At 39.0% G+C, this 71,443-nt stretch overlaps 7 protein-coding genes across 7 annotated transcripts; 2 read left to right on the top strand and 5 right to left on the bottom strand.

Moving 5' to 3' along the window:
- Nucleotides 1-9,215: 9,215 nt before the first annotated feature.
- LOC130743413 (scarecrow-like protein 33) lies at nt 9,216-12,261 on the top strand. Its single transcript, XM_057595648.1, has 2 exons — nt 9,216-11,558; nt 11,819-12,261. Exon 1 carries the CDS (start codon nt 9,311-9,313, stop codon nt 11,507-11,509), a length of 2,199 nt encoding a protein of 732 aa, XP_057451631.1. The 5' UTR covers nt 9,216-9,310; the 3' UTR covers nt 11,510-11,558; nt 11,819-12,261.
- A 1,729-nt stretch (nt 12,262-13,990) lies between these two features.
- LOC130744377 (uncharacterized) lies at nt 13,991-14,560 on the bottom strand. The gene has a single exon (XM_057596570.1). It carries the CDS (start codon nt 14,558-14,560, stop codon nt 13,991-13,993), a length of 570 nt encoding a protein of 189 aa, XP_057452553.1.
- A 3,895-nt stretch (nt 14,561-18,455) lies between these two features.
- On the bottom strand, nt 18,456-19,672 carry LOC130744379 (protein FAR1-RELATED SEQUENCE 5-like). The gene is made up of 4 exons (XM_057596571.1): nt 19,526-19,672; nt 19,288-19,442; nt 18,913-19,218; nt 18,456-18,795 (listed from the first exon to the last, which is right to left on the bottom strand). The coding sequence occupies exons 1-4, from the start codon at nt 19,670-19,672 to the stop codon at nt 18,456-18,458; spliced, it is 948 nt and encodes a 315-aa protein (XP_057452554.1).
- A 7,884-nt stretch (nt 19,673-27,556) lies between these two features.
- On the bottom strand, nt 27,557-28,340 carry LOC130744380 (uncharacterized). Its single transcript, XM_057596572.1, has 2 exons — nt 27,644-28,340; nt 27,557-27,567 (listed from the first exon to the last, which is right to left on the bottom strand). The coding sequence occupies exons 1-2, from the start codon at nt 28,338-28,340 to the stop codon at nt 27,557-27,559; spliced, it is 708 nt and encodes a 235-aa protein (XP_057452555.1).
- A 2,962-nt stretch (nt 28,341-31,302) lies between these two features.
- On the top strand, nt 31,303-34,005 carry LOC130743415 (scarecrow-like protein 30). Its single transcript, XM_057595650.1, has one exon. It carries the CDS (start codon nt 31,794-31,796, stop codon nt 33,798-33,800), a length of 2,007 nt encoding a protein of 668 aa, XP_057451633.1. The 5' UTR covers nt 31,303-31,793; the 3' UTR covers nt 33,801-34,005.
- A 276-nt stretch (nt 34,006-34,281) lies between these two features.
- Nucleotides 34,282-36,945, bottom strand: LOC130743418 (uncharacterized). The gene is made up of 5 exons (XM_057595662.1): nt 36,782-36,945; nt 36,506-36,606; nt 35,147-35,228; nt 34,946-35,031; nt 34,282-34,731 (listed from the first exon to the last, which is right to left on the bottom strand). Exons 1-5 carry the CDS (start codon nt 36,821-36,823, stop codon nt 34,488-34,490), a joined length of 555 nt encoding a protein of 184 aa, XP_057451645.1. The 5' UTR covers nt 36,824-36,945; the 3' UTR covers nt 34,282-34,487.
- Nucleotides 36,946-39,537: 2,592 nt separating this feature from the next.
- Nucleotides 39,538-42,018, bottom strand: LOC130743419 (uncharacterized). The gene is made up of 9 exons (XM_057595663.1): nt 41,868-42,018; nt 41,619-41,693; nt 41,460-41,525; nt 41,264-41,361; nt 41,133-41,170; nt 40,945-41,032; nt 40,555-40,851; nt 40,307-40,372; nt 39,538-39,807 (listed from the first exon to the last, which is right to left on the bottom strand). The coding sequence occupies exons 2-9, from the start codon at nt 41,677-41,679 to the stop codon at nt 39,652-39,654; spliced, it is 870 nt and encodes a 289-aa protein (XP_057451646.1). The 5' UTR covers nt 41,680-41,693; nt 41,868-42,018; the 3' UTR covers nt 39,538-39,651.
- Between the last annotated feature and the right edge of the window lie 29,425 nt (nt 42,019-71,443).

Raw genomic sequence — 71,443 nt, forward strand, 5'->3', positions numbered from 1 at the left:
ATGGCACTGGAACTCTTCAAGTGTTTTGGGTTCTGAAAGGACGTTGGAACACACAAGAGTTCAGAATCTAAGAGAGAAGTAAGAGAAGAGGTTTGACTCTTTTAAGGTTTGGTATTCTCTCTTGATTTAGCAGAGGTATGAGATCGGATTTGACTCTTAGGAAATCTGCTGTGAGCTTTTAATGCTTTGAAGAATGTTTTGATTAACTGCTCTGAGTTCTTTCTTTTCTTGCAATAAATTTTTCTCTTCTTATCTTCTTCAATCTTCAGATATGTCCTTTATATATGATCTTGCTAGTTGTGTAGCCGTTGAGACACAAAATCTGGCCGTTGTTTGTAGCCGTTGTGAGTGTCATCTAACCATTGATTCAAATCTCTGGTTGGTAGCTTCATTAAATGCATGCTGCTGTTCAAAGCTATCCTTTAGCCAAAAAGGTGTACTTTGTCAGCTAGTAGGTGGTGATAGCTTTGGGCTACTTTGCAGAAGAGAGACATTTTGGAAAAGTGATGTTGACGTGTTGTCCTTTTTCCTCTTCATTGGTCATCGAGACTTCTCTCTTCAAAGGTAAATCAGTTTGCACGTGACCAGATTAGTTTCCTTCTGACTAAAGCATGGGGCAAATAGTTGAGATACAATTTTGACTTTCCCGCTCAAAGGCTTCTTCTGAAATTCTGAGGTATGACGTGGCATGAAACGATACAGAATAAGTGTCTTCCTTGTTTACTGGACGATGCGGTCATATCTTGCGTAAACTTCTTTTTCCTTATAAGGCTTAGACATATTCGTTGAAGCATGCGACCTTATAATATATATTTCCTGAAAAATGTCATTAACATCTGGAATTAGATTTTAGTAGAGAAAAGTATTTATAAAAATTGTTAGGATCAAAATAAGATTGAAACACGTTGTAACACGTTTGAACTTAACACGTCTATGTCTTAGGTCACAACACTGTGTTAAAGTTTTACTTTCCTTGCTTCAAGTATCGATTGATTTGCGTTAGATTTCCGAGTACTAGCATGAGATCGGGAGATAATTGCGGGTCCAGTTCAAGAGAGAAACCACTCACATAATCAATTGTTTTAAGGTGAGAATGTCTTAGGTAAGAGCAATAGAGGATTTCCACGTGATAGGCGAGGTTCTGAGTTCTAATAGGAGTTTCTGGAGTGACAACGGAGATTCGCAAGCCTAGGGTACATTTTCTTAGCAAGGATTGGCCATTGGGAATATCTTTGAGAAAGAAATTGAGTTGTAGTGTTCCTTTTGGTTTTCTAGATGGTAAGGGATTACATCTGGGAATTCCAACAAATCGCACCGTCTTCACGACAAATCATTTCCATCTACCCAGATTCATCTCACCATCTCCTCTTCCTTCATCTTCTTCATCATCAAAGGACCCAGATTCCACCGTCGCACCACCGAACCTTCGCCCTCCGCCGCACCACCGCCCTCCTCTTTCATCTTCTTCATCATCAAAGGACCCAGATCTCCTCTTTCTCTCTTTCTCTTTTTCGTGATGGGGGTTGGGTTTCGGGTTGGGGTGAGGGGGTGAGGGTGAGATTGCAGGTTGCGGGTTTTGGGGTGGAGGTGCGAGTGAGGGTGAGGTTGCAGGTGGGTGGGTGTTGGGGTCGAGGGGGGCGGGTGAGGGTGAGATACGGGGGGTGCGAGTGAGGGTGAGGTTGCGGGTTGGGGTTTAGGGGTACGAGTGCGGGTGAGGTTGCAGGTTGGGGTTTGGTGGTGGTGGTGAGGTTGCAACGGGTTGGGGTTTGGGGGAGGGTGAGGTTGCAGCGGTGTGTTTAGGGGTGAGGGTGAGGTTGCAGGTGGTGGGTTGGGGTTGAGGTTGCAGTCAGGCGAAGAACTGTTGTTCATTGGAGCGCCGGAGTGCGGAGGTTGTTTCCATCATTGAAGTCAGAGTGTGGGACTAAGCCTTCCGAATGATAAAGAAAAAAAAGTGCTTAGTTTCGTTGGAAAAACCAACGCAAATGTCATATTGACTTTCTCTCGCCCAACTTCTAAGGATAGATAGAAAAGGTTGGAAAGAGTGACTTTCTGAAATTATCTCCTTTCTAAAGCTGCGCAAGGCGGCCCCACCCCTATTTTCCCCCTTTAATGAAAGATCCTCGCCCGCCCCTCTTCCTATTCATTTTTTGGTCGAGACCCGAGGGCTTTTTTTTTTTCTCAAGAGGTGATTTCGAGAATGGTGAGATGGTGAGATGAATTTGGGTAGATGAAGATGTGAGTGAGTTTTCACTGGTTTCTCTGCACTGTATTGCCTCTTCCTCTGCAATGTCATCATGTTTTTTTTTATCTAGTCCAGCCCAAGGATATGCTGCGTAAAGGCTTGGATCCTCTTTGGGGGAGATCGTTTTTTTCTTGTTGTTTGGCTTGATGCGCCTTGCTTCTGCCCTGTTTCTGTATTGGTTTTGCAGCAAATTAATGGAAGATTGTGGCTTTTTTTTAGGAGTTGAAGAATTGTGCTGGAAAGAGAGAGGAAGAAGATGGAGATTTTTTATTTGATTTAGATGAGAGATGAACATGGGTTTGATTTTGATGAAGATGGAGATGATTTGGGGGGAATTTGATTTTGTTAATTAGTTTTTGGGTTAGATTTATTAATTAGTTTTATTTTTATTAATTAAATTATAATTTCTTATTTCACGTCACCTCATTAAACCCAGTCAGCATGCCATTTAAGCACTCGCCGGAGCTCCGATCTCCAGCGAGGATCCGCTCCAAAAAAATTTTAAAGATGAAGACCCAAATCAATAAATTTTCCGGGGAGGGACCTGGTTCAGACAGCGAGATAAAGACAGGGACCAAGATGACGCTTAACCCTTCTTGTGGTGAAGAACAATGTTTTTTATTATGATAATTTTTATCCTCTTTGGTTGTACTTCTATTTTCAAGGATGATTGTTTTAACGTTTTAGAATTTATTTTCATGTTGGTATAAGTACATTATCAATACTTTGTTTTAAGTCTTTAGATTACATATAACTATTCCATGTGGTTGGTAGTATATTGTGTGTTTGTTTGGATATTTGATAATGCTGACATATTTAATACTCCCTCCGTTCCTATATATGTCACAAATAACTAATTCTCTTAGATTAAGAAAAGTAGTTACTAGTAATAAATTTGTAAAAAAAATGATTTACTTTCCTAGATTACCCTTATTTACTTTCCTATGATTTTCTTTCTCCAAGTTAATACTTCTAAAGTTTATCATCTCTTTCATATTAAATATGAGGGTGAACTTGGAAAAAATTATTTAATGCTTCCTAGATATTAGAAAGTGACTTATATTTTGTAACAAAATTTTTTCAAAAAATGTGACTTATAATAGGGAACGGAGGGAGTATTAATTTATCATTATTTGATATTGTTAATCTCAAATCAATTACTGATATCTTAATGTATATTTATAGCACTAACTATCAGTCATATGAATCAAAATTATAATATTTTTTCATGTTTTACTTTTTCTGTTTCATCATTCGAATGAGTTGAATTGTTTCTTCATTGTCAGTTGACTGACAAAAATTGAGAGGAAAAGTTGCTATTAGAACTCCCATTTTGGCCCACTAGCCCTAACCCACGTGGGTTAGGGTAAAAAAGGACCTAGGGCCCAAGGGTTCCAAACAAGAAAACCCCCCAAAAGTCTTGTGCGCCAGGGCCAGCTCATGAGCCCTTTAATTTTTTAAAAATCTCCCTTTCTCTCTCCCTTAAACTCTAATCTCTTAATGCTAAAGTTCGATATAAAAGAGTTAGGCCGACCGATTAGTTTTTCATTATTCACCTTTTATGTTATAAATAATTAAATATAGATTATAGTGATTTTATATCTAAGTTTAAAATTTGATTTTTGATGTAATTTCTTAACATTTTAGGTTAATAAGTTATTTAATATATTGTATAATATTAAATAATATTTAATTATTACTGGTTTAGTCACTATTAAACTGTACATGTCTTCATTGGTTCAATTATCAATCCAATTGTTATAACATTTGTATAAATGTATATCTAAATACTTTTTAATAGGATGATGTCTACGGTATCTCTTAAAAAATGGGTGGCATCCGTGCACCAACCTACTATACCTGATTTCTACATGTAAATTCTTCGTCCACATTTTGTAAAACTTGTGTCATTTAAGTCATTTATTGCAACGGCAGTTTTATAGTGGATTATATTAAAAATTAATTCACATCTATAAAATATAGTTTTACCACCAGTATTTAATATATATTATTTATAATATGCTCCTTAGAGCTTCTTCGATCACCGTTTTTTATTTTGGTTTCTTAAACATTATTTCACGCTATTTTTATGGGCTCGTAGTGCCACATATGATTTAAAAAACTCATAAAAAACTTATGCAAATTTTACTCTAACCATGATTTCTTATATTACTATTAGTTGGTCTCATAATACTACATGTATTTATAATTTTTTTTAGAAAGATGAAATATATTCAATATAAGATGAGGAAATATGCAGGATACACAACCCTCCTCAAAAGGATCAAAAAAACCGGCGCAACCATAGAGTAAACAACCCGAAAGCCTAAATAACTACCCAAAAAAAAAAAACAACAAAACCCCAATACAAAACCAACTCAGAACAACCAAAAGAACCCTAGAAAAAGACCATAAAAGACCAACACCCGAAACCTCCGCTAAGTATCGCCATAAAGCCTGGGATTTGTAATTTTTATTTCCACCTAACTTAGATTTAAACTTTAATATTAATTTATAATGATGTTAAAATTGAATATGATGACTTAAAAATAATAAATTGAAACTCAAAAACCGGCCAAGTCGGTCAAAAGGGGCCAAACGGGAAAAAAAAAGCTTCAACAAGCGAAAATGAAACCCTAATGTTAAAAAACCAACTAAACCGGTTCACCTGGTTATAAACCTTCCTCTTTCACACGTTCCATATTCCTCTTACGTGTTCCTTTTTTTCTTCTTCCTCTCATCATGTGTTTCTTCTTCTACTCTTTCTTACATCTTCCACATCTCTCCTCCTTTCACGCCATCTCTCACTCCCAACCCCTTCCATCTCTCAAGCCAATGTTTCTTCATGTCACGCCTCCTGGCTCTATCGTCGTGCCTCTTTCCCTTCGTTCATCTCATGGTTGGAGGGCTAAGAGTATATCGAAGGTTCCAGAGACCGATCGAAGGTTCCCAAGGCCATATCTGAGTTTCCATGGACATATCAGAGTTTTCCATGGCCAGATCAATGGCTCAACCACGAGATTGGAGGTTCCAGCATCAGATCGGTGACATGCAAGAAAAGAAGATCTTATGTGGTTCAATCACTAGAGGCCTATTTGATTATAGTTTTCGAAAACTGTTCTTTGTTTTTAAAAACTGAAATTTAAAAAACATGTTTGTTTCCAAAAACTGTTTTCGATTTTATTTCTCTATTATAGTATTTAAAACTTAAATATCAGAGCAACTAAAATATGTTTTTTGTTTCAGATTTTAGTTTTCAGATTACTTTTTTAATGTTGGAAAACATCTAATTTAAAAAGTTTTTGTTTGTTGAAAAAATGTTTTTAAAAACAATTTTTAAATATATATTTTAGACACAATTTTCAAAAACTACAATCAAACAAACCCTAGATCTTCTATTCATTTTTTCCATCTTCTATAAAAAAAAATTCAATTTTGTAAATCTTTCATCTTATATGTATTTTCTGATTTTTAGGTTAGTTAATAAATGGTTGATTGTTGTTTAGAATGCTTTTGTTCATCTTCCTCTTTAGTTGTGTTAATGTTTCCTCTTCTTTTAGTTGATGGATGTTAAAGAAATAATATTTTAATTTCAGAAACTAAAAAGAAGAGTTTCTTGTGTAAGGAATTGTTTCTTAATTTTAAGGAACATCTTCTCTATCTCAACACTCCCCAAAGATACAAAAAAAAAAGACCTTAGAATCTCCAACTTATTTAAAAAACCAGCTTTAAAGATGCTCTTAGAAATTGGTTCATCTATCCATATAAATCCTCAATACAAGGCATTGCTTTGTAAACTTTATGCCTACTAAGCTTTCCTCCACAACTCCACTTGTTCTTTGAAACAAACAACCGACCTAATTTTCTTGTCATGACCAGCTTCTTTTATTCATGATAATTGTAAGCCAAGAAGATACGACCAAATAGAGAGTACACCTAATTTTCTACGGAGGAAGATTTATTTGGCATTGTCTCTTTCTTTTTTAGTTTTCTTCATTTAAAGTAAAACACTATTCTCTTTTTTTTCAAATATTAACTTTGAACATTAACATATAAATACGTGACTTCTTTATGCCATTACATTTCAGATTACATTATTGATCAGTGCCAAATTTACCATATTTTCTATTGTTACTTATGCACTTATCTTATGTATTCATGAGAAAAACCTTATCAATTTACCCCTTTTGTGTTAGAACTTATGGATTTGTGAAATTTAGCTAGAAAGTGTTTAAAGTTTAATGCCAATCTCAAATTTTGCTGTAGATTGAGGATTCAAAATACAAGTTTTAGAGCGGAAGGGAAGCTTAGGAAGTCAAAAAACCGCTCACCCTCTCAAAAACACGCTCATTCCAATTGGATTATTGAAGGAATTATGCTTGCTGAATAAAGGGGTAGAGTGCCCAAAAAATACGTCGAGAGGCCCTGAGGTGGTTTCAAACCCCTGATCCCATTGAAGTAAAGCAGGGCGTTGAGCGCCTAGAAAACAGACTCAGCGCCTTAAATTGTCAAATTTCGATAAAAAAAATTCTTGAATTTTCAAGGATCTGCTTGGAAAAGTAGAGAATTTGATGAAAGAAAGGTAGAGAGACTTGAGAGAGAACTTCAAGGAAGCTAGAGAAGAAGCTTTGGAAGTCGGATTCGGCGACGAGACATCGCAGCAATTTCAGTTTTTTCGTTCTTCATCTCTATTTGTAAAGTTACCCATACAAATGGATAGTTAACTTTTGTTTGGATTTGATGTAATTGCATAATACTTATGCTTTTCTATGTGATTCTCTTCAATATAAAGCTTATTCCTTTGCAATGATTTAGTGGTTTTCTCTTGATCTTCATGCTATATCTTAAATTGATCATCTAGGGTAGTTGCTTGATTCATGTTGTGTGTGGAAGCTACAATGTTGAATCCAAACTAGAGTTAATCGCCTAATAATCCTAATTGCTTGGCACAAAATTATGTTTGTTAGTCCCTTTAACAAATAAAAAGTAGAGTTGAACTTGTATAGATGAATCTTAATGTATTATTTTAGAGTTAATGCTTATTATTGAATGATTGTACATAAATTGTGGATTTGTTTTAGGCTTAATTACATTTTAGGTCCTTCATATATGCTTAAAGAGACATTTAATTGCAATGCTTAAGAAGACCTTTAAGTCAAATTATGGGTTTTTAATTAGATTGTGGCTTGATTGCTTTGTGTAATGAGATATTTAAGACCTATCTCATCATAATAGGTCTAGTATTGATGCTTTATGTGGAGGAACATTGCTGAAGAAGATTGCATCAGAAGTTTTAGATATCATCTAGGACATGACTTCCAACCACTACCAGGTTGCGCCCTCTGCTGATAAACAAATTTTAAAAAGGATTGGGGTTGCTTATCAAGTGAGACTAATTTAGCCTTATACACAAAACATGAGGTCATCACCAAATAGCTGGAGGATTTGGTGGCTGGTTCCCACACCGACTTATGATAAGTGTGGGGGCGATGGTCATATCAATAGGAATTTACAAATGAGTAATTATATTTCTAAGTCTATTTATGGGAGTAGCACCGAAGTCGAGTGCTACCACTGAGCTTTGAATGGGTCTCCCCCTTTCGATGAGCATCAATCTGACATAAAACTACTACTCATAGGTACACAGGGCAAGAGTCAAGGAGATCTATTGATTACACGGACAATCTTGTATGGGGAACTGCCCCAATTTCTCATGGATTGTCAACAAATAGCCCCAACACAAGGGGTTGGGATTGTCTTGCAACGATGATAAATCGAGGGTAATAACCATTCAGTTACTTGGGTTTGAGGATGAGCTCGTGGGGAAGAGGCATCGGTGGGGAAGGTGGTGGTGGAGGTTGGACTATGGCTAGGAAGATGAGCAAGAGGAAGAAATAGAAGAGAATGACAAAAAATGATTTTTTGTTTTGTTTTACAAGGTATTCCCAAGTTGGGGCCATGAGACTAATCCTCAAAGGCTTTGAGATCACATTAAGTTGGTAGATTTCTCATAACAATTTTTTCTCCATACGTACCGTTCAGGGATCGAACCTTGAACTCAACTATCTATTAGCTATGCTAAACCTTGTTGATAATGACAAAAAATGATCAAATAAAACTTTAAATGAGTAAATTTGATGTGAAAATTACACGTGCACACTTATATCTAATTAGGATGGTGTAAAAAAAGTTTTACGACTTCACAAAAACCATTTTAAATCAAACAAAAATTTCAAGGATAAAAACGAGAAATTAAGTTTTTTCTAGTATCATTTTATATTCGAATAAGTCAGACAAAAACTATATTGAATTATAAAACTTGTAATTCAGATCATAAGATGTAGGCCTCTGTCCTCATATATATCAATATTTATCCCTGAATTTTTTAAAATAATTATAAATTGAATGGACCAGATCTTAAATGGCACATGGATAGACCAAAAAATAGATAAAAGCCATTAAAATTGTTGTAATAATATAGGGCCCCTTGATTTAATTTAATTGCAGGTCAATTTAAAAAAAAAACAATATATATATATAGGGCCCCAATAATATGTCCATATTTTTCCACAGCCATGTTTCTCTCAAAGAAGATTCTCGTAACCCTTTCCTAGTTTCCCTTATGGCCTCATCCTAATCTCTCTGACTCTCTAGTCCAACACGTCAATCATTAGATTTGGCACCCCAATCATTAGAAATGGCACCCCACTTACGGAAACTCAGTTTCCAAAATATTTCGGAAATAAGGTTTCCGAAGCACTTTTTTACTCAAAAGTGTGGTGTTAGATGTATTTTGAACTGAAAATCACGAATTAATTTCGGAATCTAAGATTCCGAAATAATTCAGAACTTGAAAATCCGAAAATTGAGGATGTGAAATCTAATAGTTGGGATGGCAAATCTAGCTCTCCTACACGTCCTATAGTTCAGGCCCTTTAGGGTCACTCACTCACTTACTCACAGTACAGTTTTTTGTTTTGTAGTACTTTTCGTTTGTTTTCTCATACTCCATTATATATTCTAAACCTCTGCTTCTGCTTCTTCCACCTTCATGTCACAGAAGCAGCTATGGATCCCAACATCGTCGGAATCGGCTACGAGTTCGACGATGAAGGCAACCTAGTACTTGTCTCCGGTCCCAACCACTCCGACAACCTCGTCAATTTCACTGATCCTTTTCTCGATGTGGGCCCTCTTCCGAACCCTGTCTCCGACTCGGAGCCGGTTCTTCCGTCGTCGGGTTCCGCGGCGGCGGATCCTTCCATGGAGGACACCGATTTCTCGGAAACTGTGAAGTACATCAGCCAGATTCTCATGGAAGAGAACTTTGAGCAGAAGCCATGTATGTGCTACGATCCACTGAGCTTGCAACACACGGAGAGAGCCTTCTATGATGCCTTAGAAGCTGAATTGCCTCTTTCTCCCAATCAACACCCGCTGGATGGTGATTGTTCGAATGCTGATTCTGGAAGCAGCGCCAATTCTCATGGAATGAGGTTTCTTTCCCCTGATTCCCCTGTTTCCTCTGTTTCTGGTGATTGTTCTGCGCTTTCGATTTCTCAAACGAACTCTCATGTTGTTGTTGCTTCGCAATCTTTGACTAAAACTAGTGATGGGGTTTTGAATTTGGATTTGGATTCTTCTGTATCCAAGCTTTTATCTGAGAATATCTTTAGTGATGTCGATTCTGTGTTGCAGTTTAGAAGAGGGTTAGAGGAAGCTAGTAAGTTTCTTCCTCAGAGTACTCAGTTTTTCACTGGTCTTGAGAGCGGCAAGGTGTCTGAATTGCCTAAGGGAAGGGAAGGAGTCAAGGTGGATCATGGTCCTAGGGAGAATTCAAATTCAAATTCAAATTCAAATGGGTTGTTGAAGAATAGGAAGAATCATGTGCGTGAAGACAGGGATGATGAAGAAAGAAGAAGCAACAAGCAATCTGCGGTTAGTTCTGATGATGGTGGTGAAATATCTGAAATGTTTGACCGGGTGTTGCTTAGTATTGAAAATGTACCACTGTGTGCTGAACCAGTTGTGCAGGAGAGTAGCACAGAAGTGGAGGAACAAGAACAACAACCGCATTCGTCTGATGGATTCAAGCCTCGTTCCAAGAGAAATGGAAGGAAGAAGGAGACAGTGGATATGAGGACCCTTTTGACTCTTTGTGCACAAGCTGTGTCCTCCAATGATTACAGGACTGCTCATGAACTTCTGAAGCAGATTAGGCAGCATTCTTATGAGTTTGGTGATTCATCACAGAGATTGGCTCATTACTTTGCCAGTGGCCTCGAGGCACGCTTGGATGGAGATGGTACTGGAACCAAAATATTCTACATGAGCCTCAAGAAGTTCACTGCTGCTGATTACCTAAAAGCTTACCAAGTTTTTATATCTGCTTGCCCTTTCAAGAAATTTGCACATTTCTTTTCAAATAAGATGATTTTGAAGATAGCTGAAAAGGCAGAAACCCTTCACATCATTGATTTTGGTATTCTGTATGGTTTCCAGTGGCCGATTCTCATCAAGATTTTGTCAAAAAGAGAGGGTGGTCCTCCCAAGCTAAGGATAACAGGAATAGAGTATCCTCAAGCCGGTTTTCGCCCGGCAGAAAGAATTGAGGAAACCGGTCGGCGTCTAGCTAGCTACTGTGAGCGTTTTCATGTTCCCTTTGAGTACAAGGCATTAGCATCACGCAACTGGGAAACCATTCGAATCGAAGACCTTGATATTAAAAGCAATGAAATACTTGCTGTGAACACTCTGGTAAGGTTCAAAAATCTGCACGATGAAACAATTGAAGTGAACAGTCCTAGAAATGAAGTTCTGAGTTTAATCAGGAAGATGAATCCGGATATTTTTACGCAAAACATAGTAAATGGATCTTACAATGCCCCTTTCTTCGCCACACGCTTCAAGGAGGCACTTTTCCATTATTCCGCAATGTATGACATGTTTGATACTCTCATATCGCGCACAAATGAATGGAGGTTGATGCTTGAGAGAGAGTTTTTAGGTCGGGAGATTATGAATGTTGTGGCTTGTGAAGGTTTTGAGAGGGTTGAGAGGCCTGAGACATACAAACAATGGCAGACTAGGAATGTAAGAGCTGGTTTTAGGCAAATCCCACTGGATAAGGAGATAATGGCCTTATTTAGAGGCAGGTTAAGAGCATGGTACCACAAAGATTTTGTCTTCAATGAAGATCACAATTGGATGCTTCTAGGTTGGAAGGGGCGCATATTGTATGCTTCCACTTGTTGGGTGCCAGCATAGTGACATGTTACTGAACTCTCTTCAATTGCACTTGTGTTCTGGGTTAAAGGTATGACTCTAAAGAATCACTTGTGGAAAAATCAAATGTATTTACTGGGTTAATTTTATATGATATAATGCTTTCTCTTGCTTTTAGTTTTAGGCAATGATTCTTGTAATACTTGACTGTTAATAGAGTACAGCATGAATGATGTAAAAATGAATAGCTTATTGTATTCTTTCAATCTGCTATGTCCTATTTGCTTAACCATCAGGTGTCATGGTGAATATATTTCCCAGCTTTGCACTAAATAACTCTAATTGTGGCAGAACTTCTCAGATTCAACTAAATCCTACAGTGTCAAGGAGGGGCTGTTAGTGTATGTTCAGTTTTATGTCACCAAGATCCAGAATCGATTCTACTATTGGAAAAGCTAAGGGAAGTAGCTTCTCTTCACAAAGATTTTGGCTTAAACGTGGTTTCTGAATGAGTTTCCAAACATAGATAAGGAGTTTCCTTTACGGCTTTTAGTATGGTTCACAAAAATGTTTTTTATGGGTCTCTCTCTCATGGTCAAGTTTATAAGTAAGTTGACAAGTTTTACAATGAAAATTCTTGATTCTTGTTTCTCTCTTTGAAATTTCATTTCAGCATAATGTCTCTGAAGCTCTCAGTTTCCACTCACAGCATTTCTAGGGACAAATGTCCTGTAGTTTGCTGGAAGTCTGGAACTTCATATCTATTATTACATAATGACTTGTATTTCCTGGAACTTCATATCACATGACATTTGTTTGCTTCACAGAACATTTTTTCCTGTCTAAACTTGCACATAAATCAGAGTTTGAGTATCTTCTAAAAAAGCATAATTCAACTCCAACTCTACTGAATTCTTTACTTTGCTGGAACGTTGTTTGGTCAACTAGTAGATAGTTTTCAATTAAGAGATATGATAGGATTGAACTTTGCCCTTTGGACTTTGGAGCTGGTGCTAGTGCCATCAAATGCTTGTTTCCTTTACAAAAGAAAATATCAATTTTTAGTTGCTATGCTTGATGCTTTCTTATTTAAGTGCAACAGCGAGCCATCAAATGCTTGTTTCCTTTACAAAAGAAAATATCAATTTTTAGTTGCTATGCTTGATGCTTTCTTATTTAAGTGCAACAGCGAAATTGATGAAGTATTATTATATTACTTGGCCTCAACCATGAAGCTTTTCTCAGATATATGATTCTTGACTTGGTTTGGACCAGAAGGTATTTTTTCCTTCTGTGATTTGATTAGTTTTCTTCCGTACCTGTAGTCTGCTCCTCATATTGTGCAATATGCAGTCCTGAGTTTGTCCATGTTGTGTATGTTTTTGCATGGACACAAAAACAAATGTGATTTCACATATCTCAAGGTACTAACGAATAAGTAAGATATTGTCACATTGAGTTCAATATGGATTGAAGAAGCTAAGATTTTGACACGTGAAATCCAACTTGGGTCAGTTGAGTTCAAAGGAAATCCAAACACAAGTCTTTCACACAACACATTAGTGGTAACAGTCTCTCTGTTTCTCTTTATTCTTTTGTAGACATTGTAACATATTACACAATCTCTTCCCTTTCTTTTCTTTTCTGCATCAGCATCACATAGTCATAATGATGAAGGTTCCCAACTTCTAACTGTTTGTTTCAAGGGTTATGTGATTCAAAAATATTTAAAGAATCTAATGGTGGAAAATAATTCTCAAACAGTAAACTTTGTACAAGATATGGTTAGAAGATATGGTCATGTGATTGCTGAGTCACTTTACAAGAAAGATTGGTGAAGTCAACTTTCATGCATTAAATGTATATATGTATCGCTCACAAATGTGCAGCTCTCATCGTGCAACAAGATTGTCAGTGTCAGGTCGTGAGCAATATAGTAACGACGATGATGAGGGTTATAGGTGAAGGAGGAGAGAGATAGGAAAAAAAAAAACTAAAGATATTATAGATGATTTGATTAATAGAGAAGAGTGAAATAGATAGAAAATGAAAGTGGAAAGTGGGTTGCGGTGTGTATAAATCACAGCTCGGATATAAATGGATGTTAATGTAAAATTGCTTTACACTATTGTGTATAAAAAATAATCTTTTTTGGATCCCTAAAAAATTGACACATAAGAAACTCTTCTTTTGTGCTAAAATTAAATTTATTTGAGAAAAATCATTTTAACTCATGAACTAAAATTTCCGCGGGTTGGTTCCCTCCTGCAAGACGGTGCTGGTGTGAGTTGCCATGTTGGGTCCTCTGAGCTTCTCGATGCCCAACTTCGTTCATTGTGTGTAGCCTTCCTACTTTTTTTTTTGTTAAGCAATGATGTATTAATAGATAGTACAAGGGGTGCTAAAAACCCAAACAGGAACAATACAAAGTAAAAGCCAAAGATAAGAAGAACTAGAAAAAAAAAATACAAAAAGAGTCGAAGAAAGAGGTTCAATACAAAGCCCCGACTCCAGCCAGCAAGATTAATGCCCAATTTGACTCAGGCAAGATGAAGGGTCGGAAATCCATTTAAAAATAGAGCATTGAAAATCTTTTTCTAGAGCAGAAATCCATTTCCAAGACTTCCATTGGATAATATCCAAAGCATTGGACCAATCCGGGGCCTCATTGCAGAACACTACCTTATTCCTCCATCCCCAAACCGACCAAACTACTGCACACCAGACATCCCACCAAGCAGTCCTCTGTTTTTTATTCCAAGGTTCACAAGCATGTTGAAACAAGTGTGAACTGCATTCACCAGGAAGGACGGTCACAAGACCCATCCATTTGTAGCATTTGTACCATAAAGTAGAAGCATGGACGCAACAAAACAAGAGGTGATCTACTGATTCATCTTCCAATTGGCACAGAGGACATTTCAAATCATCACCAACAAAATATAATCCTATTCTAGAGAGATCAACCCGAGTTTGAATCCGACCCCAAAGAACCCTCCACACAAAAGCTTTAACATTGGAAGGAGCCGAAATATGCCAAATAGTATTGAAAGCAGGAACATGATTTGCTTGCTGAAGGCCCGTAATTAACATGTAAGCAGACTTGACACTAAACCCAACTATCGGCTTCTCCTCTCCTGAAATGGATGAAATTAATTTTGGTCAATAGCCCCTCTAACCACGTGGCCTCCCTTGAATTTAAGCTTCTGCGCCAAGAAAAATTCCAATTCCAAATTCCATTTGACCAGGACCCTAAATCCTTGATCATAAAATCCTGTTGAGTAGACAAACGAAACAAGCGATTGAATTTAGAGGAAAGAGCCACTGTACCACACCAAAGGTCATGCTAGAAGCTGGTATTGTCACCCTCACCTATTTTTTTGGATATTGCTTCATTAAACCACTTGTCATCTTGACTATCAAAGCATGATTTATGGATATCCTTCCACCAATTTGAGACATGTCTGCTTGGTGCCCCTCGAATCACTCCATTCTGCACTTTGTATTTTCCTCTTATTATTCGCTCCCACAAGCCTGCTCTTTCTGTACGTAGCCTCCAACTGGCGGAGGCTTGCTGAAGTGGTAATCAAACTGAATTTCGATGTCTCCTTTTCAACCTCGTGAATTTTAGTTTTTTTTTTTGGTTCATTGCTTGCAATCATAATAGGGAGGTTATGGTCATTGTTGTTGCGTTTCGGGGGATGCTCTCTCTCTCACCATGGCCTTAGACCTCTATTGTTTCCGGCATGTTTGCTTTGAAACTGATTATTTGAGGTTGTATAAGTCTTGGAGCAGATGTTCAGAGGGTAGTTCTTACTTGTTTTCCATTCTTAGAGATTGTAGAGACTTGGTCTAGTCCTTTGTTTCTTTTGATTTTTCGTTTGTTCGTAGAGTTGGCAATAATGTGGCGAATTATGTAGCTATGAACTCTAGTTTAATCTCCGATACTATTTTGATTGAGAAGGTTCCCTCGAAGCTTCATGCTATTGTTCTGAATGATGTATTGTCCTCTAGGTTACCTTGATTCTGCTTTCAATGAATTCCTCTTTAGAAAAATTGCATGTCATGCTTTCCTTTCGTTGCTCAGGGTAGAATGCTCCTGTTCCTGTTTGAATGTTGCTTTCCTCCAATTCATGTTTTTCCTAATTTCATTTGGGGTAGCGTTTAAGGAGAAGTTGACAAAAAAATCAGCTAATGTAGTATTGACATGTGTAAAGAAGATCTTTGGTGGACATCGTTGATAGTGTAGTCTTTAGTTCTATGAAGAGGAGTAGAAAAAGATCAAAAAGAATATTAAGATGTCCCTCTTGAGTTATATATCACCCAATGATAACCAAGTCGAAAGGGAGGATCAAGTCCACCGCGCCTTCCAAGGCCATTCTTCAAGATACCCAACCATAAAAGCCAATAGATAACCTATGGGAGTCCAAGAATCCTAGGGTAATATCTCTCAGCGATAAATAGCCGCATGTAACCCTCAAGGGAAATTAAGTTCGTTATTACCACACTTAATACATACTCCCCCTCTGTCCCCTATTATAAGGTCATGTTTAGACAATTACGCTTATCAAGAAAACATGAATGAAGTTATTTAATATTTTTATTTTAAAAAATGTTATTCAATCTTCCACATGTACCCGTATTTAAAGTTAATCATTTATTTTAATTTTATTCCACTATTTCTTATCTCTTCAAAGATTCTCTCCAACACTAACAAACTTTTAAAATCTCTCATATTTAAAATAGAAAAAAAATGATTTTAAAATTTTATTTCTCGAAGAAAAGGAAAATTCAAAAAGTCTTGATAAAAGATTTGAGATTAGCGGATTTTAATGAAAAAAAATTTGGTTCAAAAGTTGAATAAGAAAATAGGAATTGTTATTCAGACTCCTCCCCCCACATCTATTCAGACCCAAGGAAATACTACATTCTCGAAAATACCCCTTTCGAACGCACTCTAGGCAGTGTGTTGTCGTACTTTTTCAAGGGCGATGAAGACGTACCATGAACAAGCGTCGTTGACACTCGTAGAAGGTGCGATAAATTAATACCAGCAGGTTTTATCGCACGTTCTGATTGCGTCTGTGACGCATGGTCAAAGTGCGGTTGAGACGCACGTTCGATACGCGACATATAATAGAAACTTGACAGACAATAACAGAAATAGAATCTAAAACGGAAACACACACAACCTCAAAATGAAACAGGTAATGACAATCTTACATTATTATAATAATGTTACATTGTTACATTACAACAACGTCCGCAATTGGCAAATTCACTATTACAACATTACAACATAAATAAACTAGTCATCAGCGAGATCTATGATTTCATTGCTCTGCGATCCAGGTATGTTCTCCACAAATCTGGGCATGCGATCCAGGTATGGTCGCTCCCAACCACAAGCTTCAACGGTACAATGATAGCGCCATTGTGGATTAATCACCGGCAAAGGAAAGTCACTTGACATATGCGCCTACAAAATGATGATTTATATTGTTAATTACCTTATAATGTTATGTAATGTGAATGTATACTAAATATAATAATGAAAAGTACCTTCACCCAATGGTTGTTGTTGACAAGGAGCAAACATACAATCTGGTGCTCTGACGGATGTGGCACTGGACCGATGAGAGGAAGGTATGTGGATCACCCCTTAGCTGACAAGGTCACAAGCAGAATCTGGTACAATGTGGCCCATATCAGGCATGCTTAAGCACTTGTCCATTGTTGCAATCTCCCTCGGAGCAAGACGCAAGGCTTGCAGTACCTGATCGTAATGTTTGTTTGTGGTATACAAATCAAGGTAAACTGCCTTGCGTGATGTAAGCTCCCTTATCATTTCATGCCGAACTTCATGCCAGTTATTTCCCCCCTTGCCCATCAAAGAAGCAATTCATCTATATCCACAATTCCCATCATCTTCAACATTCACAATGTCAATTACATGTTCACGGAGGAATTCGGGCATCTCATGAATGTAGTTGACTGAGTAAACTTTAGGTTTAGGGGCCGGTGGGGGGAGCCTAGGTGACTTGCTTGCCATCCTCTTACCTTTCTTCTTTGGTGCAAATTGTTTCGGTGTTAAGCTCTTCCGCTTTGTTGAGCGGGTTTTAGGCACCTTAGTGACCTTACTGCTAGGAAGACGTCTAGTTGAACCCTTAAGTTCACCAGGCCGACCCTTTGTAGGAAACTTGTTTGGAGGAGGACACAAAGAAGTCTGATCTGGGTATGCAATCTCCCGAAGCCTCTCTTTGATAGCTTGTCTCCTCAGAACATTAGCCTCTTCAAACATCTTCGCAATGACCTCCAACTCTGTTGTACTGCTCAATCCCATAATAGGTTGGGATTCATCAGGTACAGCTGTTGTTGTAAGCCTCCTCCAATGTTGGTCAACTGTCGTCAATGGAATAGAATTCATGGTCGCAAGCTAACATGAACAAGGGAGGCCATGCGTCTTCCTGATAGTACAACTGCATTTTCCCACACGCGCGTACTCTTTTGCGATCAACATAAGTGCATATCTTGACACTAGACCACACCAGTTGTCATACAACTTTTCCTTGAATGTATGCTCCTTGATGAATATACTTGCCTGAAAAGCAGCATTAATCTTTGTATGTTGGAGAAGTGTGCACCTATGTATAGCCGCCCAAGCCGCACACATGTCACTTTTGCTATCTTTGATGCACGCTTTGAGTTTAGCATGTGCACCTTCCACCATGTGTAAAAAGGAATAACATTAATACGTGCTTAATGAATAATAGAAAATTGCATGTCAGTGTATAAGAATGTACATGTTTGTAGTTGTGTTACCCATGTGCATATAAAGGTCAATAGCATACTTCACAAACTTATGCTTAACCGACAACCAAGTATCCTTCATGCATTGCATGAACTCAGACTTCTCCCCAGTTAGCGCACGCAAGAAGTTCATACTAACATTAAACTCCTCTGCTGATTTAGAATACATGACTTTATTTCATGCGTCCCCGACATCATCCCACATCTCCTTCGGTTGGATAGTCAGCTTGCACTTTTCCTTCATGCACATAGAAATATGGAATTGGCATAGTAAGTGAGTAGTTGTAGGGAATGTTGCTTCAACTGCGTTCATCAAAGCTTGGTCTCTGTCAGTAATGATGACTTTAGACATATCCTCCTCTCTAAGTATCAACCCCCTCAGCTTTTGAAGCGTCCATGTAACTTCAGCTTCACGCTCATTGCACGTGTAGCCAAATGCGATGGTGTATGTGAATCCAATGGAAGTCATACCAACCATCTCCAAGAGCGGTATCCTATACTTGTTTGTCTTATACGTGCTATCAAGCAAGACAATAGTAGGAAATTGGTTGAACAGCTGGATGGAAACTGGATGTGCCCATAATAAGGAGCGGATCACAGTGGAACCCTCTTCAGATCTAGACTAGTGCGTGTACCTGTCTTCCTCCAACAACCTCATCAAGTGCTGGATCTCTATCAATGCCCTCATGTGTGTCATCCGCTCATTGTACACTTGCCGTATGGTGGTCAGATTTTGAGGGTTGGCACTCTTCAATGCCAGCAGCATGTTACCTGGCTTGACCATTTTGTCAACCATTTTACCCAGCATATCCTTTTCTTCACTTGTAATGCGACCGACACAGGCATGGTCATGCAGATTCTCAGCTAGCTTATGGTTATGGTCTCCACGTAAACCAGTCAACCTCCACAAACCATCTTCTGATGTGCGTCTCGCCTTGAGCCTGAACAGACAATCCCATTTCTTGGTTCATATCCCCTTCCGCTTCAACTCAGGCTTGTACGGTTTGTACTTGCCACCCATCTCGCACCCCAATATAGCCAACTGTCTACTTTTACTCCCACGGCCCTTGCTCCCGCAATCAGACCTTCTTATAATGATCACAAAGCCTAATTGCTTTCCTACAGCTTTAACCCAATCCATAAGCTCATCCTGAGTAACAAAAACCTGCATACATTCAAACATATAGGTATCACATATAAATTCAGGACAATTAAACTATACTCATTAGTGAAGGTATATGAAAATACCCTGTCTGTGGTAAATTGCTCTGTGTAGTTCGCGGCAATTGACACATCATCGCTGGCATTTACGTTGGCTAACTGTCTATCTTTCACTTTGTTTTCAGGTACCTTTTCTCCATGCATATCCACTTCATATGATTCAGGGAAACTCATTCTTAAATGAACAAATACACAAACATTTTACTGGTTCTGAACTGCAAATAATTGCACTATGAACATGCATCCTCGTCGTAGACGCTGTTTGATGGTGCGTCAATACAAAAAAACAAAAAAATCAACGACAAAGCGCAGTTACAAACAACGTTGGAGACGCACTCGTTAAGAGCGTTACAAACGCACTTGTAACGAGCGTTTGTAACGCACGTTTAAGACGCGACAAATCTGAATCGGGAAATGCAGCAGTTACCTTTACAGACGACGACAAACAGTAGCAGAGAGGAGACGACGGCGACGACGAAGACAGTGGCGTCTATGGTGGTGGCCAACGGTGGGAGCAGAGGAGAGGTTGATGGGTTTGGAGGTTGCTATAATGGGTATGAGTTTGGAAATTTGTATTGAGGAGGGGGGGGGGTGGAGGGGGAGGGGGTTTAGAAGAAACCAAGACAAAGAAGGTGGGAAGGGAGGGAGGGGTATTTGGATTTTTTTTTTCATTAAGCGCATTTTTGATAATTCACACATTTTGGGGGGGGGGGGGTCTGAATAGATGGGGGGAGGGGTTTGAATAATAATTCCCTAAGAAAATTTAGAAGTTTGACTGAAAAGTTAAAATTTCCAAATTAAAAGTTAATACTAAATATAAAGAGTAAATATGGAACATAATAATGTTATTTTTTGAAATCAAGTAGAGAGTCTTATATTAAGTGACATGAGATATGCCACTAAAAATTCTTATAATAGAAGATAGATAAGTAATAAAACACATAATAATCGACAAAACCTCCAGTAATCCAAGAGACAATGAGATAACTTTATAAGAAGTTGAAAAAGGTTAGGAGGAAAGCATCTTTACTCTTAGGCTAAGTTTGACACGCCTAGCTGAAAGCTGAAAAGCTAGCTGATAGCTGAAAAGCTACGTAATTGGAACAAAAGTGTTTAGTAAAACTAGCTGTTAAACAAGCTGGAATTGTTACATAACATAAAAGGACATACTTGTATAATTGTTTTTATAATATTTAACATTACTTTATTTTCACATTAATACCTATATGATACTCCCTCCGGTCCTTTTTATAAGAAAAATTTGGACAAAATCACACAAACCAAGCAAACTAATATTTTTTATAAAATTAACTACTATGCTTAATTCCAATGATGTTTTTTCCTTTATACAAGAACAATCATGCTAATTACCATAAATGTTGATCATACCTATTGAGTGCTTGCAATTTCCCTCCATATTTTTGTATTGGGAATAAGTCCCTTTGCATTGATATTGATTATTTGACTTAATTTTATAAGAGTGTTTCTTATAAAAAGGACCAAGAAAAATCTCCAAAGTGTTTCTTATAAAAAGGACCGGAGGGAGTATTAATATTAAAATTATTATAAATATTTTAATTTCACAGTTATTTATTATCTTAAAATATAATATTAATTTTTACTTATTTAATCTATATTTTTATTAAATTAAATAGAATAAAACAAATAATTTGTAATTTGTAATATAAAATTATTTGTTTTATTCCAAAGTAATAATAAAAAAATATCATCTTGCATCCCATAATAAGACAAGTGTGATAACTTATAAGTAAATATGTTTAGTAAAAATATATATAAGGCTTAAGGTGGAATTTTAATTAAATAATAAGGATAATAATGAGAATATATTTAATAAGCTATAAGCTTTAAGCTTTAAGGTACTTAAGGTAGCCTATAGCTTAAAGCTTTAAGCTACTGAAATAAGCTCCTACGCCAAACATTTTTAAAGAACTTTTAAGCTAGTCAAATAAGTGTTAAGCTAGTCAAATAAGCTATAAGCTAGCTGAAATGACATGTCAAACATAGCCTTAAGCTAATCTCGAAGCTGAGTTTGGCAACTTAATTATCCGCATGAATTTGGGACTCGTGGTGTTGATCTAATTCAATGATATAATGTAATCCATATAATCAAAATGAGGCAAGTTTTTAATGTCTTTCCTCTAGGAATGATTCTTGTGATGTAATTTTTAATTCACCTAATTATTTCTTTATGACTCTACATGTATTAGGTTGAAGTACCATTTGTACTTCGTTTTAATATATGTATTTTTCCTATAAAAAATATCAACATACATAGATAAGGGTGTTGTGTTGTTTTTTTTTTCTTACTCTTGAACGCTACTTTAAGTCTTGATGATTTGGGGGGATGCATCTGTCTACTCCTTTTCTCTTTTTGAACTTTTTTTAAAAGAACGTATTTACTCGGGGAGTAAAGAACTTAGAATTGATTAATAGAGATAACTTAGAACAGTTAGATCGATGCAATCCATAATCCCGCATTATGAACCTCATTTGTCTTCTAGTAAAGAGTGCCTTTTAGATTTTAGAAAGTAAAGTATACAAGTATAATTAAAAAATTATTAGAATCATATATCCTTCACATATAGCTGTCCTGTAGCTGTGTCATATTCTTATGCGCATGTTTAGATATATGACTAAAAATCACGGTGAAAATGAAATTATAATGGACAATAAAGTTAAAGGAAGTTAGTTTTATCCATTATAATTTTAACTCGCCATATTTTTTTACCACGTATTCAAACATGCACTTAATTTAAAGTTTATAACTCAATTAATTAAGTTTCATTCTTAGTCTCATTGATAAATATGATTTGAGGCTGTCTGGGCAGTATGTTTGGTATTGCTTTTCCCAAATCCAAATTAAAGTCACCTTATATAACATCCTCTGAATTTTATTTTATTTTTGAAATCTGGTTTTTTTTTTTTTTTTTTTTGGTACATGAGCTGAAAAAAGAGAAAAACTACGTCCTCATAGAGGAGAAACCCGACGCATCCGCGAGAAGAAACAACCCCAAGCTAGGAAGGGGGTGTTCAATCACCACCAAGGCCTCGCCTTGACCTGCTCCATGTTTAGCCAAGCAATCCGCGCACGCATTACCTTCTCTCAAAGTATGGTGAAGATACACCAACCAATCCCGGTCTAGGAGGTCTTTGATATCCCAGATCAGAGATGCATAAAGATGTGTAGAAGGAGGCATTGACTGAACCAACGTTACTGCATCCAAGGAGTCGGATTGACAGTCCACTCTCCTGTACCCACGCTCCCACGCAATGGACAAACCATGGAAGAGCGCTTGCAGCTCAAGATGAAGGATACAAGCATCATCCATGAACCCAAAGAAGCCGCCCATCCATTGGCCCTGATCACTCCGAAAGCAGCCACCCAAACCACCCCGGCTGGGCTCTCCTCTGACGCTGCCATCGACATTCACCACCACACAATCGTGGAGCCCTGGAGTCCACTTCACTAGCCGCGGGACCTGGAAGAGGCTGCCATCATCAGCAGCAAACACGCGCACAATATCAGAGGCCATGGCATGAATGTTCGCAACTAAAGCTTGCCAAGGGATCAACTTCTGCTCCATGCACCAAACATTACGAGCGCGCCACACCCACCACATAGTCGACATCGCAAGCGGGTTAACCGGGAGAAGCAAACCACGAAGCCAAACCTTCACATCTACCCTGGAAAACAGACCGCCATTCGTGTCAAAACCTATTCGCTGCCAAATGGTACGAGCAGCTGCACAGTCTCTGAGGCAATGCAACACTGTCTCGTCTCCATTGGTGCAACGACTGCACGCCGCCTCCACACCCATGCCACGCCGGAAACGACATAAGTTAGTAGGCAAGGCTTCCCGATATGCCGACCAGATGAACATGGAGCACTTGAGAGGGACTTTAAGCTTCCAAATCCACACACAATTAGCGCTAGGGTCCGATGGAACATCCCCCAACAACTGACGCTGCTCCAGGAGCCACCTATACCCTGTTGCTGTTGAATACAGACCTGACACATGACCTTTCCAGCGATAGCCATCCTGAACATGACGGTTAATACGACACCCAACACTCTGAATGTGGTTTGCAATCTGAACGGGAATGGTAGTCCAAAGTCGATCAAAATTCCAACCCCCATTATCCCAGATATCCTTAATACAAGTCTCTCTATCATGAATGTCCACATACGGTACAGAGTGACACAAGGCAGTCGGCGAGCACCAAGCAGAGTACCAGAAGCGGGACCCACCATCACCCACTTGAAATTCAAACCCAGGGAGAAGAATGTTACGAGCTTTCACAAAAGCTTTCCAAGTCGGGGAACCCGGTCTATCTCCAGCAAACAAGAAATCAGCATCAGGAAAGTAAGAAGCTCTCATCATGTTAACCCACGGTTTCTCCCTATTAGTCACCAATTGCCAAATCTGTTTTCCCAACAACGCTACATTATGATCACGAGCTCTTCGAAGACCAAGGCCCCCATCACGCTTCGGTCTGGCCACCTGATCCCATCCCACCAGATTAATACCTCGCCCATGCCGATCTTTCCAAATAAAATTCTTAACAACAGAATCTAGCCGATCACAAGTGCCTTGGGGAAGCCACACTTGGCTCATGCAATAGGCAGGCATGGAAGACACCATCGACTGAGCAAGCGTAAGACGACCCGCTCTATTAAGGAGCTTGCATTTCCAATCAGAGAGCCTCCCATTAATCCGATCAAAAATATACTCAAAATCACTAGCTATGACACGACGCTGAAAAATTGGGAAGCCAAGGTATTTGCCAATATCAGCCGTAAATTGAAACCCAGCAATGCCAGCTATCCTGTTCTTCTTCTGATTACTCATGCCATTACACCCCAAGATTTTAGATTTTGCTTCATTGACTTTCATGCCTGAGGCTCGACAGAACAAGTCAAGAAGCTCCTTCAGAAGTCTCACCTGGTTGTTCTTGGCCTTCACAAAGAGCAACACATCATCTGCAAAAAATAGATGAGACAAACCTGGTCCATTACGAACAGTGCAAATTGGATCCCATCTACCTTCAGACACTGCTGTTGAAATCGCTGAGCTCAACCTTTCCATGCAAAACACAAACAAGTACGGGGAAAGCGGGTCGCCCTGCCTAAGGCCCCTCTTGGCAGGGAAAGAGATGCTTCTCTCACCATTCCACAAGATGGACAAATCAGAAGCCTTAACGCAGGTCATAATAAGGTTAACAAACACACCAGGAAAGCCAAACGCCAGAAGGGTCTGCTCTAGGAATCTCCAGTCAACACGGTCATAAGCTTTTTCAAGATCAAGCTTAAACACCAAGTTCCCACCTTTCTTCCTAACTTTCTTCTGGTGATGAACCACCTCCTGCAAAGCAATTGCGTTATCACTAGTGCACCTCCCAGGGATAAAGCTACTTTGCATAGGGCTAATAATGTCATTAAGCACAGGCCTGATTCGGTTGACCAAAATCTTAGTAATCAGCTTATAGAGGACATTACATAAACTAATTGGTCTGAAATCCTTGTAAGTACTCGGACAATCACACTTAGGGATCAAAACCACCAACGTTTCCCCAAGAGCAGGATCAATCTGCTGAGTCTCAAACACATGCTTAATATAGTGAAAGACATCCTCACCTACCACATCCCAGTACTCCTTAAAGAAAGCAGCATGAAACCCATCAGGTCCTGGAGCCTTAAAGGAGCCCATCTGCTGGAGGGCACAGAAAACCTCCTTCTTAGTAACTTCCCGAATCAAAGATGGAAGGCGGTTAGCCGGAATGACGGGAAGATTAGGGGTGGCCAAGCAAGCAGTATCAATATCCACTGTGTCAGCAAAAAGAGACTTGAAGAAATCTATGGCACCCTGCTGCAGCGTAGCCGGATCATTACACCGGGAACCATCAGGGAGAACAAGGCTTGAAATACGGTTTCGCTTACGTCTGACAACTGTCTGAGCATGAAAAAAAGCGGTATTTCTATCTCCATACCTGACCCATTTCTCCCGAGACTTTTGGAACCAAAGCATCTCCTCCTGAGCAAGGATGTCATCATGATCTTTTTTCAACCTCTCCAGCTGGAGAAGAAGAGCAGCGGAATCAACAGCTTCAAGCTTTGCTTGCACAGACGCAATACAGTTCTCAATATGTTTTTTCCTCCGGAAAATGTTACCAAAGATAGTCCGATTAAACTCAAGGGAGTCAACACGAACCTCTTGAAGAGCATCTGGAACTTGCGGCCTCCTTTTGGCCCAAGCGTCTACCACAACCTTCTTATACCTGGGGTGCAAGGTCCAAGCTGCTTCAAACCTGAAGGGACGCTGACCTCGACTCTCAATCTTACTACCACATCTAAGAAGAATGGGACTATGATCGGAATGAAGCCGGGGAAGAACCTCCAAACCTCCCTCAGGGAAACAGGTTCTCCAACTCAAGGAGGCAAGAGCCCTGTCAAGTCTTCTATGAACAGGTAATCTCCCCACACAACTCCTGAACCACGTAAAATGCAACCCGGAGGCTCCAATGTCCATCAAACCGCAACTGTTAATATGATCCACGAAATTCCGAGCACGAGCCGGGGAGAACACACCTCCCCTTTGCTCAGAGGAGGCAGAGATATCATTAAAATCCCCTAGCAGAACCCACGGCATCATCAGACCATTGGCAACATCCCGAAGATGAGCCCACATCAACTGCCGATTCACAGGGATAGGGCTGGCATACACCCCTGAGCAAACCCAGGTCAAGCTGCCAGAAGAGATTCTAACTGTAATAGCTTGCGAATGAGAGAAAAGAACCGACACAGAGTTACGAACGTCAGTTCTAACTAAAGCCCAAATACCACCTGCATGTCCTTGAGCTTCTTCTATCCCCACTGGTGTATAGCCCAACTTGAGCCAGAAGTTCTGAAGCTGACAGAACTGGACATGAGTTTCTAAAATAAAACAAAGATCTGGTTTGTGCTTTTTAACCATCTCTTTCATATGTCGTTTAGACATCGCGTTCGCTGCGCCACGAACATTCCAAGAAAGGACTGAAAAATCTAGTTGTACAGACATTAAAACCCATATTATGAGAGGAACAAGAACACCGACAATTAACCCGGCAACCCGCCATGGCTAGAACGTAGAGCAGACCCTTTCTCCTGAACCCCATCTGCAGTCCCCAACATCAGAGTATCTCCACAGGTCTCGTCTGGTGGTCTAGTTCCCATCCCACTCCCATCCTCTGTACCTGCTTGGAAGACAACAACAGGTTGCTCGATGGACAAGAAAGAAGGATTTTGTCCATAGATCATAGGTTTAACACCATGCATTCTCAAGTATTCCCTCACTTTTGTTGCAGTATCCTTTTCTGAAGATTGAAGTTGAGGTTTTTCGTTAAGTCCCAATTGGAAATCACCTGTGGGGGCCAGGAACTTTGAGTTTTGTGACTTTGCATTACCTTTTGAAATCAAGGTGGGCCCCTCTTTCCTCTTTTTGATCCACACCTTGTCCCCAAAATTCCTTTCTAATAGCTGGACCCCACCACTACATGGGATGGTCTCTCCCTTCGCAGCCATCACACGATCTTGCTCACGCGTGCCACTCACCTCCTTCCCCTTCTTTTCCACTTTTTCCTTTCCACTCGCGGGGCCCACGGGGAGAACCTCTGTTGAAATAGCAGCAGTTTTTTTTAACAGAATTGGAGTCTTGGGATTGGGAGATTCCTTGGAGCCCACTTTACCTCCACTTAAAACTTTCCCCTGATTATTGGAGCCTCTCTTTTTTCTAGTAACCACCAGCCAATCACCTAAAATTTCGTTCCCCGGATCAGTAGTTTCCGTTGCCACACTAATTGCTGAGTCAACTTTTGATGTGCTTTCATTATGCTCCACCGAATCCGTGCCCATAATGACGTCAAGATTTGTAACCGTCTCTGATTGCTTTACGTTCGCCTCACTTTCCGGCACCGCTACCCGAGTAGAGCCTGCTTGCTTTCCTTGGTCGTCAGCCATGGAGGAAACCGCCGGTTGTGTCGGCATGAAAGTCAATGGAGCCGCTATGCAATCCCTGGACCAGTGCCCATAACAGCCACATTTAGAACAGATAATGTGCAATCCCTCGTACTCAATTCTATGCCAGTGACCCTCAATGCAAACCTTGCCAATAACTGGAAGGGTAAGGTCCAGCTCCACACATATTCTAGCATACTTTCCTCTCTCGGCTCGCAGGGTATTTGAATCCACCCTAATAGGTTTGCCGACGGCTGACGCCACCCCGAGGAGGTAGCTCTCATCATAAAACACAACATTTAATCCTGGTATGCGAATCCAGGCCAAGGTTTTAGTAACCCTAGCTAATGGAGACAGAAACTCCTTGTTCCAAGTAGCCACTGCCAAGTAGTGATCGAAGATCACCCAGGGTCCTCCGTCCATAACCTTGGCTCTATCTCCAGCAAGATCGAACTTAACCATGTAAAACCCATTATCAACATCCAAGAGATCAAAGTCCCCCGCTAGCCTCCAGGTTGACGCTAGTCTTGCCTTCATGGTCCTGTACCCAAGTCGCTTTCCCAACAGAGAGATCACCAAGGCTTCCTGCCAGGGAGAGCATAGCTCCCTGATGATGGAAGCATCAGTAACAACCATTGGTAGCATTCTATTTCCGTTTACATGCTCAATCTTCATTTTCCCTTGATCAATGAGATTCACTGTTTCTCTCACTGACGTGGTCTTCTTCCCTCCCAAAACCTTGTCGCGAAAAGACACATGGGCACCGCTACCACCCATGGAGGGGAGTTGCCGGCGGGAGGGCTCACCAGATCCTTCGGAGAACAGTTCCATTTGCCTATAGATTGATAGATTGGTGAAACAAAGAATCACATAAAATGTTCAAGAACGTGGTGTTTGTTTCTTTGGTGAGAAATCTGGTTTGATTAGCTATATATTTTCCCTCATATATGTTTGGTTATATACATTTGTTTTTAATTGCTCTCACAATTTTGAACTTCATTATGAACGACAAAACTCAATCTATCAAGTATTTAATGTAACTGCGTTTACAGGAGCACAAACTGAGACTTCTTTTTAAATTGAAACAACCTCGTGTCAATTAATCTATGTGTTTTGTGGTCATATGCATGGTTTTAGTTGTTTTTTTAGGATTAGAATACTGGAAAAAAAATTGCACAAATTTTTTATATAATAAACTATAAAATATAAGAGTATTTTATTTCAAACTTGCATTTCGTAGAATTTTTTTATAAAATTCAAATTACCAAAAATTAATTAACAAATATTAACAGAAACACACGGCCTTGTAGCTAGTGTGCTGCTTCATATTTGTTTTTTTATAATGTAACGTTACTAGAAGATTATGGCAGATTAGTGAGGTCCTGAGGTACTGATCAGTAATTAAACGCGAGTTCCTTAATTATTTGAATACTAGACCTAATGATCAACAAGTTGATCTGTGGATATTCTCCTAATTAAAATTGTTGGAGGAAGATTTCTACGTTTTATTTCATCTAATAATTAAATATTTGTATTTGGTCAAAATTCTAGCAATTATTTTTTCGTGCTTGAAATTCAAACGACTTTTACTTAGAGGACTAGTCAACATAAAATCACGTGAAAACATGGTAGAGAAATTAATATTTTTGGCATTCAAAGGAGAGACAAACCAAAGTGGTAGTCCCACATAGAAACTTTGTCTTAGGGGCATGTATCTGGATGATTCTTACAATCTCTATACTTAAACATGGAAAGGAAGTGGTTGAAGTTTCAAAATGGGAGTCATCAACTAACTTGAATTAATTAGTCATTACATTATTATTTATGAATAAAAATAATAATAAAAAACTTCATTTCTATGATATGATGTTGGATATGTTTTTCTTTTAGCTAGGGTAAGATGTCCATGACAAGTTGATTACTCCATCTACGAAAACATCACATTCCAGGTCATTCACACTGAATTCAATATTTAATTTAGTACTCAAATACTTGGGGATCAAGCACATACATATAATATATATATATATATATATATATATATATATATATATATATATATATATAGTCAAAGGACATGAATATTAATTATATGAGTCACGACTCTGAAAGGTTTTTAATTTTTTTTAATTAAAAAAAGATTTCATTAATCAGTATAAAACTGGAAATAGATTCTGAGAAGAGCTTTCTCATATAACTATATAAGCTTAAAGAAAAGACAACTATATATTGCTTATCAAAAAAAAAAAAGCTTAAAGAAAAGACAACCTCCCACCAAAAATACAAACCTGCACTCACCAAAATAATCCAATTTAAAATAATCCAATTTTAATCACCCACCAATTGAAACTAATATACCTGGACCCCAAAAATTTTGAGACATAAAAACACATATTGCCATGTTGATCCTACAATGGGAGAGCTACCCCACTAAACACCTGAGACTAATCATGTGTGAAGACCAATCTAAAAAAGTATTGATTCATTTATACTTAACTTTTTTTTTCTATTTCATTTATACTCATGTTCTTTTCATATATCCTTTTTCTGTTCCTATCACATCATTTATTTCACAATTATCAATTGTAGAGATATTTGACTAAAAAAACTTTCAGTATATAATTTATTTATCTATCTTTTATGATACATTAATATTGAATCCTTATGTCAATAAAGTTGTAATGAGTTGCATGAATAAAAAATTGTAAAAATAAGTGAATTGATCTTTAAAAAAAATATTTCACACCAAAATTTCATTTACAGCTAGAGTTATAAAAAATGTGAGAGAAAATAATAATAAAATATGTAATATGATATAAAAAAAGACATTTTTTTTTTGATGGGGAAAAAAAAGACATATTTGAATAAAAAGTGGATGGAAATAAATGAGAGAGTTTGTGTGAATATTTCATAACCCTGATGAAGATGTTTGAATCAAATTAATACTTTATAAAATTCTAAAGAAAAAGTATGGAAGTCTCATTTTAAGTTAATAATTAGTTTGATAAGAATGTTTGAGAGATAACCATTTTTGTTATTGAAAATATAAATAAAAACGCATCTAATATTTCTCATGTAAGAGAAGCAATAATCAATATAGAAAATTACCACAAAATGATATGCTTAAAAAGTTTTTAGCAGGAAATGCATGTTAGGTATCATCATCCTATTTTTAGAAGAAATGTTTGAAAATTAAAAATAGACTATGTTATGCTTTATTGAGACGGGATTTTCTCAACTGAGGTTGTTTGAATATTCGCTAAAAAATATAAAAATTGAAAAAAGTATCCGGCTCTAATATACGGATGGAGATCATTTGTTCTAAAATGGTGTCTCATTTTCTGTTTGAATAATAATTATTTCACACTCTTACACTTCCACCTTTACGAGATAAATGAGAGAGAAATAAGAGATATGATAGATAATAGATGATGTGAGGAAAATACGAGAAAGATAAAAAGAAAAATAAGTGGAATTGAAATGAAAGATAAAATGTGACGTGAATGTATCATAACTCATTTTTAATTGAGATGACACAATTTAATTGACGAGACAAAGAATAAGGCATCATTTAGACATAGATAACCTTGAGCCCTAATGTACATTTGGTGTCACTTGCTGGTTCAATAAAATGTGGTCCAACAATGGATTTCCAATAATGGAAGTCCAAACTATATCGCACGAGGGTATGCATCTTCTCAAGTAGATAAGTGCTAGAAAGAGACCACATCCATGGTTATGTCACCATAGAGAATTCAAACCCTGCCCGCAATACGTGTCTCTTGTGGATATGACAGTGACTGCAACTTCTCTGCTCAATCGTTGACTATCATTACTTGACCAGAAAGAAAGTTACCACTTCAATAATACTCAAAGAGGGGTTGGCGGCTATAGCACACTGCTTCCGGGAACCTTCCTCACTGCAAAAATGGATCATCTATAAATTCTATATGAAAGTGAAAGAGTATAACCCCAAATCATCGAACACACCTTCATGCTCGGAGTCTCCAAGGTACTCTGCAACAAAACTTGTACTTGGCTTTGTCCGCAGTTAGATTCATCAATGTTTTGTTTTCACTCTGATTGATTCTTCTTTGTTCTTTACAATTCATGGATATTATTATCCAAAACTCCTTGCTTGTTGTTATTCTCCCTTTGTTCCTCTGTTCCTGTTCTGTCTTTGGTTCCATTAAGTGATCAAAGTTTCTTAGTTTCATTGCCAATTGTTCCTGTTCTGTTGTAACAATCTAATCTTTTGGTCCAGTTTTGGTCTGAGCTTTCAATATGCTTACCCCAAACTCCTTTCTGCAAGATCTACATGGTCCTAACTCACTATTTTCGGATCTGAACCCAGTAACAAATGGGTTTGAGTTCGATGATAATTCATCTTCTCCTTCTTCTGGCACAAGCTCAAGTGGTGATTCCTCTGATGTGAATAGATTTTCCAATCCTATTCTCAGATACATCAGTGATGTTCTCATGGACGAGGAGGATGACTTGGAGCGCAAACCCTGCATGTTGCAGGAATGTTTAAAGCTCCAAGCTGCTGAAAAATCCTTCTATGATGTTCTTGGCCATGAATATCCTTCATCCAAAGATGAAAACAACATAGACTGCACATACCCAGATGGAAGTTTTGCACCAAGTGTTAGTTTTGAGAGCAATAGCAGCTGCACCACTGATAACTCATATGAATCTGATTGGGGAAACATTGTTGGTGATTTTGAATCTTCTTTGCTACCCCCACAAACCCCTATAGTTGACTCCCTAGAAAATACCAACAATTTAGATCCTTTCCCATTTGGAGAGTCACAGTCTGGTGGCCCTTTTCACAATGGAACCTGGGGTGTCATTCAGAGACTGATGATTGAAGAGGGCTCAGAATCACAACCCAGAGAAAAGAGAAGTCATCAGATAGATGATACTTCTTATGAACAAGAGGGAAGAGAAAGCAAAATTTCAGCTTTTTCTTCTTATATTTCAGAGTCAGCAGAGATATTGGAGGAGGTACTGCTTTATCAAACAGGAAAAAATCAACCTCCCCTTTGTGGTGGTGCTGCTGAACCATCTTCACAGAAAGTTGATTCAGGAAGATCCAAATCCAATGGAAAAGCATCGCGGCGTTCAAAGAAAGGATCCACCAAGTTGACAGCTACAGCTACAAGTGTGGATTTGTGGACACTGCTAACTCAATGTGCACAAGCTGTGGCAAGCTATGACCAAAGGAATGCAAATGAAATCCTCAACCAGATTAGGCAACACTCTTCACCTTCAGGCGATGGACTCGAGCGTTTAGCTCATTACTTTGCCAATGGCCTTGAGACAAGGTTATCTGCTGGGACACCATCATACAAATGTGGCCTTGATGAGGCAACTGCTGCAGACATGTTGAAAGCTTATAAGCTATTTGTAACCTCATCTCCTCTGCAGAGAATGTCAAATTTGTTGACAACAAAAACTATTCTCAAACTAGTGAAGAATGAGAGCAGTGTTCATATCATTGATTTTGGCATCTGCTATGGCTTCCAATGGCCTTGCCTCATCAAATCACTCTCAGAAAGACATGGCGGTCCTCCAAGGCTTCGTGTAACCGGAATTGAGCTTCCTCGGCCCGGGTTTCGGCCGGCAGAGAGGGTGGAGGAGACTGGGCGGCGACTGGAGAACTACTGCAAGAAGTTCAAGGTTCCATTTGAATACAACTGCCTTGCAAAGAAATGGGAGACTATCAAACTTGAGGATCTCAAGACAGACAAAACTGAAATAACTGTTGTTAACTGTTTGTATAGGATGAAGAACCTGCCTGATGAAATTGAGAATGTGAACTGTCCAAGAGATGTTTTGTTGAAGCTGATCAGGAAGATCAATCCAAACATCTTCATCCATGGGATTGTCAATGGAACTTACAATGCACCGTTTTTCCTGACTCGGTTTAGGGAGGCACTGTTCCATTTCTCATCATTGTTTGATATGTTTGAGGCTAATGTGGATCGCGAAGACCCGCAAAGGGTGATGCTTGAGAAAGCGTTGTTTGGAAGGGATGCCATCAATGTGATAGCTTGTGAGGGGGCAGAGAGGGTTGAAAGGCCTGAGACTTACAAGCAGTGGCAGATTAGGAACAGAAGAGCTGGGTTCAAGCAAGTCCGGTTGGATCCCGAGTTAGTGAAACAAGCCAAAGCAATGGTGAAGAGGGAATATCACAAAGATTTTGTAGTGGATGAGGATGGCAAGTGGGTTTTGCAGGGGTGGAAAGGGCGTATTCTGAATGCTATTTCTGCTTGGGTTCCTGCTTAAGCAATGACCAAAATGTGTTTAGTATAACTTGTAGTGCATGTTTGGAAAATCTTCCAAACAATTCTGGGGAGAAGCTCGTGTGAGTAGTTTTTGAATGTCAGAATTGATTCTGAGGAAAGATAATCTGATCCAAACATACTAGTAATCCAGTAGTAGGCATGTTGAAAATATGCAATGAACTTCCCTGAAAACGGCTTTGCTACCACTTTTTTTACATGTTCTTCAAATTGTGGCTATGTATATTCCTGTTTGACGCTAGCACACACTTCAAATTGAACAAAAAAATTCTTACGAATTGAGATAAAAGCCTTTTCCCATTGCTTTTAATTATATTGAGATAAAATCATAAAAGTCAATTCATATTACACTGAACTTGTATCCAAACACGCTTCGTGACCAATTTAGTAGGATTTAGATTTTCTCAGAAATCTCAGAGTTCTGTGCATTACTTGTCACAGATTCGGAATATGCTTAGGAAAAATGTAAAATTTAGGCTAGGTTCATTGATGTGAGATATCCTTCAAAGCATAAAATGTAGTGCTACAATCAATGATTAAGTTTTTACTACTCCATAATTTGTCATAAATGTAAACCCATAAAAAACAGCTTAATGGAACCATGAACATAGTACAGATACAAAAGCCCAAGACCTGAAACAATCAAACCTAGCTCAATCAATCAAGAAACTCATCTATTATGTTTGATAGAAGATTGTCTAAGAACATTCCAGTCTAGCTTATCTCCAGTCGGTTTTCTGAAGGAGCCCAAACTATTTTTTGACGACGAACCATGCTCATTCTTGGGTGATTTATTAGGATATGGTGCTTCATGAATAACTTCAGACTGTTTCCTTTTAACATTGCCATTAACATCGTGACTCCTTTGGTTTGTGTCAGCACTTTCTGTACCTTCTACTGAAGAGCTATTTTCTCTGAAACAACGCAAGCAGAACAAAATTCAAACTCATTGAGTGACAATCGGAGGAAATCATTTCAGTAGTTGTCTGTTAATGAAAGACAGAGGCATTAAGTGTACTAGAAACTAAAACCAATAAACAGTTTTTAACTTTGTTTTGGGTGGAGGGGGTATGGAGAAACAAAATCAGATATCAATATGAATGGTTAGGGGAGAAAAAAAGAACCCACCTAAGAGAGCTATTTGCATTTTGATTTTTCGAAATGTTAGTTTCAGTTGCTGGCTGACGGAGTCTTGCTTCTTCCTCATTTAATTTCTATAAATGCAAGCAATTGGCATTAAAACAGAATTTAAAGATAGAACACACCATTTAAATTGACTAGGGGAATAAGGGAATAAAGCTTTGAAAATATTAATATCTTCAAACTCACATCAACAGAGGGATTAAAACTTTGAAATGACATTCGACCTTTAACTGCTCCAGGATGGGGATCACCTTCCATTACAACAACACTACATACATACAAATTTTTAAGAAATAAAAACAGACAACAAATCAGCAGAGAATAAAACAACTGAAGACAAGAGGCAATTATATTCCAAAGTTGTAAAATTTCGGTATTGTTTTATTTAACTTTGCTACTTTAATGAAAGATACAGAATAAGTTGTCAAATTTAAGGGCTGTATAAGGTAACAGTAGCTGTGAAATTCTTATTAGCGGTTACAGCACACCATTTCACAATTTTGAACAAAGAATTGTTGTATAAAGCCTTATTCATTAATTGGACTCTTTTGGCAACACGAGCAGCGATCAAGAGAAACACATTCCATAACAAGGTTATAAATAAAATAGAGCAAACTCAGCAAAGTTCTTCCAAGCTTGAAATTTGAAGTGATACTAGCCTCTAAGCAATACTAACACCGACCGAAATTTTACTCTTAAGCGAGGAAGTCACTTTGTTGAGATTTAAATAATTCCAAAATTTGTCAAGTACCAAATCAACTGTTGTGATAGTATCCTTCACTCTTTAAAGTGGCTTTCACACTTTACATGAGCCAAATCCCCCATACTCATACACCACAAATGATTACTATAAGGAACTCAACTTCAGAAACTCAATGGAATAATTCCATTCACACTATCTTAACTTTTAAAAAATAGATTAAATTAAGAAGAAGAATTTATACGTAACATAGATTCAAGTGTGTTTCAAATTTATGGTTTCGATTTTTGCAAACCAAATCAGCTCAATATGCAATTTTAGATAAAAAAAAAAAAAAAGACTTTCCCATTGGGATCAAATGGCGATCCATTAAGCGGGGAAATCCTAATCCAATTAAAAAAAAGATTATGCCGTAAATTTTACAAGATCGGACTAAGAGGGTCAACTACCCAGCAAACCCTAATATTTAAATACCGTCACTGTATAATTGTTGAAGAAATTAAAGTTAGTTTCCTCAAATCTTGAATTTTGAAGAGCTAGCCTACAATTAATACCCATACCCCATACATTACAAATTATTACTATGAAGAATTTCAACTTTCAGAAAATTCAATTGTTTTACCAAAAAGCCTGAGTTATTATCATAAAACGGAAACCACTAGGTAAATGACTACTCTAATTCTCTTCATAGACAACATGAGTTTCAACTTTCAATTGTAATTTTGATCATTCATATATAACAAAACAAGCCCAAGTAGACAACAACCAAGCCAGAATTCAAAACCCCCATGCAATTAAAATAAAAAAACAGTTCGCATAATTTGAATTAAGTGAGAATAAATTACCATTTTCTAGTAATAAGAGGCGTGGATGCACCAAAACTGACATCAGGTTTGACCTCTTCCTCTTTGGGTTTCTCCTCTTTCGGCGCTCCCCTTTGCATGAACTGTCGAAAATCGAAAACAGAACAAGGAAAAATTGAATTGTAAGTTTCAGAGCTAAAATTGAATTGAATCAAACAACAGTGAGTTCAATCCCTCAGAGTCAAATCTCACAAGCAATTGAATTCGAACGATAACAGCAACGAGGGTGTGAGTGAGTTTGTTCGATTGAATTATTACCTTCAAGTTCTTCAGCGTGTTGGAAAGTTCTCGCTTTGCCATTGTCACTCCCAATTTCGTGTCTCAGATCTCTCTCTCTCTCTCTCTCTCTCTCTCTCTCTTCCTCAGTCCTACAACTACAAACCTGCAGCTTTAACCTTAACCTAGAAAGGTTTTCCAGATTTTTGTTGCGATGTCTTAACATTAAGCAGGATTAAATTTCTCGAAATGACCAACATGTCCTTGGCTAGAAAAACACCTGTTATGTTGGGCCAGCCCAATTACCAGTATTTAGCCCTTGATTGCCTTGGTAAGTCAAATATTAGTCTCTCTTTTTAGCATTTTATTGGGTGTTGCGTCTTTTGGTACATCGGAATGATAAATTGCACCCGAGGATTTCTAATGGTAGGAACTTATTTTGGGACTTAACTCAATTTTTGTGGGCCCAAATTGCCACATAGGATTTAAGACACTCATAAGGTCTTCATGCACATTTCACTCTAGTGGTTAAAATCTTATTTTACTTTTTAACTGGACCCACAGTACCCAATATATTTATATTATTTATTTTCCTTCCTAATTTTTACTTTGGTTATGGTATTGAAGGAGAGAAAAAAAAAATTATTTTATTTAAGATCTCACATTTGAGAGTACTTGAGCTAAGGCACGGATCTTAGCTTTTGCTAAGATCTCATGCCATGTAGGATAGCTCCAATGGTGAGATCTAATAAGATCCGGATCTTATTTTAAGGTCCCAAAATAAGGACTCCATTGGAGATGCTCTAAGGGATTGATCTTTGGATCCCCCCACCCAACTTACATATCTCTTAGCTCTTATCACTTGAATTATCATTCGGGGATTGTGTCCTCAATATTAGTCTGATGTAACAATTTGATTGATTTTATTGATTGAAATATATATACTCAATTTACCGCCAAGTGGGTTAGTATAGTGCTTCAGCACTTTATTTCCTAAGCAAGTGGTTAGGATTTAGATTTCAACTCTTGTGAATGAAAAAAAAATCATTGATTAGTCATCTATTGCTTAATGCGCCTGCTAGGGTTGAGAGAATAGTCACATAGGTAACGATTGTGAGATACTTTAGTAAAGACAGAAAAAATATGAACTTTACAATCCAATGAAGCATTTTTAATCATATCATAGTTGTATTAGCGACGATGGTGGTGGAGGATTTGATTTCTAAAGATGATGGCATGGTGTTCACGTGAGTGGTGGAACAGAAGACCTATTCTAAAAGAGGACTTGAAGGATGCAATGGCCATCACGAGAAAATGAGGCAAAATAACGAATCGTGTGGAATGTGAGAGAGAGCAAGGTTTGTTTCCATCTTCGAATGAATCGCAACTGACAGTACTGTCACTTCTTAGCGAGGAAGAGAAATGCAAATAAGGGTCCAGTCTATGGTAGAGCATTGTGCGATGTCCAAGATGAAGCGATAGGTAGTTGCAATCATAGTGACATGGCGATGGCTCCGTGCACGATGACGGTGAAAGGGCTCTAAAATGGGGTAAAGTGAGTGTGGAAGGAAATTAGTGAGAAGGTTAATTTTGTAATTTGATTTTTTTGTGGTTAAGATAATGTGTGTGTTTAAGTATAACTTAATCTTAATCATCCAAAAATATTAATCATATATCATCCGATTATGAAAAGTTTTCTTATATTGTGATTCATCTATTGAGCACTAGAGACCATGATGGACCAGGATCATAATAAACCGCAAGTGAAAACATATAAATAACTTTATATTGTACTTTGTCACATGCAAGAGCCCAACTACTTACCTTTTGCTTAAATTTAATTTTTATTAGAATAATATGGAAAACAAGGGTTGAACTATAGGCCTTTTACTTTTATTCAAAGAGGTTAATCAAATATCTAAAAGTGGGTGAAAACATGAATAATTTTATAATATATTTCTTTGTTGAAAACGAGCCAACCACAAAGATTGCCTATTTCAATCCATTCACCGGTTCTAAAGCAGAAACAGACAAACAATGAAGTCATGTATATTGAATGTAAGTCATCAAATGCTGCTTCACGTAGACCTTCTGGAAAGCTTATGTTTCGGTCAAATGCAACTACACCATGCATTCAAATAGTGCCTAAGTTGATTATTAACTGCAATACCTTCTGGAGAGACAGAAAAGTTGTCCTATATCTATGGTTCATGAACATGATTTCAAGTCTTAAGACATGATCATCTTTCATAAGTCAAACTAACCAAATTTTCCCCTTGTCAAAATAATAATTTCTTACAAGAACCCTCCCTTGCAAAGTTAATCAGTTTTATTGAAAATTCAACCATTCTGTTCCTTATCTTTCAAAGTACTTCCTTCACTTTAGATGAAACAAATGCAGAAAATTAACACCTGTCAGACTATTTTTTGTGGTGATTTCTTTTAAAATGCTGAATATATTCGAGCCAAAATGACAGAAATTAAGTCAGAATACACTCTTTCATCACAATCTAGCTCAATGTTTTCTCAGTCACATATTAGTTATTATCTCGTGAAGCCAGGAAATCTCACATCTGATTGCACCTGCATAAAGCAGAATTTAACCATCCTAAGCCTCATTGCGAGTTTTACCAAGTGAAGAGGGAAAGCTAAGCTATCTTGAAATCAACAATCACACATTTAAGCATTCAAATTACTTCTTGTTAGGCATGCTACTCAAGTTTTCAATGCCTGCTTTATATATGGTGTGCATTTGCCTCTTGTTTGAAATAAATCTCTTCCAAAAGGAGAACCAAACATGGCGAATAAAAATGCATTTATATAATAAGTAGTTCGGATTCTAATAACAAGTACAATGATCAAAGTCAGATAACAAGACAGTGCTAGACACCAAAAGTTCAGAAATCAGCTAGTTAAGCTTTTACTGCCGTTTCAACAGAAACCTTTCTAGTATACTTGACACTTTCAGGCTTCCCATTGGCGTCCCACAGTTCTGGAAATGCCTCCTTCATATTATGGATACTTTCCAAGGCATGATCCACTCCTGCAGTTCGAACGGAGGTACCGACCTGCATGAATGTTCCATTTAGATTTCACATTTAAATTCAAATTACATCAGAAATGATTTTAGTAGTGATATGCGTTTCGATCATATGCTAAGTGAATTTCAAATTATACTTTCTTAAAGCTAACACTGATCTAATGTAAGAATAAGAACATGCACATACATAGATTGTCTAAGTTCAACAAATGTATACTTGAAGTTCCATTTAATTTAATCATATGAAAAGCTCAAACATAAAAGCTTTAGCATTAACGGATATTATATCCACATAAAATCGAAAGTAAGAGCCTGTTTGGAGCTTATCTACTAGAAAAAGTACTACATAAACTCCAATAAGTGCTTTTTGGTTTGCATCCAAACGGCTTCAAATTCTCCTTATATGCCACTCATGATGATTTTGTAAGGGTCACACTGTCACCTCTTTCATTACCATCAAAGAAGGGAAAACAAAAGTAAGTTCTTATGACTAGTATTCTGTTCGTTCGTTAAGAAGGACTACTTACCAAGACTGTGTGGAGGCCCAAGGATTTGCCCGTCTTTATATTGCGGATACTGTCATCAAAGAACAACTGCAAAAGCACAATAAATTAATAATTTGATTTCTTAAATAATTGCGCATGATCAGAAAGATTATGATTGGTGACATAAACTGCAAGAACCCCATGACGAAAGTCAAATCAGAATCAGAAGTTAAGACAGAAGGGAAAATCCATGGTCAAACTGTTACTCAGGAAAGGGTTAAAGTTCATACTGTTTTTTTAGGGTCAATATTTGCCATCTTGAAAACCTTTTCAAATGAATCTTGGGAGGGTTTGCAGACAACCGGGGTCTTTGGAAGCACGATATCAGGATCAGGCTTGCAAATGTACTCATGGAAATTAAAAATTCCTTTGGAACTTGGTTGATCACTACCATCTTTATTGTCAGGAATATCTAAGTTCTTGGAGGGATTCAGAGTTTCAAAGCTTATGATTCTTTCAAAGCAACCCTCCAGTCCAAGCCTGTGAAGCGCTCTGCTAGCATGGGCATCATCAGAGTTAGTGAAAACCTGGAAAAACAAAACATGATAAATCCATCATGATGAAGAGAGAATGTGATTGCTACTCGATCTGGCCATCAAATTAGAACGAAGAAAACTTACAATTCTTCGAATAGGCAAGCTCAGCAAAATTCCCCTCAGAACAGGGTCAGGTTTCAGTATACTATATGGCAATCTCCCATGGACAAAGCTGCTCAACACAAAATAGTTTTAGATCCTCATTCATGGTTTCAAATGATGTAAATAAACGGACAAAATCACAAATATGTAAAGACTAATTAATTAAGTACCCATGAAAGTCATCATAGTCAAAGTCATAGCCAATTGCCTGGTTAAAAGGAACGAGACAAAATGACTGATTAGTTCACCATGGCCTCTTAATAAAAAATGAAACAAAATGCCTCTTTTAATTAAGTTCTACCTTGAGACCAGCCATTGTCGTCCCATAAGTTTTATACAACGAAACACACAATTCAGGAACTATACCATCCTCTATCCCAAGCTTTTGAATCATGTAATCTGAACAGTGCATTAAAACAAGTAAATTCAGTGAAATCCAAACACATCCAAGTCATCACGACACATTATGCATATCTCCAATTTGTTAAACCAATTACCTCGAATGTTTTTTGTCACATGTGCTGATAAACCAGAACTAAATGGATAAAGGGTATCATCAAGATCTGGAAACGTTTAAAAAAACAACAAATTAAACATAACCGGCAGTGCACAACAATGAATCATGTAATGTAATAGTGAATAAAGTGAAGGCTTACCAAATAGAAGACAATCATATTTGGGGTTTGAAATTTCCTGGAAGTGATCCCCGTTTTCCATTATAGACTCTAGTACTAGATCGACACGCAGGAGAAAAAGAAGTGAGAAGAATGAAAATGCATGAATCAAGGGTTCAGATACAAGGGCAAATGAGAGTGAAAATACTAAAGTGAAAAGTGAAGGAAATTCAAATCATCAAGCAATGGTGAAGTGGAAAAGCAAGAGATTGAGAGAAAAACGAAACTTACTGTGATCCACGAAGTGTTGAAGAAGCAGATGGTAGAGAATGGAGAAGAGAAGTAATGGTCGGTTGATGTTATAGGAAATGGCGTTGAGTGAAAGCGATTGTTGTGTGAACTGAAGGGAAAGGAACAGAAGCAAGATCTTATTGACTTGTACCACGTGGTCCACTCCTAGGTTTACACGTTTCTTTGTCTCCAAGTTTCTCGACATGTACTTTTTTCCCCTTTTTTTTACTTGGAAAAAAATTCTTTACGTCGACTGAATTATTTGAATTGATTTTCTTTTTATTAAAGTTTACGTCGACTGAATTATTTAAATTGATTTTATTTTAATCAAAGAATTTAAAATTAGGAAATTATTATTACTATACATGTTTTTTTAAAAGCAGATAAAAAAAAGAAACACACAAACAAAACAATCAAGATAAAAAAGTATGGAAAAACTAGTTTTTTTTTATACATCGGAATAGAACAAAATATAACGAAAAAACTACAGCACTCTTTTAGAGTCTTGGAGTTGCAGCTCTTGCGATGGGTTAGTCAGCAACCGAAAGCCTGCAACTCTGTCACGATATCCTTGCTTTGCCATCCAATCTGCAATGTTATTGCCCTCCCGGGGAATCCAAGAGAGCTCCACCCAACAACCTCTATCAAGTAGGTTGCAAATATCCTGAAGAAGAGCAGCTTGCCCATCATGGACTATCCGATCTCGCTTCACCAAGAAATTCACTAGCTCTTTACAATCCGATTCACAAACAAGCTTGCGAGTGCCTTGATTCCACGCCATTGAGAGGTCATCTCGAAGAGCAGAGGCTTTAGCAGTAAACACATTCCCCTTCTCTTCGTGGCTCATGAAACTGCACACCCATATTTAACTTCATGAGCCCACGAGCCGGAGGGGACCATCGAGTACGCATCCACGCGAAATCAGTATCCAGAATGCCAGGCTTGAGGAACTGACAAAAGGAGTCATGATCATGGCAAACATTCATCCATGCCCCTTCAATTGTCCAAGGCTGCTCATCTAGGCACATGCTGCACTGTGTGACACCCTCTAAACCCCGCGTAAACATTATAGTATAAATCAGAGTAAAATGCATAACACAGAGGGTGTCACACTTATTCTCCTGAAACATAAATTAAAACACATGTCATGCTCATAATAAATATATAAATAATTTTTCAACTTTAATGTCATAACATCATATGCATAGCACAACGGATTCATTTTTCAACTCCAAGATAAAACATAACCCAAAAATAAATAAGAGAGTTCATAAAATAACTCTTAACATCAAGGTACAAAACTAAGCGTTTCCCCGGTGTTACATAACAGAGCATGACTCCCCTAACTAAACCATAAATGAAAGACTAGCTCATCCAACTAACCCTCGCGAGAAGCTCCACTATCCTCGGTACCTGAGCTATGTCGCATAGAACATCATTCCAACAGAAGGGTGAGAACTCATATCATATGAATAAGCATAATAATAAGTAATGCGAAAGCTTATAAAAATTATCCATAAATTTCTCATACATAATTAAGAAAATATATCATAAAATTTAATATAATCAATTAATTTTCAAAGTATGCCAATACTCCATAATCATAGCTCAGACAAAACAAATATAAATATTGTCAATTACCACAACAATAAAATTCTCCAAAGATATTGCAGTTAACTTTAATTAACATCAATAACTCCCTACAGTAACTTATATGACTCAAGTGTGACTCCGTGCAAATGTCTTTGGTACCAAAGTTGTTATCCTTAGCGGTATCACCGCGTCCACTCCAGACATATAACCACCAATAAAGCCCTCGCTCTAGGCTTTAAAACCACTCCAGTTTTGGGACAAGTCACTAGCCTCCACGAGAACTAGCAAACATTGTCTCTTGACAACTATGCAGTGTATTGTGCAAAACTCAACTAACATATGCATATCCAGACCATCTCCAAGTCTTATTTAATTTAGCATATTCATCACCAGTTGCACAAAACACATATTACATGTTATCAATTATACAACTTCCAATCACAACAACTTAGCATCTCAAACATAACCTCAATTCAAAAATGACACCATATAAAGATTATTAAAAAAATGTAAATTAAATATAATTGACTAACTAACCTAACACAAACCCAACTTAAATCCCAAAATTAACCTAACGATTAATCCTGTTTTTATCCTCCTCACTTTTGAATCCTTTCATTCCATCACCACTGTTGATGCTACGGGCCACTACCTTCATTTGGGTGATGCCACCATATGGCTTAAATCTTGTCTAACTTTAAGAATTATATACTCCACTTCTTTTTATAGCAAAATTTATAACTTGGCTTAATTGCACATTTGCTCCATCATCTTTCATTATTGTGCAATTTTCCTCCCTCATGTTTAAAACGAGCGAATTTACTCCCTCATATATGAATTTGTGAAAATTAGCCCCTTCCATTAGTGAGCCGTTTGAAGATTAACGGAGGTTGCTGATGTGGACGTCATTAAATGACGTGGCTCTGACATTTTTGCCACTAAGACTCCATGTAAGTAAAAAAAACAAAAATTCAATAAATAAAAAATTTCATTTAAATTTAAACAAATCCTAATCATCATTATTATTAACTCTCTAATAAATCCTAATCACCATCATCTTCATCTTCTTCTGCCTATCAAAAAAAATCTTCATCTTCTTCTATGTTCAAACCCAGAAAAATTTCCAAACCTAGATAAATAATCTCAGATTGAATCCAAAGCCCTTTGTTCCTTATACAAAATCCCTTCATCTTCTGTACCTGACGTCTCAACAAGTCCCAAATTCACAGATCCAAATCCGAATCTGAAACTATGTTCATCTCCATCATCTTCATCCCCTTCTTCAAATTCCAGAAAAATGAAAACATAAACACAAAATCTTGATCAAAGTCATCAGACCCACCATCACCGTCCTCTCCCCTCTTCATCAGAGCCACAAGACTTGGCCAAACAGAAAGAAAAAAATCAAAGCTTTCTTAAATCCAGAATTCTTCTCCTCCTCCGCACCTCAAAATCATCAGTCACAACCCAAAATCAACCTTCCTTTGAGTTTTGGGTATCGATCTGGGTTGGAAGCGATCTCTGAGCTTAGATCCAATGGCTATTCGCGATGGATGAAGGAGGAAAATCTGGGGTTCTGGGTCAGACCCACTAACATTCGGACGAGGTTGATGAGACTGGCGGAGGAGGACGGCGAGGACTAGCAGAGGAAGACGGCAAGGACGATGTTGATTATGAAGACGGTGATCTTGTTCCTGGGTGCATATTAAAAAAATTCAATCTTTCAATGTTTCTTTATTTGGGTTTTTATGTGAATTCAGTTGTGGTATATATTCAGATTCGGAAAATGGAAGAGTCATTTCAAATCCGGAAGTCACACAAACCGGTGGAGTTGATAAAATGGGTAATTAAGTACTGATTTTTGCACTTGGCTTGAAAAATCACTTCTTTTCAAGTTACTTACTGGAAGTTTTGATGTTATGAAACTGTTGTGCAAAAAAACGTGGAGCTTGAGTAGCAGCAGCACTGTGCTTTAATTTTAAGTTGGTTGTTGAATTAAATTGTTTTATTTATTTTCTTTTTTATTTACTTATGTGTCTAGGCGATATAAATAGTAAAGTGGTGCAGAAGAAAGGTTAAGGTGGTGTAAATAGCAGTGCCACATAAGCAATTTCGTTTAATTTTGGATGACAACTTAACGGAAGGGGCCAATTTTCACAAATTCATACATGAGGGAGTAAATTCGCTCGTTTTAAACATGAGGGAGGAAAATTGCACAATGGTGAAAGATAGGGGAGCAAATGTGCAATTAAGCCTTATAACTTCTGTCACGTGAAGACCAACATGACCAAACAATATTTAACCCTATAATTAGTTAATTATAAGCTCTGAATATTGAGGTCAAAGTCTACCACAAATTAACAAAGGATAAAATGTAAATGTGCTAACCCCATTACCCATATTACATATAACCTTACTGTACCCAACCCTTGATCAAATATCGAACCAGCTAGTCCACTTCGTAGCAGCACCTTTTAAACCTAAAAAGCCCCAAAAACGCAAATAGATAACCAGCAAGACATGCCAAAAACGTGACCAGATGCAAGCAACGAAACAACAACGATTTCACCCTGTCTTCACCTCAAAACTCATCTAAACATCAAATTAATTCATGAAACCCTTATTCTACCACCTGTTCCTCATTTAGTAACGTTTGGGATCAAAATTCAATTTCTAAACATCAATTTTCATGACCCTAAGTTCAAGTCTATCTACTTTCAACTTAGGAAAATTCTGTATTTTAGAGTCCTTAAACATGTTTCTATCATTATCAAACTATTATACCAATCCAGAAAGAGATGAATTCAAACCCTTACCTCTTGAAGATCAAAGTCTAGGTTTTCTTCTCTTTTCTCCTCTCCTTCTTGCTTTCACGCTTTCTCCCTTTTCTGTTCTGCTCTTCTAATTCTGATTTCTCTTTCTTTCTTTTCTCTTTCTATTTAACTCCTAATTACTCACTCTAAACTCTAAAACCCCTTTTAATTAAATCTTATGTAATTAAATAATATAATTTAAATATTATACTGCCTCCATATATCACTTAAACACCTTATTATATAATAAAACCACCTATTTATTCAAGCTACTATATAACCCAATAATAATTAAAATAAATTAATAAATATTCTACTAATCAGAAAATGGGGTGTTACACACTGCCATTTCCAGGCACCCCACAGACCTACGAGGAAGCGGTGGCCATGGCTACCATTAGCTTGGAAGTGCAACCAGTCACTCAAGTTTTGAGTTCATAAATGTTGCCATCTCCAAGCTCCCAGAAGATGAATGATATATTTGAACATTATTGTCTCGTAAAATATTTTTTAGGTTTTAAAAATTAAAAATAGAAAAAAAAGAAACTTTTTTAAAAGGAGAAAAATAAGAAACTTGTTTGATATATTTGAATATTATTGTCTCGTAAAATATTTTTTAGGTTTTAAAAATTAAAACTAGAAAAATAAGGAAAAAAATTGAAAGGAGAAAAAATAAGAAACTTGCTTGAGGTGAATTGTTTCTACAAACAGTTCTTAAATATTGTTTTCGGTTATAAAACTAAAAATTCAAAGCATATTAATGGTAAATACATGTTTATTCGGGTTGCTTTTAGTATTACTGATTTTTTGATCGGCTTTGGAGAAAGGGTTGTATATTTTTTACAATATTATCCTCATCAATACGATATTTTACTTTCCAAAAAAAATACATGTTTATTAGAGTAGAGTTTAAATAGAAACAAATAGTGTTTTTAATACTTGTTTAGATAGTTTTGTATCTTATATTCCATGTGTAACAAAAATAAATATTTCTTTGTTAGAGTATAATACTTGTTAACCCAATGAGAACCGTGGTAAAAAGTAGTTGTTTGAACCCCAGGTTAAAAGTTTGATTCTATGAGGTGATGAATATCTTTATAACCTTGTGGGCAATTGCCCCACAAAAATATTGTATGTATGATTTGTATTAATTTCCAATAAAATTACAATATGTTATACCAATATTGAAGGTAATTGCCTCAAAGTATAACATGGTAAACTAAAAAAAAAGTTGAACTCGGATCGACCCATTCGGGGTTGACATCTTGGCTCGCCTGTTTTAGGAAGAAACAAATTATAAAAGGATGGAAAAATCAGAAGAAGAAAGTATTGAAAATAATATAGAGAAATGGAAGTTATTTTTTTAAGGTCAATGCTCTAAATATAATTTGATAGAAAAGCATTTGCAAAGAGAGCTTTGTCAATTACATGAAGGGGGTCTCCCACCAAAGTTGAGAATTGAAATTACAAACATGGGAAGCAAGTATATCTGCTGGCATAATTGCCTCTTTTTTGCAGGAGTGAAATAGATAAAATGAAAAGAGTTGCTTAAGCATTTGCAGTCTTGGATAGTGTCTTGTATGCTCCAATGGCAAAGCCCACCCTTCATGGCTTCCACAACAGCTAGGGATTTAGATTAAAAAATGACACAATCCATATCAATTTCTTTTATCACATGTATGCACCATCTTAATGTCATTGCTTCTTCAATTAGTGGGTCCAATCTCTGTTTTTCTTTATGCGATCCAGCCACTTGCAATTCCTTTCTTCATTGCACATTTGCACAGAACAAGTATGTTCATTCTCTCCTCTTCTTCTTGCATTGGTTTCTCCTCCCCCCATCTCCCCCTTCTTCCTGGCCTATATGTGGAAGCAGGGGCAACATATCATCTTCGTTATCTTCATCATGTATGCCGCCAAGACGACGCTGGCAAAATCTTCTCACCTATACCTCCATAGAATCTGGGTCATTGCCATCATCTTCATCCACATCCATCATGTTCTGAAAGTCGTGGGCATCCAAATGGTTGTGCACCGTAGCTATTTAAGGTCAATTGAAGTTTTTTTTAAGGTCAATGCTCTATATATAATCTGATAGAGAAGCATTTGCAAAGACAGATTTGTCAATTACAGGAAGGGGGGTCTCCCACCAAAGTTGAGAATTGAAATTACAAACATGGGAAACAAGTATATCTGTTGGCATATTTGCCTCTCTTTTTTCATGAGTGAAATAGATAAAATGGAAAGAGTTTCTTAAGCATTTGCAGTCTTGGATAGTGTCTTGTATGCTCCAATGGCAAAGCCCACCCTTCATGGCTTCCACAACAGCTAAGGATTCAGATTAAAAAATGACACAATCCATATTAATTTCTTTTATCACATGGATGCACCATCTTAATGTCATTGCTTCTTCAATTAGTGGGTCCAATCTCTTTTTTTCTTTATGCGATCCAGCCACTAGCAATTCCTTTCTTCATTGCAAATTTGCACAGAACAAGTATGTTCATTCTCTCCTCTTCTTCTTTCCTTGGTTTCTCCTCCCCCCATCTCCCCCTTCTCCCTAACCTATATGTGGAAGCAGGGGCAACATATCATCTTCGTTATCTTCATCATGTATGCTGTCAAGACGACGCTGGAAAAATCTTCTCACCTATACCTCCATAGAATCTGGGACATTGCCATCATCTTCATCCACGTCCATCATGTTCTGAAAGTCGTGGGCATCCAAATGGTTGTGCACCGTAGCAAAGTTGTAGATGTGGTTGACCACTACGCTGTCACCTTGGGCCAAGACCTTGCTCTGCCCTGCACAAACTTATTAATACCTCGACCACCCCTGCCACTAGAAGGAGCAGAAGGAGCACCAGGAAGGAGGGGTTCGTGTATCAAAGTCTAGCAAATATTAGAGGGATGAAGGTTGGTATCTGCCATCCCTATCGATTGTTTCGAATAATCTCAAGGCTTCTTTGCAAGTCTTGTATCCAAGAGAGCGTAATGTGGCTCGCTTGTCCACATTAAGGGGTTGGTCGAGGTTGTGGTATGGTTGGTTGGGAAGGTTGTTTAGTCTTGCATTCAGCAGTTGCAATGCTTCAGTAACATGGACATGTGCGTGTGCTCGAACATTCACCATTTCTACAACGAACAAAGGGTCGTGTTGGGGCGGTTCGTCTTGCTAGATATTTGGATAGCGGGCGTTGAAGAAGAAGTCATGGGCTCGATGGTTCGCCCTGTGACCAATATATACCTTCCTGGTTCGCTCATGGCAGAGAAAGACGAGAAACAACTTGAGGGTGAGGAAGAGAGAAAGGGAGAAAAACCAGTTAGTGTTGGATGAAATGGGTTAGATGAAATGGCGTTGGCTAGAAACTTATAGGAATTTTTAGAATTTTCAGGAAGTATGCTAGAATTTTTTGTAAGTTTCTGAAAATTCTAGCATACTTCCCAAAACTTTAAAATATGCAAGCTATGTTGAGTCAACACAGTAGATAACTGTATCAATGCCCTTCACAAACCAAAGCTATAATCTATAGCGTTTGCAGAGAAAATCTTAACACTACAAACATGGTGCCTATGTCGATGTTGGGTTTTGAGTGATGAGAGTCTATACTTAGTTTGACTCTCAAATTATAGTGCCTTAGTGTTAATATGGTTCAATGGAAAGTATCAAAAAGAAATTAAACAATTAATTAGCCATTGTGATAGAAGGTGATCGAAGTGATATTTCAGAAACATATAAACGTGGCAGTTACTGAAGGAAGCAAATGGAATGTGGAGCAGTTATTAAAGCCACGTGGACAAGTTGAGAAGAGTTCAAAGAAGACCATTTGTCAAGTCCGAACAAAGAAAAATAAACTGAAGATGACAGTTGTGAAATAAATTGGAGCGTGGTAAGAAGGCATGAAGCAGTCATGGAAGTTATTTTTATGTGTCATGTTGTTATGCCAAGTGTATGGCTCAAATGGTGGGATTTATTCTCTTAGTTTTAATATGGTCTGTTGGATCCAGCATAAGTTTCATTCTAAGTTCTATAAATAGGACTTTTGTTTGTAAAATTAATCAGTTTCACACTATTACTCAAACTGTAACACCCCGATTTCGGTGGCGTCACTTTAGTAACCAAAAATAAACTTAATGCGGAAAAACGTGAATATTTTTTTTTGATAATAACTAAGACAAGACTGAATTAAATAAAACCCAACAATAACAATAATCAGAACTAATATACAATATATAAACAGCCCCCGCTGTAGTAGTAACCTCGTCACGAGTAAACCTCCAGTGACGGAAAGAAAAGTGTAACGCCCGAAGGCAAAAGGTACAATCCACAAGAAAGGTCAAGTGTCCGCAACACCATCCCTCAAAACTGAGAATAAGCTGGCCCATCGGCCTGAAGCAAGACCTCCTAAGTCCAACCAACTCTCTGTGATTCCCGTAAAGAAACCACACAAAAAGCTATAGGTGGGAAACTACCCTGTCCCCAAAGAAAACAAATGATGTTCAGAGCTAAGACTCTACTCCTACACTAATCCCATCTCGAGTAGCTCACACCAGCACTAAAACCTACATGCTAGCATGATCGTCGCCCGAATCTGAATTCAGAACGACCTAGTCTAAGTACACCATCCGTCCTCCTCTCGCTACCGCGATGCGCTCCTGTTCCAGCATCTCAACTCTAGTTCCCCCCGAAGGGTGAACCATCATGATCTAGACCGTCGTGGACATCTGACAAAGGGCGTTTGTCCGCCAATGCACACACAGAAGACGCGAGGGTCAACTCCAAAGAATTATGTAAATAATAACATCGATAGATACAGATAATAGAATAGCCACTTAGGCTTATAGCTAGGGATATTATTCCTAGGGTTGCATGTTCCATAATAACATAAACGCAATAATAGCAGATAGCATGTTCCAAATAGGTTTAACAATTACCAATCACACTCAACAACTAAATTAGTATGCATGTTGCATGATATGTATGCAGGTTAACCCAGTCAACCAATATGCAATCCGGAACGGATGGACATCAACGGATCAGCCCTAGCACCAGCCACGGTGGGACCATTTCGGCCCGCGTGCCTCTTACTCCAACGACAGCGGTAGTCAGATCAGCCGTAACCCGTAGGTCTGCCATTTCGGTCTGCTACAAGAGACGTCTACAGACGCTCTTTCACGGAAATCCGGGTCTTATGACCATTTTGGAATCCGACGAGGTCCAGAGTACGTCCTGTGTTAATACCTCATTAATGTTGCATGAATGCAGGATGATTAGACAAACAACGTCTCCGAATCTCACTCGACACGTCGCCACGTGTTCTAGGTAAATTAAAGTCTCTAAAAGCTTACCCTAAGGTAAAGTCGATTCTGCGACAAAAGACACTTCTTCACGACAACACATAATCCACGATGATCTCCAAATCATCCGACTCATCTCAATCCGATGGTCACCACTGCTCAACGAGCACAGAGTATCACACTCTCGGAAACTAACGGTTTCCCGGACTTATCCCCAGGATAGCCCAACAACATAGCTGCTCCAACAACACAACAACAACCGCTGCTCCAACAGCACAACAACAACACATACTCAACGCCTCTCAATTTTCTCAACACTCGGATCCGACGACACTTCTCGTTTTCCAAAACTAAGATTTGCAACCGAAGCTTCCTTTCGAGTTTATTATCTTTATTTAAAGATTTAGAGGTTGTTTAATGTCTTATGAGTTTTCTTTTCAAAATAATATCCTTTTTAGTCTTATCGCAAATCCTATAAGTTCTCGGGATCTCCTAATCCCCAAATGACTCCAGAGAATGTCTCGATCCATAAACATCCTAACAAGGCCCGAATCTCATTCGTCCTATCAAGCTTTCTCAAAACTCTCAAAATAAAATCGGCATGACCTGCCCGCTATTCTCACCGTTCAGAAACTCAGATTTCATTGCATAAGTATAAATAACTCAGCACAATCAATCAACATGTCATATATCAATATATTAAGCAATAACCACATAGCACTTAGCATATAAGGCATGCACCACACATCCTAAATTACCCAATTAGCACTTAGCATGAAGATTCAATCTCAAAAGCATTCAGTAGATTCATCATCTACATTGTCAGCCGAAGCCTCAGAAAACATTTTCCAATCACACACAATCCAGTGCATAAACAGTAAACAATGTCGAAAACATCGACCCTAAGCATTAACTAGAGATTCAGTGAGAAGCCCTCACCTGTAGATTCTCCAGGGTGAACTTCAAACTCTTCCTCACAAGCAAAGCGTTGCTCCTCAGGAAATTCCTCAAAAGTTCCTTTAAAGCAAAACCACAGAAATACTATCAGAATCTATCGAAAACTAAGCTATCAAGACTTACTAAGGTTACTCTAAGTAATCTATACCCTAAGGTACGATAAACTAGCGCGAAAGACAAGTTTTCGGAAAAGGAAATTTTCCTCCTCCCCCCTAATAGGGCTCGGCCACTTTGTGCAATTATGAGGCTCGATTTTTCTTCGATCAAACTTGGTTCCTATGCTTTCATAAGCCGTAACTAAGGGTATTCTGAACTCGGAAAAATTATCGGATCAAAAACTGTCGCAGGGGTATTTTGGTCATGATTTTTAACTTAGGATTTTCAAAACTGAAATCCCAAAAATAAAATTTTGCAGGGACGTCACCAACGACGTTTATGACAACTAATCCTACTAGCACTAAGCTAAGGCGATAGTTTTCAGCCTAAAGGTTGAAGCTTAACACCAAAAACTCCAAAAATGGGTATTTTAGGTTCAAATTGATTCCGGCGGAATTCCGGCGACATAACGGAAAATCTAACCCGGCAGAAGTGATCTTGGGCGCATAAGGAAGAGGTTTAGAATCAGAAATGAAAGATTCAGAATAGTTTTGCAAAAACCCATAAACTATCCGCTCAGAAAACTCTACAGAAAAGCTATGGAAAAAGCGATCAGAGGTAAGGATTAGCGACTATACCTCGAAGCCTTGAAGTAGCAACTGATTGATCGACGATCAAGCAAACAATGAAGAAAATCTTCTCTTCTCCCTCCCTTGTAGAACTCGCGGCCTTGATGAAGAAAATGGAGGAAAATTTGAGTTTTTCTTCCTTTCTTTGCTATATATAAAGGTTGGAAATTCGCGGGAAAATGAAAGTTTCGCGAATCTGATTTTTCCGGCGTCATTCTCCGTGAATTAATAGATATGTTTTGGCAAAATAATTCCAAAACTATAAAGAGGTCTCCTTGTATTTTTGGCAACTAATGCATAGTCGGTATAAAACTATTTTACCCGATAAGTTGCTTTTTGCATCGAATGTCGGAATAGAAAACTTCCTTCGGAAGAAAGATTGAAATCATCAAGAGAAATGGGTGTACGCGTGTAGAATATTCATTTGAAGCTCTGAATAGATAAAGTCTTCATTGTCGAGAAATTCTAGGGTTTTGAAATACCAGGGATTCGGTTTCGGCAAACTTCCGATGATTGGAATCGGACGTTCGTAGATCCTAGAGTTTCGCCTCGAAGCGATTGTGATATATGGAAAAAGAGAAGTTCTAACATCTCTCTGAAGATTTTTGGAATTAACTGCCATCGTGCCTAAAAGTGAAAATTAGCTATATACTAGGGTTTCTGACCTAGGTTTAAGCGTAAAACGTTCGTGCTATAACTTTTATCGATCATAATGCAATCCTTGAACTTTTCCTGAACTTTCTCCTTCATAAATATATTTCATTTAATAAAATTTCGTTCAGGTTTCCCTTCACATTACATCAACCCTAATCGTGAATAAGAAGTTTATTCACTTAGCATAAACTTAAAAAAAACTTGGGCCTTACATTACTACCCTCCAAAAAGAAAGTTTCGACCTCGAAACTTAAGGGTTAGTAAAAAGTTCTGGATACTGTCCTTGAATCTTCTCCTTCAGCTCCCATGTCGCATCACCAGTGTCTTTATTCCAAATGACCTTCACTAACTCGATCTCTTTCCCTCTCAACTGTTTTATCCTGGTGTCACCAATGCTAATTGGCAGTGTCTCAAAAGACAGATCATCCTTCAACTCAATATCATCCAGCTCGATAACATGTGTCGGATCCGCAATATATTTCCTCAGTTGTGACACGTGGAATACATCATGAATATTTGATAGAAATGGAGGTAGTGCAATCTGATATGCGACTGGTCCAATTCGACGAGTGATCTGATATGGTCCAATGAACTTGGGCGTAAGCTTCTTTGACTTGATTGCTCGACCAACACCCGTCGTCTGAGTAACTCTCAGAAATACATGATCTCCTTCTTCGAACTCCAGAGTTCTGCGCCTCTGATCTGCATAACTCTTCTGTCTACTCTGAGAAGTCCTCATCTTCTCTCTGATCTGCTTGATCTTCTCAGTGGTCTGTTGCAGAAGTTCCGGTCCTACCAATAGATTTTCTCCGTTTTGGTACCAACACAAAGGTGTTCTACACTTGCGGCCATACAAAGCCTCATACGGTGTCATACCAATGCTCGTATGAAAACTGTTGTTGTATGTGAACTCAATCAACGGTAACAAGGTATCCCAACTGCCCTTGTTGTCTAATACGCAAGCGCGTAGCAAATCCTCCAACGACTGGATTGTCCTCTCAGTCTGTCCATCAGTCTGCGGATGATAAGCAGAACTTAGTCTCAGCCTCGTTCCCAAAGCCTCTTGAAGAGCTCCCCAAAAATGTGATGTAAACTTCGGGTCTCGATCGGATACAATACTTGTCGGTACTCCGTGAAGTCGTACAATCTCCGCTATATATATCTCTGATAGTTTCTCCACGTTGTACGTAGTCCTCACAGGTACGAAATGAGCCGACTTAGTCAGTCGATCCACGATTACCCAAATAGAATCGTAGCCCTTCTGAGTTCTTGGCAAAGCTACCACGAAATCCATCGATATGCTATCCCATTTCCATTCTGGCACATCCAAGCTTTGTAGCATACCTGAAGACTTCTGATGCTCCACCTTTGCCTTCTGACATGTCAGACATGCAGCTACATATTCAGCCACTTGTCTTTTCATTCCTGGCCACCAAAAATTCATCTTCAAGTCTTGGTACATCTTTTTCATTCCAGGATGAATGCTTAATTTGCTCTTGTGACCCTCATCCATAATCAATCTTCTCAAGTCAGGGTTGTTAGGTACACAAACCCTATCCTTGCACTGTAGGATATTGTCACTTCCTACCTTGAATTCTGGGTCTTTACCTTGACTTACCAAATTCCTTTTTCCGAGCAGAAACTCATCTTGTAACTGTTGGTCTCGGATTTCTTCCATCAATCCATTTGTGATTCTGATCATTCCGAACTTCAGTTCCCCTTCGGACAATCTCACATCCAAGCTCAAATCTCTAAATTGTTCCAGCAGTTGCAGCTCCTTCACCATCATCGACGAGATGTGCATCTTCCTGCTCAAGGCATCAGCAACTACGTTCGCCTTTCCAGGATGATATTGCAGAGTGAACTCGTAATCTTTGAGAAATTCCATCCACCGACGCTGTCTCATGTTCAGCTCCTTCTGCTCAAACAAATACTTCAAGCTCTTATGATCACTAAATATGGTTAAATTGCATCCATATAAGTGATGTCTCCAAATCTTCAACGCAAATACGATTGCAGCTAGTTCCAAGTCATGAGTTGGATAATTCTTCTCATGCACCTTCAGTTGTCTTGAAGCATAAGCAACCACCTTCCGATGTTGCATCAGCACACATCCCAAACCTTGATGCGAAGCATCACAGTATACTTCATAAGGTTCCTCCGGTTGCGGTAAGACGAGTACAGGTGACGTCGTCAACCGTTCCTTCATCGTCTGAAAACTAGTTTCGCACGCTTCAGTCCATGCGAAAGGTTGATCCTTCCTCGTGAGTTGAGTCAACGGTCCAACAATCTTCGCGAAATTCTCGATAAAGCGACGATAGTATCCCGCTAAACCGACAAAACTTCTGATCTCAGTCACAGTCTTTGGCCGTTCCCATGACAATACGGTCTCTACCTTTGCTGGGTCCACAGCTATTCCCTCCTTAGAGATCACATGGCCTAAGAATTTTACCTCTTCGAGCCAAAACTCGCACTTAGAAGGATTGGCATACAACTCCTTCTCCCTTAACACTTGTAAAACTTGTCGCAAGTGCTCTTCATGGTCTTCAGCATTCTTTGAGTAGATCAGAATATCGTCGATAAACACCACGACGAATCGATCCAAGAATGTATGGAAAGTCATATTCATGTAAGCCATGAATATTGCCGGTGCATTTGTCACCCCAAATGGCATCACTAAGTACTCATAGTGTCCATAACGGGTTCTGAATGCCGTCTTCTGGATGTCCTCGTTCTTGACCCTGATTTGATGATAACCCGACTTCAGGTCAATCTTCGAGAATATTGTAGCTCCTCGCAGTTGATCCATCAAATCGTCAATTCTAGGTAACGGATACCTATTCTTAACGGTTACCTTGTTCAATTGTCGGTAGTCGACACATAGTCTCGATTTCCCGTCCTTCTTCTTCACTAATAAGACTGGCGCTCCCCAAGGTGAAACACTTGGTCGAATAAATCCCTTCGACAACAGATCTTCTAGTTGGGACTTCAATTCCACTAGCTCCGCAGGTGCCATACGATATGGTGCAATCGAAATCGGCCCTGTTCCCGGTACGATGTCTATAGCAAACTCAATGTCGCGTACAGGCGGCAATCCAGGTACATCGCCAGGAAAAACATCTGCGAACTCTTTCACCACTGGAATACTATCAACTCCCGGATTCCCTTTACTCTCCAAGCTCAGCAGAACGGAATACTCTTGAGATCCCTCGTTCAAAGAGACGCCAATGTGATTGGCAGATAGATACTCAGAAAGATCCGAATCAGGAAATACCACTCTCTTTCGGTTGCAGTCCAAAAGACAATGATAGTGTAACACCCCGATTTCCAGGTGTCACTTTAGTAACCAAAAATAATCTTTACGCGGAAAACAGGTAATTTTTTTTCGATTGATTCCTTTAAATCAAAACGATAAAGAAGTAAAGACAAAGCCCAACAACTAAACTAACCGATAAACAACATATACAAAGGTACAGCCTCTGCTGCACTATCCCGTCACGCGCACACGCAGTGACTCCAAGGTAGCGTGCTCGTAGGCGAATATATACAGACCAGAACTGTAAGTGAGAAAATTATAATTACAAACCACTAGGATAAGTCGGCCTCAAAATGGCCTAAGCAAAGACCCCTATGGTCCGACTGACTCACTGTGATCCCTCCGTAAGAGAACCACACAAAAAGCCATGCATCGGAAACCTACCCTGTCCCAAAAGCAAAACGAATCAGAGCTATTACAGTAACAACCAACTCCAAAAGACTCTAACCACCCATACCCCACACTACTATCATCGACCCTCCCTCGATCAAGCATGAAGTCCGGGTCCTCGTCGAAAGCTTCAGTAATAGTCGTTCCGCTCCGGGTCTTTCCCGCACAACGAATCATCACGAACCGGCTGACAGACGCCTGGCAGCAGGCCGACCGCCCAAACACAAACATACAAACAAAGCCAAGGCGCTAGGGTCAACTTACAGAATACAATAGATATACAATCAACTTGTGATAAAGGGGATATATACATATGTTGTATATATATACATATAAGTTATGTATTGCCTACTCTAAGGTATATACATAGCATGTTCTCGAATCTCCTACACAGTTCAATCATTAATACCTAACGATGTTCATCAACATCAAATCATCATAATCTCAACATATGAAGTTAGGTGATAAGGTTAGTCAAACAATGTATCGTCCTCCCAACACACACGTATCCAACTAAACCAATGTTCCCTGTCGTTGCCCTAGGGTAAACGACGATGAAATCTCACGCTTCCATGAAGTCTCACGCTTCAATGGGGTCTTACGCTTTCACGAAGTCTCACGCTTCAGTGAAATCTCACACATTCACGAAGTCTCACGCTTCAGTGAAGTTTCGCGCCTTCACGAAGTCTCACGCTTCAGTGAAGTTGCACGCCTCCGCAAAGTCTCCCGCTTCAGCAAAGGTTCCCGTCTCCACGAGGTCTCCCGCCTCAGTGAAGTTTCTGCTTTCACGAAGTCTCACGCCTCAGTGAAGCTTACTCACTTTCACGAAGTCTCACGCTTCAGTGAAGTTCCATGCTTTCACGAAGTCTCACGCCTCAGTGAAGCTCCGAAGGTATATACTGTACCCGAAGGTATATAGATATACTGTACCCGAAGGTATATAGATATACTGTACCCGAAGGTATATAGATATACTGTACCCGAAGGTATATAGATATACTGTACCCGAAGGTATATGTCGATTCGGCGACAAAAGATAATTAATTATGAAAGGAGTGCGATCACCCTTGATGACTTCTTGAGTCATCTGACTCATCAAATCTCGATGGTCAAAAACTGCTCCGACCCAAACTCAAAACAACCCAAGAGTTAGTGTCGGTCAATACAACACAACTCCACCAACAAGAATACACGAGGGTCTAGTGTCGGTCAATACAACACAGCCCAAACAAAACCCAGAGTCTGTGCCGGTCAATACAGCACGACTCGAACAACACTCCCAAGAGTACTAGAGTACTCGGTGACTTTCAATCATCACCATAGCTCACCTTAGTGGCTTTCCCCAATTCCAAAACTCTCCAAACCCACAACAAAAGCCGACTTTTCCCCGTCTTTCGTAAATATTTTCCCCTTTAGTTCTCCTATGATTATTCGTTTAGTAAAAACGTTTCGAATTGAATTAGTCAAGTTATGAGTTTACTTCTCAAAGTCTAAGTCTCCCAGAGCCTCTAGTTTTCGAAATTCTAATCATTCTAAGTTTTCCAAAAACCCTCCAAAGGAAGTTTCCCGGGGAAAGTCTAAGTATTCAAACGAATCCCAACAAATGGCTAAGCCTCAAACCCCTCGTTTGGACTTGCCTAGGGTTGTTCATCCAACCCGAAATTTCAAAGATCACCAGATCAATGAATCTCCACTCCGAAGTCGCGTCAAAACGCTCAATCCAACACAACATCAACATCATAAGTTATGAAAACATTCATAACAATAAACCATCATCATAATCAATATCATAGCAAAGCATAAGTCGAATTTATCGACGCCTATTATGAAATCATAGCTAATATATATGTAAGTTGCCCTAACCTCGAGCTGTTCCAGCTTCGCAAACAAAGTTCTCCTCAAACAATTGCTCTGAGTCTTCCAAAGTTCCCTCAACTGAACCTCGGAGAAAAACAAAGCAGAATCCAAACAAAATCGATTAGTTCGATCGCAAAACAATACATAAACGATAGACAAAGCATTAAAGCTTCAGAATAGGACAATCAGGTACGAAAAGACAAGTTTTCGAAACCGAAAAACTCCCCCCTAAAGGAAATAGTCCACGGCCTCAAAGGAAAAAGGGCTTCGGCTCTTTTTCTTTGATCAAATCAATTCACAAGGTAGTTTTAGGGTAAAACTAAGGCAAAGAAACTGTCAGAACAATTTTCGGACAATCGGGCCGAAATACGACTACGCAGGGGCATTTTGGTCCAAAATAAAGGCTCAAAACTTCAAAGTTATCCGTTCTGAAAACAGATTTGACAGCAACGATCCTCATGACATCCGTGACAACAAATCCTAAAGGCACGAAGTCAGATTATAGCTTTACGACAATAAAGTTTCGAAATGTGAGACAAAAAGAGTTTTGAGTCAATTTTTCAGATCCTGGACAACTGAATCGCAATCAGAGTTTACTGACAGAGGTTTTAGACTCAGGGGAACATAAGGAACATAACCCAAGCGAGAAATCAGAGAAATCGGACAATTTTAGAAAAAGCTCAAAACAGAAACGACTTCAGAAACGCAACAGAAACAACAATCAGAGGTAGGAATCGTGTTAGTTACCTTGATACCTAGAAGTAGGGACGAACTGCACGAAGATTGGTCAAGTTTTCGCGAAAATCTCCTCCCCCCTTGCTCTCCACGAATTTGGGCCTCCAATGGTGAAAATGAGAGGATTTTTGCTTTTTCGCGCTATTTATAGGCGGGTGAAATCGCGGGAAAATGAAAATTTTGCGATTCCGATTTTTGCAGCACGATCACCGAGAAATTCTAAGAGAGATTCTGGCGTCAGAAATCCAGAACTCAAAACAAATATCTATGATATGGGAAAAACGATATCGAAAATCTCAAAAGCGGTGTAAGTTAAATCTGTCCCGAAAAACTACTTTTTGCTGTGATCGCCGGACGACAAAACTTCCTTCTGAAGAAAGATTGGAAACGTCGAAACAAATCTGGCAACGCGGACGGAATCTTCGTTAGAAGTCCCGAATAGAAAAAGTCTTCATCCATTGCTCGAAAATAGGGTTTCGAAGCAAAGAAATTAGCGTCGGCGGACATCCGAAAAGTGAAACCTATCGTGCGTACAGTCCAGAGTTCCGAAATGAAACGCTGGTCGATGGAAAAATAAAGAGAAACTTTAAATTTTCCGAGAGTTCGAAATCTCACTCAAAACGTTGCTTTAAGAGCGAAATAGCCTATTCTGGACACGCTCGCCATAAGGCAGGTGTGCAGACGACTCGCACTAGCTCCGAAAGAAACAACGCCACATTCCTCGAGCAATTCCTGAACTTTCTTTTTCATTAATCTTTCTCAAATATCAAACTCCTGTCACACTTACACTGATTCCACGCGTGAGTCGGAAATTAACTTGTTCCGAAAATCCGGGTCTTACAATACTCCCCTCCAAAAAGGAAGTTTCGTCCTCGAAACTCAGAGTTCTGAGAAAATTCCGGAATACAGTTCCTTGATCTGGTCTTCCAATTCCCATGTAGCATTGCCCGTGTCATTGTTCCTCATAACCTTTACTTAAGCAAGCTGTTTTTCCCTTAACTGTTTCACTCTTCTATCCCCACTGCTAACTGTCGGTGTCTCAAAAGACAAACCATCATTCAACTTCATGTCGTCTGGCTCGATCACTTTGCGTCGGATCTCTGCTTGAAATGATACCGGTTGGCACTCCGTGCAGTCGCACAACCTTAGCCACTTACTTCTTTACTTTCGGTCGTCCGGAATCCTTCTTAAACTCGGTGCCTCTCTGTCATCTCAAAGTAGATACTCAACTTGTCCTCGTGATCTTCATCTACAGTCCAAAACTCCACTTGTTCGTTCGATAACTTCTAGACGAATCCTCCCCCTTGGAAACCGCTAGTCCATTAAAACACCTCTAACTTCGTAACTATTTTTACACACACCAAGAAATCACACTTCTACTTAGTCACTATTCGAATTAAAGCTCGACTTATGTCCTTATTTCTTGTCCTTCACTAATCTTATCCCCTTCAACATCAAGTTATCAACAACTTATAAGATAATCCTCTTCTTAATATCTAACAATCCATTATTATCGTCTTCTTCCTTAGAACTTCCCTCACTCAAACCTATTTACACTTACTGAAATCCCTAACCCTTCGCACAAATCGAGACTTATCCTCTAGAAGATTACATCATAACTATACCTCAAGGGACTTAACTAGCCATCTTATCATCCGATCCTTCAACATTCTGAGATTTAACTCTTACCGTAACCGCTAACACCACCAAATCTCTTATGTGTACAGGAATCTCAGCTCTCTAGGACAACCTTAGCCCTAGGATTCTTATTCAACTTTAGCAAAATTCACTTGTTACCCGTAATGCGCACCATCAAAATCCATAACAAAGTTTCATTCCCTCTTAGACTCTGAGGAACTTGTCCAAACATAACAACTTCAAGTATTCATCTTAATACTAACACTTTCCTTTTTGTCACTCCATCACCATCTCGTCACTCAACTTCTTAATCTCTCAATCAAATTCTGACAAACTTCGAGTCCTACACACCTTAGACAGACATTCATAGATTTAAAACCTAAACCTTCACCAAGTTTGGTCCTCTAGTGACCTTTAATCCTTCAATACTTCTTAAATGAATATCCGCTTCTTAAAAAACTATAACTCCTTCACTTACCCAAACGACCTGATAAATGTCGTCATGCTTCCACACTCACCACTTGATCCTGCTATCCATAATCATAACTTATTATGCTAACATCATTCAAATTTTATCACATGGTCATTATGTCCGCAACCTCATAATCAACATCAATCGATCACCAACCTTAACACTCCACACAACCCAGAATTCCCTTACTTCAAGATCTCTCTTATACTACACCTCAATGGTCTTAACCCGAAACTCACCTTCAGGTCTTCAATCTTCTAAGATTCAACTCCTATTGTCACACCTACAACCATAAGATCTCCTACTCGTACGTGATTCTCGGCTCTCAAGATTCAATCTTAACCCTAAGATTTCAATCCAACTTAGTATATCTCACTTAGTAATCTCAGCATATTTCTTTGGAATCCATATCAACAACCTCAAGTATTCAACTTATGCTAAAACTTTCTTTCTCCAACTTAATCATTAATTCAACACTTTTCAAGCGAAAATTCATCTCTTAAGACTATAATGCCTCCACATATTAATCCAACGCTTAGCAAAACTTATTCCTCGAACTCGACTATAACAATCTAGTTCAGAGTTAATTCTTCTCAATCTCGCTACCATCAAGCTATCATCTAAAACCTGATTACATTCAACTTATTTAGTCTCTAACAATTCCACTCAGTAATCACATAACCTATGACTTCATAACTTCCGAGAAACTACTTAATACTTTTCCGGCATTAAACCTCTTGACTTAGTCTACCTCTACTTGGAGTAATCACACGAACTAACCAATCAATGTCTATACGACACTCATCGACTTCCACAGATTCAAATCTTAATCTTTTACAATCAAATGCTTAACACGAACTTTCCTCCCAAATCCGACTAATCCTCAATCAATTCAAATTCATCTTACCCGTCCTTCTATCAAAGTCCATAACCAACTGTGATTCCGAATATCACCCCCTCAATATTAGGTTGATCAGGCCTAATACATCGAAGGTGGAAATTTAGAAAAACCCACTGGAACAGTCAATGAGTTCCTATCCTCCAGTAGTCACAAATATCCTGATACTAAATCCTTTAAGGATCCCGCTACGGAACTACACACCCTCAACATAACACGTATACTACCCATACGGAATCTCCCCAAGATTCGTTCTTCAACTACTAGCTTCCTCATAAACGCATCGGTGGAAGACTACTTTCTAGACTTAGTGTGCTATTCCCAACCTCGTGTAACTTCTATAGTTAAATCACGAGCAACCTCGAATAAGGTCCTACATCGTTCCCACGTTCTTCCTCGTTCAACTCCTCAGCTCTTGCCCTCCTTGGCATGAATCCTTTCCTCTGGAGCAAGTTGTTTTCCTTTCCCAACATTCCCTGATGATTCACCCCTGAGTGCCTTGCAATCTTGGGAGAAATGTCCCGGTTGGTTGCAATTGAAGCATAGACTTTCTTTGGTCTTGCAGTTCACAGCTAGATGCCCCTCTCGGTTACACTTGAAGCATCTCCGTCCAATCACTGAGCATTTGTTAGCAAAATGCCCAAACTTTCTGCAACGAAAACATGTCACTCCTTTGTCACCAACTGGCTTCCCCCCAGTATCAGCAGTCGTCGGTTTGTACTCTCTTGAGATAAGATTTCTTCCCTCGGAACGCTGATATGGTCCCCACTTATGGTAGCTCTTCCTTCCGTTGTAGCCTTGGGAACCTGACCTCATTGGTCCCCCAGCTCCAGTTCGGTTCATTCCTCTTTGTTGATACATTGCTGTCGCCATCAGTCGTTGATGATGCTCACGTGTAGCCTCCGCCATCCGGTTAAGATCCACCATCCTATATCCCATCGAACGTCCGATTAGTACTAACCATACGGTAGCACTAGACAAACCACTCAATCCGATTGAGTAGTAACGCAAGCAATTAGAGCGAAAATCGCTCTGCAGACAATCAATTTTCACTCTTTGCAGAGTCACACAACCTAGCACAGAAGACCTATTCCCCAAAGACTCCCAAAAGACTCGACTAAGCTCTGATACCACAATGTAACACCCCGATTTCCAGGTGTCACTTTAGTAACCAAAAATAATCTTTACGCGGAAAACAGGTAATTTTTTTTCGATTGATTCCTTTAAATCAAAACGATAAAGAAGTAAAGACAAAGCCCAACAACTAAACTAACCGATAAACAACATATACAAAGGTACAGCCTCTGCTGCACTATCCCGTCACGCGCACACGCAGTGACTCCAAGGTAGCGTGCTCGTAGGCGAATATATACAGACCAGAACTGTAAGTGAGAAAATTATAATTACAAACCACTAGGATAAGTCGGCCTCAAAATGGCCTAAGCAAAGACCCCTATGGTCCGACTGACTCACTGTGATCCCTCCGTAAGAGAACCACACAAAAAGCCATGCATCGGAAACCTACCCTGTCCCAAAAGCAAAACGAATCAGAGCTATTACAGTAACAACCAACTCCAAAAGACTCTAACCACCCATACCCCACACTACTATCATCGACCCTCCCTCGATCAAGCATGAAGTCCGGGTCCTCGTCGAAAGCTTCAGTAATAGTCGTTCCGCTCCGGGTCTTTCCCGCACAACGAATCATCACGAACCGGCTGACAGACGCCTGGCAGCAGGCCGACCGCCCAAACACAAACATACAAACAAAGCCAAGGCGCTAGGGTCAACTTACAGAATACAATAGATATACAATCAACTTGTGATAAAGGGGATATATACATATGTTGTATATATATACATATAAGTTATGTATTGCCTACTCTAAGGTATATACATAGCATGTTCTCGAATCTCCTACACAGTTCAATCATTAATACCTAACGATGTTCATCAACATCAAATCATCATAATCTCAACATATGAAGTTAGGTGATAAGGTTAGTCAAACAATGTATCGTCCTCCCAACACACACGTATCCAACTAAACCAATGTTCCCTGTCGTTGCCCTAGGGTAAACGACGATGAAATCTCACGCTTCCATGAAGTCTCACGCTTCAATGGGGTCTTACGCTTTCACGAAGTCTCACGCTTCAGTGAAATCTCACACATTCACGAAGTCTCACGCTTCAGTGAAGTTTCGCGCCTTCACGAAGTCTCACGCTTCAGTGAAGTTGCACGCCTCCGCAAAGTCTCCCGCTTCAGCAAAGGTTCCCGTCTCCACGAGGTCTCCCGCCTCAGTGAAGTTTCTGCTTTCACGAAGTCTCACGCCTCAGTGAAGCTTACTCACTTTCACGAAGTCTCACGCTTCAGTGAAGTTCCATGCTTTCACGAAGTCTCACGCCTCAGTGAAGCTCCGAAGGTATATACTGTACCCGAAGGTATATAGATATACTGTACCCGAAGGTATATAGATATACTGTACCCGAAGGTATATAGATATACTGTACCCGAAGGTATATAGATATACTGTACCCGAAGGTATATGTCGATTCGGCGACAAAAGATAATTAATTATGAAAGGAGTGCGATCACCCTTGATGACTTCTTGAGTCATCTGACTCATCAAATCTCGATGGTCAAAAACTGCTCCGACCCAAACTCAAAACAACCCAAGAGTTAGTGTCGGTCAATACAACACAACTCCACCAACAAGAATACACGAGGGTCTAGTGTCGGTCAATACAACACAGCCCAAACAAAACCCAGAGTCTGTGCCGGTCAATACAGCACGACTCGAACAACACTCCCAAGAGTACTAGAGTACTCGGTGACTTTCAATCATCACCATAGCTCACCTTAGTGGCTTTCCCCAATTCCAAAACTCTCCAAACCCACAACAAAAGCCGACTTTTCCCCGTCTTTCGTAAATATTTTCCCCTTTAGTTCTCCTATGATTATTCGTTTAGTAAAAACGTTTCGAATTGAATTAGTCAAGTTATGAGTTTACTTCTCAAAGTCTAAGTCTCCCAGAGCCTCTAGTTTTCGAAATTCTAATCATTCTAAGTTTTCCAAAAACCCTCCAAAGGAAGTTTCCCGGGGAAAGTCTAAGTATTCAAACGAATCCCAACAAATGGCTAAGCCTCAAACCCCTCGTTTGGACTTGCCTAGGGTTGTTCATCCAACCCGAAATGTCAAAGATCACCAGATCAATGAATCTCCACTCCGAAGTCGCGTCAAAACGCTCAATCCAACACAACATCAACATCATAAGTTATGAAAACATTCATAACAATAAACCATCATCATAATCAATATCATAGCAAAGCATAAGTCGAATTTATCGACGCCTATTATGAAATCATAGCTAATATATATGTAAGTTGCCCTAACCTCGAGCTGTTCCAGCTTCGCAAACAAAGTTCTCCTCAAACAATTGCTCTGAGTCTTCCAAAGTTCCCTCAACTGAACCTCGGAGAAAAACAAAGCAGAATCCAAACAAAATCGATTAGTTCGATCGCAAAACAATACATAAACGATAGACAAAGCATTAAAGCTTCAGAATAGGACAATCAGGTACGAAAAGACAAGTTTTCGAAACCGAAAAACTCCCCCCTAAAGGAAATAGTCCACGGCCTTAAAGGAAAAAGGGCTTCGGCTCTTTTTCTTTGATCAAATCAATTCACAAGGTAGTTTTAGGGTAAAACTAAGGCAAAGAAACTGTCAGAACAATTTTCGGACAATTGGGCCGAAATACGACTACGCAGGGGCATTTTGGTCCAAAATAAAGGCTCAAAACTTCAAAGTTATCCGTTCTGAAAACAGATTTGACAGCAACGATCCTCATGACATCCGTGACAACAAATCCTAAAGGCACGAAGTCAGATTATAGCTTTACGACAATAAAGTTTCGAAATGTGAGACAAAAAGAGTTTTGAGTCAATTTTTCAGATCCTGGACAACTGAATCGCAATCAGAGTTTACTGACAGAGGTTTTAGACTCAGGGTAACATAAGGAACATAACCCAAGCGAGAAATCAGAGAAATCGGACAATTTTAGAAAAAGCTCAAAACTTAGAGCACATAAACGACTTCAGAAACGCAACAGAAACAACAATCAGAGGTAGGAATCGTGTTAGTTACCTTGATACCTAGAAGTAGGGACGAACTGCACGAAGATTGGTCAAGTTTTCGCGAAAATCTCCTCCCCCCTTGCTCTCCACGAATTTGGGCCTCCAATGGTGAAAATGAGAGGATTTTTGCTTTTTCGCGCTATTTATAGGCGGGTGAAATCGCGGGAAAATGAAAATTTCGCGATTCCGATTTTTGCAGCACGATCACCGAGAAATTCTAAGAGAGATTCTGGCGTCAGAAATCCAGAACTCAAAACAAATATCTATGATATGGGAAAAACGATATCGAAAATCTCAAAAGCGGTGTAAGTTAAATCTGTCCCGAAAAACTACTTTTTGCTGTGATCGCCGGACGACAAAACTTCCTTCTGAAGAAAGATTGGAAACGTCGAAACAAATCTGGCAACGCGGACGGAATCTTCGTTAGAAGTCCCGAATAGAAAAAGTCTTCATCCATTGCTCGAAAATAGGGTTTCGAAGCAAAGAAATTAGCGTCGGCGGACATCCGAAAAGTGAAACCTATCGTGCGTACAGTCCAGAGTTCCGAAATGAAACGCTGGTCGATGGAAAAATAAAGAGAAACTTTAAATTTTCCGAGAGTTCGAAATCTCACTCAAAACGTTGCTTTAAGAGCGAAATAGCCTATTCTGGACACGCTCGCCATAAGGCAGGTGTGCAGACGACTCCCACTAGCTCCGAAAGAAACAACGCCACATTCCTCGAGCAATTCCTGAACTTTCTTTTTCATTAATCTTTCTCAAATATCAAACTCCTGTCACACTTACACTGATTCCACGCGTGAGTCGGAAATTAACTTGTTCCGAAAATCCGGGTCTTACAGATAGCGGGACAACCAATCCATTCCTAGGATAATATCTAGGTTCTTAAGAGTTAGGCATACTAGGTTAGCTTGGTAGATCCTATAGTTATATGTTATCGAACAATACATGCATGCTGAATTAGTAAGTAAAGTCTTGGCAGGAGTAGTAACTATCAGATCGAAGCTCATAGCAGTAATAGGAAGTTTTAATCTGATCGCGCATTCCCTAGAGATAAATGAATGCGTTGCACCGGAATCAAAAAGTACGGATAGGAGGTTACCGTCAATCTCGCAGTCGCCTCTAATCAGTCCATCGACCCCCTCAGCATCTTCACCATCCATGGTGTAGACTCTCGCCTTTGCAGCAGGACGCTTCCCTCGCGCAGTGTTAACGGTTGGTTCCGCCTTTGGTACCTTGCACTGTGCCGCAGTATGCCCCAGTTTGTTACAGTTATAGCATTGAGGTCTCGTGTCGGGACAATCACGAGCATAATGCCCTGGCTTCCCACACTTGAAGCAAGTCAGTTCCCGGTTCTGAGTCTGACCTCCTGAACCACCAGCAGCACCCACCATGGGCCTGTAAGATCCCGAAGCCGCTCCTCTACCAACAGGACGCTGATACGGCCTCCTATTTTGAAACCTTCCTCTGTTCTGAAAATTCTGAGAGCTCGACCTCATCGGCCCTCCAGTTCCAGCCCGGTTTAACCTCCGGTTCTTCATCAGCTCTACTTCCGTGGCTTTCTCCACCAATGATTGGAATCGCATGATTCCAGGCGGCCTCACTGAGTCCTCAATATCCGGCCTCAGTCCATTGACAAAGCGCTTGCACATATAGCGCTCATCCACGTGATCATTAAAGAATTGGAAATGCTTCGCCAAAGATTCCAGCTTCGAAGCAAATTCCGGTACAGACATACTCCCCTGACGGAGTGTCAGAAACTGCGCCTCCCTCTCATCCCGTGCACTTGTTGGAAAATACTTTTCCAAGAATGCGGTCCGGAAAGAGTTCCAGTTGATCTCTTCATGGTTAGCTTCCATGATTCCCCTGGTGCCCTTCCACCAGTACTCAGCATCACCGAGCAGAAGATAAGTCGCCATGCCCACCTTGGCACCCTCAACAGTTTGCAGTACGCCGAATATCTTCTCTATTTCCTGAATCCAGAGATCTGCTTTGTCGGGATCAGTACCACCAGAGAACTTAGGTGGGTTTTGCCTCCTGAAATCATTGAGACCTTTGTTCTGATCCAGAGTTACTTCCCTCTGGCGCTGATGTTGTTCACGTGCTTCTTCAGCAGCACGCCTCATGGCATTATCGTTTGCCTGCGCTGTTACCGCTTGGGCCTGCGCTGTTACCGCTTGGGCCATAGTGGCCATCATCTCCGCTAACTGGTTAGTGTTCACCATGTTCTGTTAAAGGAAGCAAACAGTCAGTACTCATCATAAGATAACATCTAGCATCACTATACAATATGAGTAAGCAATAACTTCAATCAATTTTTTTTAAGCGAAAAATCGCTTGCAGACAATCAATTTTCACTCTTTGCAGAGTCACACAACCTAGCACAGAAGACCTATTCCCCAACAACTCCCGAAAGACTCGACCGTGCTCTGATACCACAATGTAACACCCCGATTTCGGTGGCGTCACTTTAGTAACCAAAAATAAACTTAATGCGGAAAAACGTGAATATTTTTTTTTTTTGATAATAACTAAGACAAGACTGAATTAAATAAAACCCAACAATAACAATAATCAGAACTAATATACAATATATAAACAGCCCCCGTTGTAGTAGTAACCTCGTCACGAGTAAACCTCCAGTGACGGAAAGAAAAGTGTAACGCCCGAAGGCAAAAGGTACAATCCACAAGAAAGGTCAAGTGTCCGCAACACCATCCCTCAAAACTGAGAATAAGCTGGCCCATCAGCCTGAAGCAAGACCTCCTAAGTCCAACCAACTCTCTGTGATTCCCGTAAAGAAACCACACAAAAAGCTATAGGTGGGAAACTACCCTGTCCCCAAAGAAAACAAATGATGTTCAGAGCTAAGACTCTACTCCTACACTAATCCCATCTCGAGTAGCTCACACCAGCACTAAAACCTACATGCTAGCATGATCGTCGCCCGAATCTGAATTCAGAACGACCTAGTCTAAGTACACCATCCGTCCTCCTCTCGCTACCGCGATGCGCTCCTGTTCCAGCATCTCAACTCTAGTTCCCCCCGAAGGGTGAACCATCATGATCTAGACCGTCGTGGACATCTGACAAAGGGCGTTTGTCCGCCAAAGCACACACAGAAGACGCGAGGGTCAACTCCAAAGAATTATGTAAATAATAACATCGATAGATACAGATAATAGAATAGCCACTTAGGCTTATAGCTAGGGATATTATTCCTAGGGTTGCATGTTCCATAATAACATAAACGCAATAATAGCAGATAGCATGTTCCAAATAGGTTTAACAATTACCAATCACACTCAACAACTAAATTAGTATGCATGTTGCATGATATGTATGCAGGTTAACCCAGTCAACCAATATGCAATCCCAATGGATAAAATGGAAAGAGTTTCTTAAGCATTTGCAGTCTTGGATAGTGTCTTGTATGCTCCAATGGCAAAGCCCACCCTTCATGGCTTCCACAACAGCTAAGGATTCAGATTAAAAAATGACACAATCCATATTAATTTCTTTTATCACATGGATGCACCATCTTAATGTCATTGCTTCTTCAATTAGTGGGTCCAATCTCTGTTTTTCTTTATGCGATCCAGCCACTAGCAATTCCTTTCTTCATTGCAAATTTGCACAGAACAAGTATGTTCATTCTCTCCTCTTCTTCTTTCCTTGGTTTCTCCTCCCCCCATCTCCCCCTTCTCCCTAACCTATATGTGGAAGCAGGGGCAACATATCATCTTCGTTATCTTCATCATGTATGCTGTCAAGACGACGCTGGAAAAATCTTCTCACCTATACCTCCATAGAATCTGGGACATTGCCATCATCTTCATCCACGTCCATCATGTTCTGAAAGTCGTGGGCATCCAAATGGTTGTGCACCGTAGCAAAGTTGTAGATGTGGTTGACCACTACGCTGTCACCTTGGGCCAAGACCTTGCTCTGCCCTGCACAAACTTATTAATACCTCGACCACCCCTGCCACTAGAAGGAGCAGAAGGAGCACCAGGAAGGAGGGGTTCGTGTATCAAAGTCTAGCAAATATTAGAGGGATGAAGGTTGGTATCTGCCATCCCTATCGATTGTTTCGAATA

This window comes from Lotus japonicus, chromosome 3, assembly GCF_012489685.1.
Source record: "Lotus japonicus ecotype B-129 chromosome 3, LjGifu_v1.2".
Classification (NCBI taxonomy): domain Eukaryota; kingdom Viridiplantae; phylum Streptophyta; class Magnoliopsida; order Fabales; family Fabaceae; genus Lotus; species Lotus japonicus.

What these genes read in the sequence shown, in the direction of transcription:
- LOC130743415 (XM_057595650.1), top strand. Translation starts at nt 31,794, where the DNA reads ATGCTTACCCCAAACTCCTTTCTGCAAGATCTACATGGTCCTAACTCA.
- LOC130744379 (XM_057596571.1), bottom strand. Translation starts at nt 19,672, where the DNA reads ATGAGTTTCCCTGAATCATATGAAGTGGATATGCATGGAGAAAAGGTA. An exon ending in AGCAATTTACCACAGACAGG is followed by an intron (nt 19,443 to 19,525) that starts GTATTTTCATAT and finishes GAATGTATGCAG; the next exon opens with GTTTTTGTTACTCAGGATGA. An exon ending in AGGTTGTTGGAGGAAGACAG is followed by an intron (nt 18,796 to 18,912) that starts GTACACGCACTA and finishes CTTGCTTGATAG; the next exon opens with CACGTATAAGACAAACAAGT.
- LOC130743418 (XM_057595662.1), bottom strand. Translation starts at nt 36,823, where the DNA reads ATGGCAAAGCGAGAACTTTCCAACACGCTGAAGAACTTGAAG. An exon ending in ACACGCTGAAGAACTTGAAG is followed by an intron (nt 36,607 to 36,781) that starts GTAATAATTCAA and finishes GATTTTCGACAG; the next exon opens with TTCATGCAAAGGGGAGCGCC. An exon ending in AATGCAAATAGCTCTCTTAG is followed by an intron (nt 34,732 to 34,945) that starts GTGGGTTCTTTT and finishes GCGTTGTTTCAG; the next exon opens with AGAAAATAGCTCTTCAGTAG.
- LOC130743419 (XM_057595663.1), bottom strand. Translation starts at nt 41,679, where the DNA reads ATGGAAAACGGGGATCACTTCCAGGAAATTTCAAACCCCAAATATGAT. An exon ending in ATATTGACCCTAAAAAAACA is followed by an intron (nt 40,373 to 40,554) that starts GTATGAACTTTA and finishes GTGCTTTTGCAG; the next exon opens with TTGTTCTTTGATGACAGTAT. An exon ending in TGGGCCTCCACACAGTCTTG is followed by an intron (nt 39,808 to 40,306) that starts GTAAGTAGTCCT and finishes ACATTCATGCAG; the next exon opens with GTCGGTACCTCCGTTCGAAC.
- LOC130744380 (XM_057596572.1), bottom strand. Translation starts at nt 28,340, where the DNA reads ATGGAACTGTTCTCCGAAGGATCTGGTGAGCCCTCCCGCCGGCAACTC.
- LOC130743413 (XM_057595648.1), top strand. Translation starts at nt 9,311, where the DNA reads ATGGATCCCAACATCGTCGGAATCGGCTACGAGTTCGACGATGAAGGC.
- LOC130744377 (XM_057596570.1), bottom strand. Translation starts at nt 14,560, where the DNA reads ATGTTAATTACGGGCCTTCAGCAAGCAAATCATGTTCCTGCTTTCAAT.